We start from the raw sequence: 70,680 nt of genomic DNA, 5'->3' as shown, positions 1-70,680 counted from the left end.
AAGAAATCTGGTAAATGGGCTTCCTAATTTTACTACATTTTCTGATGTTGAAGTATGTGAGGGTTGTCAGTATGGCAAGGCACATCGTCGTCCCTTTGATAGATCTCTTTCAAGATTCACGGCTCCTTTGGAGTTTATTCATAGTGATTTGATGGGTCCTACCCAAACTCCTTCTTACTCTGGTTCTCGTTATATGTTACTTTTTGTTGATGATTTTACAAGATTCGCCTGGGTATATTTTGTCAAGGAGAAGTCGAAAGTATTTTTTAAATTTTTCAGGAGTTCAAATAGACAGTGGAAGGAGTACTACAAAAGAAGATAAAGAAGCTGCGGACAGACAATGGAGGAGAGTTTACTTCAAATGATTTCTTTTCATTTTGCTGCAAGCATGGCATAAAAAGGGAGCTCTCTTGTGCGGATACTCCACAGCAAAATGGTGTCACAGAACGGAAGATTCGCCATCTTATGGAAACATGCAAGAATTGGCTTTATGCAAAAGACTTGCTGAAGGCATTATGGGCAGAAGGAATGGCGTGTGCAGCCTATGTCATTAATCGGATTCCTTTGAGTCCGAATAACATGAAGTCTCCTTATGAACTTTTGTTTGGAGAGAAGCCTACTGTTCAACATCTCAAGGTTTTTGGATGTCCCTGTTATGTTCATGTTTCATCTTCTCAGAGGAGCAAGCTTAATGCTAAGGCCAAGAAGTGTATCTTCATTGGCTATGATGAGAGGAAGAAGGGGTGGAAGTGTATGAATCCAGAAACACAGAGGTATGTGGTTTCTAGAGATATTGTATTTGATGAAATTTCTTCTTACTTCTCTCCAGAAGATGTTGTCTTCGAAGATGTTGATACTGGGTGCACAAAAGCTTCAAATCCTATCACTGAAGTTCCATTATCACCTAGTGCTCCTATGGCTTCTTCCTCTACTGATTCTACATCTTCACAAGTGGTGGAGCAAAGTGACAGGGGGAGCTGTTCTGAGCAATCCAGTGCTGAAGAAGTGCAACAAGTTGATGGTGCACCAACTTTAAGGAGGTCCATAAGAAAAATTGTGAAACCTGCTCGTTATCGAGATGGGGACTTTGTAAATATTACTTCTTGTTTCTTTTTAGAACCTCTTGATGATCATGAGCCTGTTTTGTTTAAAGAAGCTAAAGGTGTCAAAGTATGGGAAGATGCTATGGATGAGGAGATAAAGGCTCTTGTGAAGAATGAGACATGGGATCTTGTACCAAAGCCCAAGGAAGTTGATCCTGTCACTTGCAAGTGGATCTACAAAATCAAGCACAAAACAGATGGGAGTATAGACCGTTATAAGGCAAGGCTTGTTGCTCGGGGGTTCTCTCAGAAGTATGGTAAAGATTATGAAGAAACTTTCAGCCCTGTAGCAAATATGACTTCAGTTCGTATGGTGTTAGCCTTAGCCGCAAGTCTTGGATGGAAGCTTTGGCAATTAGATGTAAAAAATGCTTTCCTATATGGGGAAATCGACAAAGAAATCTACATGGAGCAACCACCAGGGTACATTTCCGCCACTCATCCTAATTATATGTGCAAGCTTAAGAAGGCCCTTTATGGGTTGAAACAAGCTCCCAGAGCATGGTATGGAAAAATTGCCCAATACTTGCAGTTTTGTGGTTATTTTTCTTCTGATGCAGATGTTAGTCTATTTGTCAAAAAACAAGACAACTTGCATTTTGTTGTGCTTTTGTATGTGGATGATATGATCATCACAGGAAATGATGAAAAGGAGGCTGCAAAGCTTCGTGAAGGAATGCAGATGGGGCCTCAGATTTTGAAGGAGATAGATAGGAAGGAAGTACTACTAAGGATACTCGAGTGCTTCCGAACAGAAAATGTCTGCGGATCTCTCTGTTCGTTTTGAAATGAAGGACTTGGGAGAATTAAGCCATTTTCTTGGTTTAGAGGTAAAGAAGGTAAAGGATGGGATCTTTGTTTCCCAGGAGGCTTATGCATCAAAGCTTGTCAAAAAATTTGGTGTGCATCAAGGCAAGTGGTGTTCTACTCCTTTGGATCAGAATGTCAAATTAAGGCGAACTGATGGCAAAACTCTTCCTGATCCCTATTCCTTTAGAACTCTTGTTGGAAGTCTTATCTACCTGACTATTACAAGACCTGATATTGCTTTTTCTATCGGTCTTATTAGTTGATATATGCAAGAACCAAAGAAGCCACATTTGGATGCAGCAAAGCGAATCCTCAAGTATGTGAATTCTACTCTTGATATGGGTTTGTTTTATAAAAAGGGTATTGATCTTTGCTTGAATGGTTATTCAGAAGCTGACTTGGGTGGCGACTTGGATGATCGGAGGTCTACTTCTGGTTATGTGTTTTCTTTTGGTTCATCTTGTATTTCTTGGTGCAGTAAGAAACAAGATTCTGTTTTCCTTTCTACTACTGAGGCAGAATACAAGGCTTCTTCACTTGCCGCTCAGGAATGTGTTTGGTTGAGGCGGCTAATTGGAGATGTTCATTCTCCTGTTCAAGGTCCATCTATTATTCATGGCGACAACCAGAGTGCCCTCAAGTTAGCTACAAATCCGATTTGTCATGCCAGGACTAAGCATATAGAGATCGAGCATCATTTCATTCGTGAAAAGGTGCTTGATGGTTCCATTAATGTCATGGAGGTGAGAAGCAAGGACAATGCTGCTGACATTTTCACAAAATCTCTCTCCAAAGGCCAATTTGAGTATCTTCGAGCTAAACTTGGTCTCTTTTCCAGAAATACACTTTAAGGGGGAGTGTTGGAATTTGTGTAAAGTGTATTTTTGGAAGCATCTCTTAATAGCTATCTCTTCATGTTCCATGCATTCATGGGGAAGGCCAACAGTTTATGTCTCTTAGTTTTCTATGTTGGATTTAATATGTCTCTTAGTTTTCTATGTTGCATTTAATATGTCTCTTAGTTTTCTATGTTGTAATTAATGCATGGGTTGGATTGTGTTCCATCCATGGCTATATATATGTGGTTGTCATGTAATCCTTTGAAGATAACCAGAAAAACACAAGTTTAGTTATCTTATCTCCACTATACACCTTGGTTGTTCTTCTACTGGTTGGCGTTCTTGGGCTATTGGTGTTTGTTCACATGTTCATCATGTTGGGGTATGTGGAGACCTTTAGTGATGAAGAGAATTGAAGGAGAATCAATTCTGAATAGTTCCGTCTGGTGGACTGTCGGAGTCGACTCGAGTTACAGTCGAGTCGACTCGGAAACAGTCGAGTCGACTCGAGGTCTGTCGAGTCGACCCGAGAGGAGAAAGCCGCAAAAACCATGTTTCTGTCTGGACTGTCAGAGTCGACTCGAACTACAGTCGAGTCGACTCGGAGCATCGTCGAGTCGACTCGAGATACAGTGGAGTCGACTCGAGATCGTGCCAGTCATACTGGAAGTTGTCCAGACGTGCCCGAGTCGACTCGAACTAAAGCCGAGTCGACTCGAGCTCGCGGAAATCATACGGATGAGTTTTCTTTTGGTGTTTTGTTGGCGTTTCGATGGCTATGATCATCTGAAGGTCTTGAGACTATATATAGGACTCATGAGAGCCCTAGGGTTATAGCGATTGGCCGTATATTTGAGAGATACTCTTGTTTGTGAGGCTAGGGTTCTAGAGAAGAAGAGGATTGGGATCCTACTTCTTGTGCAAAGGAAATTCTGTGTGAATCTCTTGTAGATCGATCGCTTGTGATCGTTCGGGTGTGTGCTATCTCTGTAATCAGTTCATCCTTATTGAGATTTGGAGCGGTGGAGGACGTAGGCTATTTGTAGCCGAACCTCGTTACATCTTTGTGTTTGCTTTGCTATTTTCTTCCTTCTTCTTCCTTTGATCTTTGATAATCCGTTGCGGTGCTCAAGTGTTTTACCCTACTGATACCACGGGGTAATCTTTTGCCCTTCGTAGGCGGAGCGAAGAGGTGATCCTTGAGTCCGGAGTCGAGGGAGCGAGAGAGTGCTTATCCGTTTGTATCTCTCTTGCTTGTCCGACGTCGGTGGCGGCGCTGGTGTGAGTGGGTTCCGGCGTGGGGTGCCGACAACAATTGGTATCAGAGCTATTGGTTATTCTGCAATGGCGGATGAAGGGAAGTTGCGAATTGAGAAGTTCAATGGCACGAACTTCGGGTTTTGGAAGATGCAAATAGAAGATTACCTTTACCAGAAGGATCTCTATTTACCTCTTGGAGGTAGAGCAAAGAAACCAGAGAAGATGTCCGATGAAGACTGGGAGGTCCTCGATCGGAAGACGCTCGGCACCATCAGATTGTCACTTGCATCCCAAGTGGCATTCAACATCAAAAACGAGAAGACGACGATGGAGTTGATGGCAACATTGTCGCGGATGTACGAGAAACCCTCAGCATCAAACAAGGTATTTCTCATGAAGAGGTTGTTTAATCTTCGTATGAAAAATGGCGGCAGCGTGGCAGAATACCTCAACGAGTTCAATGGACTCACGGCCCAGTTGGAGTCAGTGGAGATTAGTTTTGACGATGAGATTCGGGCATTGCTAATCCTCTCCGGATTGCCTGATAGCTGGGAGGGCCTGGTGATGGCGGTGAGCAACTCTTCGGCAACGGGGAAGTTGATTTTTGATGACGTTGTGGGAGTGCTTCTGAGTGAAGAAGTAAGAAGGAAATCTTCTGGAGCTACGGAGTCGTCTGGAAGTGCACTAAACACCTCTGACCGGGGAAGACAAAAGAAGGACGGTCGATTTCGAAGCGACTCGAAGTCGAGATCTAGCAGGTCTCGAGCACCTCAGAACAAGGGAGCGAAGTGCTGGAACTGCGGGAAGACGGGGCACTTTAGGAGGGATTGCAAATCTCCTAAAGGGAAGCAAGGCGACCACACCGAAGGAGTCAGCAAGGATCTGGCAAATCTTGCTGAAGACGGTGATATGGATGCCCTCGTTCTATCTTTGTCTACCTGTGACGAGTCTTGGGTGATAGACTCGGGCGCGTCTTTCCATGCTACATCCCAACGGAAGCTTCTTGGAGGATATGAGAAGGGAGATTTTGGCAAAGTCTACCTAGGGGATGGAGAGCCTTGCACCATACAAGGAAGGGGAAGCGCGGAAGTGAAGTTGGTTTCTGGATCTTCACTTGAGCTTGAGGACGTACGGCACGTACCTCAACTGCAGAGGAATCTGATTTCTGTTGGATAGTTGGCGAGCCAGGGGTACAAGGCTACTTTCACAACTGATCAGTGGAAGATATCCAGAGGTTCGTTGACGGTGGCTAGTGGCAAGAAGGTTGGGACACTTTATGTCACCAACGGCACGGAGAACTCTATTGGAGTTGTTGCAGCAGATGTGGACACCAAGTTATGGCATTGTAGACTTGGGCACATGAGTTATCAGGGACTGGAGGTGATGCACCAGTTGGGAAAGCTGCAGGGTCTCAGGAGTGTTGAGATGGACTTCTGTGAGGATTGTGTTCTCGAAAAGCAGAAGCGTGTTTCATTCAACAAAGAAGGTAAACCTCGGAAGCAAGAAAAGCTAGATCTCGTGCACACGGACGTGTGGGGGCCTGCACCAGTTTCTTCCATTGGTGGATCTCAGTACTATGTTACTTTTATTGATGATGCTACGAGGAAGCTTTGGGTGTTCTTCTTGAAGCACAAGTCAGAGGTATTTGGGGTCTTCAGGAGATGGCAGGCGATGGTAGAACTCGAGACAGGAAAGAGGTTGAAATGCCTGAGATCGGACAACGGTGGTGAGTATTGTAGCAGGGAGTTTGAGGACTACTGTGCAGATGCTGGGATCGTCAGGCAAAGGACAGTTCCAGGAACACCACAACAAAATGGAGTTGCTGAAAGGATGAACAGAACAATTAATGAGCGTGCCAGGAGTATGAGGATACATGCTGGATTGCCACAGCAGTTTTGGGCGGAAGCAGTTAACACTGCTGCCTACTTGATCAACAGAGGGCCATCAAAGAAACTTGAATTTGGGATTCCTGAGGAAGCATGGACAGCGAAGAAGATTGATTTGGCGCACTTACGAGTATTCGGTTGTACCAGTTATGTCCATGTTGATTCCAGTCAAAGAAGCAAACTAGACGCCAAATCAAAGAAGTGTATTTTCGTTGGATACGGAGGTCAACAGTTTGGGTACCGGCTTTGGAATCCCGAACACAAGAAGATCATTCGTAGTAATGATGTGGTATTCAATGAGAAAATGCAGCAGAGCACTGAATCAGAAACAAAACCTGTTGAGCCGTGTTTTGTGGATCCTGAAGAGGAGTCTACAAATTCTGGTCAGAAGACTCAGTCAGAGCAAGAACCTGAAGCAATGGCACCCCCTCCACAACTAAGAAGGTCCACTCGTAGTACTCATGGGAAGCCTCCTCAAAGGTATGATGGGACTCTTAGTTATTTGCTGCTCACAGATAATGGCGAACCTGAATGCTTCACGGAGGCATTGGAGGTTGATACCAGGAAGGAGTGGGAGTTGGCCATGGATGATGAGATGAAGTCATTGGAACAGAATCAAACGTGGGATTTGGTGGATCTACCCAAGGGGAAGAAAGCACTGTCAAACAAATGGGTTTACAGGCTGAAGGAAGAGCAAGGCGGGAAGAAGCGATACAAGGCCAGACTGGTTGTAAAAGGATTTCAGCAGAGAGCAGGTATCGACTTCACAGAGATCTTTTCTCCTATAGTCAAGATGAGTACTATTCGAGCGGTGCTGAGCATGGTGGCAGTAGAGGATCTTCACTTAGAGCAGCTTGATGTGAAGACGGCCTTTCTCCACGGAGATCTCGATGAGGAGATATATATGCAGCAGCCGGAGGGATACATTGCAGCTAGCACGGGTGACTTAGTCTGCAAACTAAAGAAAAGCCTCTATGGTTTGAAACAGGCACCCAGACAATGGTATCTCAAGTTCGATAGTTACATGCTTGAGATAGGATACAGGAGATGTCAGGAGGATCACTGTTGCTACTTCCGGGACTTCGGTACATCTTACATTATCTTGCTATTGTATGTTGATGACATGTTAGTTGCAGGAGCTAGCATGCATGAGATTGCAAAATTGAAGCTGAAGCTGTCAAGAAAATTTGCAATGAAGGATCTAGGAGCAGCAAAACAGATCCTTGGGATGCGGATCAGCAGAGATAGGTCTAAACATATCCTCAGACTATCTCAGGCGGAGTACATCAGCCGAGTACTCAGGAGATTCTGCATGGAGGGTGCCAAACCTGTTGGCACACCGCTGGGTGCCCATTTTAAGCTCTCAAACGGGCAAAGTCCGAAGACGCGGGTGGAGGAGCTCAATATGTCAAAAATCCCGTATGCATCGGCAGTGGGGAGCTTGATGTACGCTATGGTGTGTACGAGACCAGACATTACTCAAGCAGTGGGAGTTGTGAGTCGCTTCATGAGCTGCCCAGGCTTGGAGCATTGGCGCGCGGTCAAATGGATACTGAGGTATCTGAAAGGCACTGAGCACATGTCATTGTGCTATGGAGGTTCTGAGATCCGGTTACAGGGCTATGTGGACTCAGACATGGCAGAGGACTTGGACGGCAGGAGAAGCACGACAGGGTACTTGTTCACCTTGGGCAGTGGAGCCGTCAGTTGGATTTCCAGGTTGCAACCAGTTGTTGCATTGTCGACTACGGAGGCGGAGTATGTGGCAGCCACAGAGGCGTGCAAGGAACTAATATGGCTTCAAGGCTTGATGAAGGAGCTTGGGAAGGAACAGAAGGATTGCATGTTATATTCAGACAGTCAAAGTGCAATTCATCTGGCGAAGAATTCAGCTTTTCATTCAAGGACGAAGCATATTGACATACGGTACCACTTCGTGAGGTCATTGCTCGAGCAGGGACTCGTCAAGTTGGAGAAAATTCATACAAGTCAGAATCCTGCAGATATGTTGACGAAGGTCGTCACGGTGGAGAAGCTGAGGAGCTGTTCAGCTTCTGCTGGTCTTCATGCTTGAAGACGTTGAGGAGGCATCGTACCGATTTCACTAGGATGATCCAGTTTCAGTGGGAGCACAGAGGAGAACCAAGTAACAAGAGAATATACCCAAGGTCTCCAAGTGGGAGATTGTTGGGGTATGTGGAGACCTTTAGTGATGAAGAGAATTGAAGGAAAATCAATTCTGAATAGTTCCGTCTGGTGGACTGTCGGAGTCGACTCGAGTTACAGTCGAGTCGACTCGGAAACAGTCGAGTCGACTCGAGGTCTGTCGAGTCGACCCGAGAGGAGAAAGCCGCAAAAACCATGTTTCTGTCTGGACTGTCAGAGTCGACTCGAACTACAGTCGAGTCGACTCGGAGCATCGTCGAGTCGACTCGAGATACAGTGGAGTCGACTCGAGATCGTGCCAGTCATACTGAAAGTTGTCCAGACGTGCCCGAGTCGACTCGAACTAAAGCCGAGTCGACTCGAGCTCGCGGAAATCATACGGATGAGTTTTCTTTTGGTGTTTTGTTGGCGTTTCGACGGCTATGATCATTTGAAGGTCTTGAGACTATATATAGGACTCATGAGAGCCCTAGGGTTATAGCGATTGGCCGTATATTTGAGAGATACTCTTGTTTGTGAGGCTAGGGTTCTAGAGAAGAAGAGGATTGGGATCCTACTTCTTGTGCAAAGGGAATTCTGTGTGAATCTCTTGTAGATCGATCGCTTGTGATCGTTCGGGTGTGTGCTATCTCTGTAATCAGTTCATCCTTATTGAGATTTGGAGCGGTGGAGGACGTAGGCTATTTGTAGCCGAACCTCGTTACTTCTTTGTGTTTGCTTTGCTATTTTCTTCCTTCTTCTTCCTTTGATCTTTGATAATCCGTTGCGGTGCTCAAGTGTTTTACCCTACTGATACCACGGGGTAATCTTTTGCCCTTCGTAGGCGGAGCGAAGAGGTGATCCTTGAGTCCGGAGTCGAGGGAGCGAGAGAGTGCTTATCCGTTTGTATCTCTCTTGCTTGTCCGACGTCGGTGGCGGCGTTGGTGTGAGTGGGTTCCGGCGTGGGGTGCCGACAACACATCATGGCATTCTTCTCCACTGCTCTTCACCTCTAAAGCTTCAGGCATACTCAGATGCCGACTGGGCTAGAGACAAGTTTGATCAAACTTCTACTTCGGCCTACATTCTATCTCTTGGGGCTAATCCTATTTCTTGAAGTACTCAGAAACAATGGGCAGCAACTCGCTCTTCAACTAAAACAGAATATAAAGCACTTGCTTCAGCTACCTCTAAGATCCTTTGGGTAAAGTCTCTTCTACATGAGCTCGGGGTCCCAATTCCTAAGGTGCCCATGCTCTACTATGACAATATTGGAGCAACTCATCTAACTCTCAATGTCATGCTTCATTCACGCATGAAGCACATTGCCTTTGATCTTCATTTTGTCTGAGGTATTGTCAACAAGGGCCTCTTGAATGTCTCGCATGTTCACACGAAGAATTAGCTTGCTAACTTATTAACTAAGCCTCTCTCACATCAGCGGTTTCAACAATTGAGGAACAAGATTAGCGTTGCTGATGGATCGCCTATCTTGTGGGGGCATAATAAGGATACATCTCATGACAATGATAATCATGCATATCAATAAATGAGATTTACCAAATCAGCTTAATAAGGATACAACCCATGACAACGACAATCATGCACATCAATAAATGAGGCACCGTATGGAAGAGCTTTTGGAGGGCCAAAAAGCACTTTATGGCCCTCCCAAAGTACTTTTGGATGAAATGGGGTGTTTGATAAAAATTTCGAATAGTTGTTTTAGCTTTTCCAAAAAGCTAAAAAGGCTGGAAGAATCTCCATTTTGGAGTTTTTCAAAAAAACTATTTTGAGCTTTGTAGAAAAATTATTTTTTTGACCAAAATATGAATAATAAAATATAATAATTACATATTTTGTCTCTTTATAAACCTAAAAATCTGCTGAAGCCCTAACAAAGATCTCTAGTCATGGATCAGACTCCCTTCCGTGTAAGAAAAGGTATTCTTGTTTTCTATTTTTTTATATTACATTATATCATAATACATTAATATGTTATATTAAATAATTTAATATTATGCTATATTATGAAAAATTAATTTATGCTAGTAATTATAATATTTTATACCTTTATTATTGTATTATAGTATAAATATAATATTATATTACATTATATCATAATACATTAATATGTTATGTTAAATAATTTAATATTATGTTATATTATGAAAAATTAATGTACGCTAATAATTATAATATTTTGTATCTTTATTATTGTATTATACTATAAATATAATATTATATTATATTATATCATAATACATTGATATGTTATGTTAAATAATTTAATATTATATTAAATTATTATGTTATAGTATACAATGTTATATTACTATATTTAATAATATTATATTGCATTGCAGTAATATTATACTATATCATATATTTATGTATTAATATATATTATATTTTATTATGCTCTGTTGTATAATACTATGCAATATCTTTTATGGCAATTTTGTCTTATAAAAGTACTTTCTCAGTTTGTTTACCAAATACATGTTAAAGTACTACAGCACTTTAGAAATGTAGTTACCAAACAGCAAACAACTTTTTTATAAAAGCTCTACTTCCAATAGCTTTATTTTCAAAAGCTCTACTGCCAACAGCTCCCCCAAATGGAGCCTGAGATTTACCAAGTTAGCTTAATAAGGATATAGCTCATGACAACGACAATCATTCACATCAATAAATGAGATTCACCAAATCAGTTTGTTGCTATATTTATCTATGTGTTTACTATTATACAACTCAGTTAGCTTGATCTTAGGACATAATTGTAGCAATACCTGTGTATATATTTCTATGTGAGTAATAGTAATAGAAGTTCATAATTCTCTTTATCCATCACCATCAATAGGAGTCAACTAAAATATGCAGAAAAATAGGAAAGAAAATGTTTAAAAGTGACTACAAAAATTCCTGATTTCTTGAGGATGAAAAAGAAACCATCTATCATGTCTCATCATTAGCCACCATTGCTGCTGTACCTAAGAAAGAAAGAAAGTGTGTGAGGATCCGTGCGGACGTGTGTTTAGTCCTACATCGATATTTATTGGAGAGATCTTGAGTACTTATACAGGACTAAGTAACCCCCAAAAAAAATACGTTCTAGCTAACTTTTTTTTAGATAAGATTCTAGGTTGTTACAAATAGTATCGGAGCAAACACGATCTATAGCCTATGTGGACTAAGGAACACTGCAGCACGGATTTATGGGAGCTGACCACAAGCAATGGATTTGGACCTAACAAAGACGTCAGGGCTTAAACGGAGGAAGTATGTGTGGATCTGTACAGGCATGTGTTTAGTTCCACATCGGTTATTCATCGAAGAGATCTTGAATACTTATACAGGACTAAAAAAATCCAAAAAATACCTTTTGGCTAACATTTTTGAGTGAGGTCTTGGTTTGTTACAAAGTGAATAATAACCAATTCACAACAATTTTCAGACATAGACAACCTCATTATGCATCCTCCAAACTGATTTTTTACTATTATATTCCATCATTTAGTAATGGGTTTTATATTGGAACCACATGTTAGATAATAAATTCTAGTGAAGATGTTATTTTACATAACTTTACATTTCAATTTGCATCAATTTGGGATTTATACTTGAGTTTAGGAGTATGCTTTTCACTCCTAAGCACAAAAAGATCTAAATTAAAGGACCAACATGGCATAAAAATGTCTATAAAGGTCCATTACCTTTAGAAAATGGAATAAGGTGGTTGTTGGCCTCCACTTGTGTTTGAAAATGAGAAACCTCTTATGAAGATATTCATGTCTGGCATTGCTGAACGAACAGCAGTAGGCTATAAGAATTCATCACTCAATCAATAAAAAAGCCTACAAATTTAATTTGTTTTGAGAGGGATTCTGAAAACAAAATAAGGAAAGAATGTTAAAGAGTCAAATGTGAAAAATGTCAATCTTCGAAACGTTGAGAAACCACTATTTTCAGTGAAGGATGCTAAAACCACTTCATGACATGAGCTGGTCATTTGATTACTATTTTCTACCACAAACATATTTTTACAGAGACATCACCTTTGCATGATGAAGAAATGAAGTTGCCATCATACTTGTTGGCAAAGTATTGCTTTTCATTTTTCCTAATTCAATAAAATATAATTTTATTTTGACAAATATATTCAATAAAATATCATGTTCTTTTCTTTGACATCTTAACATTTTATTTTGTTTGCGCAATTCTACCAAATTTAATGAAAATACATGAGCATTGTCAATTGTCATATAAGTTACACTCAAGCATCTCAAAAAGCAGAAAAGAATGTCTTGATTTGGTGATCTTATGCACCCCAATTATCAGTTGACACAATTTTTAGTTATAAGTAATTATCTTGTGCATAACATATTTGACATCTTTCTGAATACCTTCCTCTCTAAGTTAGCATTCCATATGTGGCTCAAATCTAAAAAGCAGTTGTATAATATGACATATATATGTCATGATGAATATTCTGTGTGAAAAAATAATGGATCTCTTAGGGAGGAATGTTAAGTAGGAGGTTTCTAGCATACTGTTGCTGGGGGTCCAAACCGAGAACGATTGGCACAGCGGTGTGAACGGAGTTCCCTTTGAGTTGCTTTGGTTGCGCTCCGCCCTCCGCCGTGAAACCTGCAAGCAAGCCTCGCACCACCACCGGGGTAGTGGGGGCCCTCCGACGATCAAGTCAGAGGAGATCGAAGGAGAAGGAGAAGGAGAAGGTAGCAGGTGAGATGATACTCTGGAAGATATATCTTACCCTCCCCCTTCCCCCCCAGCCTCATATATATCAGGCTGGGAGGTTTTTCCGGGGATTCGTCATCGTGTGGCACGATGGGGCTGCCACTGACATGGCCGTTACAGGGCGTCGTGGGGCAGCGCTGGGTACAACCATGGCAGGGCATAGTGGAGCTCCGCTTTGTACGGCTGTTACAGGGGATCGTGGGGCAGCGCCGGATACGGCCGTTGCAGGGAGTAGTGGAGCAGGGGGCCGCGGCGTGCCTCAGAGGAACAGTCTATTGTTGTCGAGAGATTGCCGACTCGGGGTCGGATTGCTGGATCATGGGGCAGCCGACTCGGGGTCGGGCTACGGAGCCGAAGATATCCGACCCGAGGTCGGATTGCTGGATCAAGGGGCAGCCGTAGTCTTCCTGGGCGCGCGTGCCGGTCACGTGGGGCATGGTGGCTAAGTTTCCCCGTAACAGTAGCCCCCCACTCCCGAGCCTGGAACCAGGAGGGGAACGGGTGAAGGGAGTGATGCTTCGAGATTGCCGCCATCCCTCGGAAAGGCGCGCGCGCTCCGAGCTTCCCGCCTTCTTTATGGCGTATGGCAGTTGTCGCTGATCTGGCGGTCTGCGGATTTCGGCGGACATCCTTCCTTAATGGCGTCGATTCGCCTTTGGGGCGCGAACAAACTTTCGGCAGCCAGGCGTCCTCTGGCGTCACCGAGGCGTCACCCGCCTTTCCGCCTATTTAACCGGGGGCCCTCCCCCGTCCGCCTTTCTCTTCACAGGCATCTTCAAGTTTTCTCCCTTGTGCCGCTGCTGTTGCCGCCGAACTGTTCGTTCGCTCCTCCTTTGACGCTCTCGGAGCCGTTCTTCCTTCCTTTCCGGTGAGTTGCCCCACTCTTCAATTTAGGGCTCTCCGTACTTTCTTCTTTCGTGTTAGTGTACTCCAGTCGTTCCGGTGCCTTCCCCCCTCTTGACCCCATCCTGACCGTAGGTTCACTGGCCATTAGGGATGGACGAAGTAAGGGCGGACCGCATTCAGTTGGAGCTGGTCCCTGAAGACCTAGATAGGTTCGTGGCCCGGTACCACCTTCCCGAAGCCTGCAACATTACGCTCCCGGGGCCTGAGGAGAGGATGTCCCATCCTCCTCCAGGGAAGGTCGCCATCAATGAGGACATCCTTCGGGCTGGGTTCCGCTTTCCCCCCTCGGACTTAGTCGTGCAGGTGCTTCGGGGTTTAAGAGTGGCGCCGACGCAACTGGTGCCGAATTCATGGCGTACCCCGACGGCCTTCCAGGTTCTCTGCCGTATGCACGAGGTTTCCGCCACCCTGAATGTCTTTTGGGAATGCTACGGCCTGAGCGGCCACCCCCGGGACAGAGGGTGGTGGTGCTTCGCGGCGCGGCGAGGGTGCGGCCTCGTCAAGGATGCTCCTTCCTCCATTCACGGCTGGAAGGAGCGTTTCTTTTTCATTGACGTAGATCCCTCTTGGGGAATCGGGACAACCTGGGAGACGCCGATGAAGTCCCCGATCGGCTTATCGAGGTTGTCGAGGGAGGAGTCCGATGGCGTTGCCGTCTTGAGGGGGCTAGTTGCCGAGGGCCGGCTTTCCCCGGTGGCCCGCCTTATTTCCGAGGATGCCTTGGTGAACGTCGGTCTGAGCTCGGTCCCCGCCGACCGTGAGCCCGCCACCACTTCTTTTTTAGCTCTTTTCTCCTCTTTCGTTTCTTCTTTCCATCAGTTTCTTAGTCTCCGACCATCTCGTCCTTTTTGCAGAAATCGACGACGTCATGCGGTCGGACAAGGCGATGGCTGTCAGTAGGGCGTCCTTACTGGAAGCGGTCCGGAGGAAGAAACGGACTCCTCCGAGCGGGGTCCCACCGGCGAAGAAGTCCCGCCAGCAGGCGACTCCGACGCCGACAGACTGGTCCGGACCCACCGATCAGGGGGACGCCGCGGGCTCGGACCGACAGTTGACACCGCATCAGCCTTCCGGTAATGAGACTACCGCTTTTCCGGAGGTGTCATCTGGGCGCGCCCGAGACGGCCGGGTCGGACGCGGTCGGTCCCCAGCCCGGCCTTCGACTCGGTCGGCCTCGGATGATACGAGGAGGGGCGCGCCGAGGCCTCGGCCGAGCAGGACCCTGTCGATTTCTGGCGCGGCCCCCGCCCCGAGCACGGTCGGCATGACTCTCCCCCAAGCAACGGGTAAGGGTAAGGCCGCAGAACCACCGTCCGGCTCCGGGGCGAAGTCGGGGTCGGCCTTCACTTTCGCCGGCGCCCGAAACCTCATCGAGACGGTGCTGCTGGAGGGTGACCGTAGGCAGGTCCGGCAGATGAGGATCCCTGAAGTCGGAGCTGCCAGCTGCGTCTGCCTCATGTCGGTGAGTGTTCCTTTGGTCGCTTTCGTCATTTATAGGCTCTATTGATCCCCGTCTGACGCTCTCATTTTCCCTGTCTCTTAGCTCGCCCAGTACATGATCCGTCTGGAGGAGAGCCACGAGGAACAGGCGAGGCTCCTGGCGAGGGCCGAGAGCCGACTGAAAGCTGTAGAGGAGGGAGGCCAGGCTGCGGCGGGGAGGACGACCAGGGACCTCGAGACGAGGCTCCAGGTGGCCGAAGAGCGGGTACTCGGCTTCGCCGCCCTCGAGAGGCAACTGTTGGAGACTCAGGAGCAACTCAAGGTTGCCTCGGGGCTCGAAAGCGAGATCAGGAAGGCGGAGGAGCGGGCCGAAGAGCAGTCCCGGAAGGCTGCCGACTTCAGGGAGAGGTGGGAGAAGGCCCAGCAGTCAGTCGACAACGCCCGCAACCGAGCCCGATCTCTTGAAGCCGAGCTGGCCGAATTGGAATCGGCCTTGGAGGAGTCCCGCGCGAGCAACCAGGAGCTTCATTCGCGCCTGGAGGAGGCTGAGGCTGCTCGCATTGCTGCCGAGGCGAAGCACATGGAGGCTCGGGCCGATCTGCTGAGGGTCTCCTCCGAGGCGGACGACCGGATTATGGCGAAGGTCATGGAGGCGAAAGCTCAGATTACGGAGCGAGCGGAGGCGGCGCTGGCCGAGAAGAGCGCAGAAATCGGGCGACAGGCGGTACAGGCCTATCGTCAGTCCGCCGAGTTCATCCGTGACATGTCGGATGCGGGGTCCGACTCCTTTGCCTTAGGCTTCGATGAAGGCCTGGCAAGGGTGTCCACTAAATTCCCCGGAATTGACCTGAGTGGGGTCTCCCTCCTCGACTCCCCTCCGACGCCATTGCCTGCCGGTTCTCCAACCGTCTCCCTACCCTTCGCGGACGTGCTCGCCGTTCCCGATCCAGGGGTTCCTCCAAGCTGACCCTCTGTACTTTTTCTTTGTTCTTTTCTTTGTATGTTGGCGTTTTGCCATGTTGTATGGGTCTCGGCCCTGGTGCAACGAAAGTTAATGCAAACAAAGTGTTTCCTCATTTCACTTTCGTCCTTCCTCTTTTTAACTCTTGGTAGCGTCTCGCCGACTCCTGACTCTTGAAGTTCCTCCGGCACTAGGCCAGGCATCCGAGGGTTAGGCCTCAGGAAATCCTTCCGGCGCTAGGCCAGGCATCCGAGGGTTAGGCCTCAGGAAATTCTTCCGGCGCTAGGCCAGGCATCCGAGGGTTAGGCCTCAGGAAATTCTTCTGGCGCTAGGCCAGGCATCCGAGGGTTAGGCCTCAGGAAATTCTTCCGGCGCTAGGCCAGGCATCCGAGGGTTAGGCCTCAGGAAATTCTTCCGGCGCTAGGCCAGGCATCCGAGGGTTAGGCCTCAGGAAATTCTTCCGGCGCTAGGCCAGGCATCCGAGGGTTAGGCCTCAGGAAATTCTTCCGGCGCTAGGCCAGGCATCCGAGTGTTAGGTCTCAGGAAATTCTTCCGGCGCTAGGCCAGGCATCCGAGGGTTAGGCCTCAGGAAATTCCGCTCATTGGTCGGCCAAGGCTGGCGCAAGCCGAGGCGACCGGTCGGGGCTTTAGGCTAGTCTGCTCCCGGGATGATCATCGGGTTAGCCTGGCATCCGAGGGCCGAGCCTCGGGAAATTCCGCTTGTTGGTCGGCCAAGGCTGGCGCAAGCCGAGGCGACCGGTCGGGGCTTCAGGCTAGTCTGCTCCCGGGATGATCATCGGGTTAGCCTGGCATCCGAGGACCGAGCCTCGGGGAATTCCGCTCGTTGGTCGGCCAAGGCTGGCGCAAGCCGAGGCGACCGGTCGGGGCTTCAGGCTAGTCTGCTCCCGGGATGATCATCGGGTTAGCCTGGCATCCGAGGGCCGAGCCTCGGGAAATTCCGCTCGTTGGTCGGCCAAGGCTGGCGCAAGCCGAGGCGACCGGTCGGGGCTTCAGGCTAGTCTGCTCCCGGGATGATCATCGGGTTAGCCTGGCATCCGAGGGCCAAGCCTCGGGGAATTCCGCTCGTTGGTCGGCCAAGGCTGGCGCAAGCCGAGGCGACCGGTCGGGGCTTCAGGCTAGTCTGCTCCCGGGATGATCATCGGGTTAGCCTGGCATCCGAGGGCCGAGCCTCGGAAAATTCCGCTCGTTGGTCGGCCAAGGCTAGCGCAAGCCGAGGCGACCGGTCGGGGCTTCAGGCTAGTCTGCTCCCGGGATGATCATCGGGTTAGCCTGGCATCCGAGGGCCGAGTCTCGGGGAATTCCGCTCGTTGGTCGGCCAAGGCTGGTGCAAGCCGAGGCGACCGGTCGGGGCTTCAGGCTAGTCTGCTCCCGGGATGATCATCGGGTTAGCCTGGCATCCGAGGGCCGAGCCTCGAGAAATTCCGCTCGTTGGTCGGCCAAGGCTGGCGCAAGCCGAGGCGACCGGTCGGGGCTTCAGGCTAGTCTGCTCCCGGGATGATCATCGGGTTAGCCTGGCATCCGAGGACTGAGCCTCGGGAAATTTCGCTCGTTGGTCGGCCAAGGCTGGCGCAAGCCGAGGCGACCGGTCGGGGCTTCAGACTAGTCTGCTCCCGGGATGATCATCGGGTTAGCCTGGCATCCGAGGGCCGAGCCTCGGGAAATTCCGCTCGTTGGCCACGCGCCTGTCGCTTGCCGCTCGACGGGATTTCTCCGTGGCCAGCTACGATCGTGTTTCTCCTATTCTCCAAGCGTCGCCTGGGAGAACACCAGAAGGGTATTAAATGCTAATTGAGGCGTTACCTGGAAAATCGGATCGCCAGTTGCTGCTTGCAAGGAGTGTCAGTTAAGCGGCCGCGATACACGCGCTCTTCGAGGCGGATGCGGCCTGGGCGCGAGCGGAGATACGTGGGCCGTGGGATACACACCGCCCGGAGTGTCCTGCATGAAGAATGCAATTAAGGAGAACGACGCTTACGAGATCGTGGGAGGATACGCCTCGAGAGCTGGAACGGCTTCGGATTCGGTGCGCCCGCCTTTATTGGAGCCACCCGCATCGGAACGACCGGGGGGCCACAGTTTGGCTATAAATATAAGTGCAGGTGCGGTGGAGCCTCCCAAGCCGGAGCTATTCAGGTTGCCATGGATCGTGGACCTCCTCTCCGGCGTGTGGCTGGGAAACCCCTGCCGGAGGAACGGGAGGCGCGCCCCTCGCGACTTCCGCCAACTAGCCATTTCATCTGGGATCAACAAGGAGGTTCTCCCCGGCGGAACTCCGCTCTAGGCATTTCATCCGGGATCACATCCCCCCTCCTTTCAGCCCCGCCTCCCGATTGAGCTCTGCGCCAGACGCTTCATCCGGGATCGCGCCTCCTCGCGCTCTTCTCCCTTGTATTCCTTCCCTCCCCTTCTCCTGGGGAGGACCGGAATATCCCTTGGAGGTGGCGTTCCTCTGGAGGCAGCGGGAACTTCTTCTGCGGCGGCTCCTCATCTTTTTTGTGAGGCGTCGATGGCGCCTCCGGGGGGAAGCACCCACGCCCGGTGGGATTGCAGCTGCTTCGGATGGAGGGTTCGGGATCCCAGATCTTCAGCTCCACGGAGTCTCCACCTCTTCCTTGTTTTCTTTACTCCCCAATTCCCCTCTGGGAATTCTTTGTAATCACACGAACACACCGTTGTAACCAGGAATTATTGAAATGAAAGGAATTGTACATTTTTCGAACTGTCTTCCTGGCTTTGTCGTTCTACTGGTAATACGCCCGCAGGTTAGCGGAATTCCAGCTCCTCGGAATTTCTCGACCATCTAGGGCCTCCAACTGGTAGGAGCCAGGTCGGTTTATCCAGCGAACCCTATACGGGCCTTCCCAATTTGGCGCCAGCTTCCCACCTTCCGCGGGTTGAGATGCTTTGGCTCGCCTTAGCACCAGATCTCCGATTCTGAAAAGTTTCGGTCGGACCTTGGAGTTATAATATCGGGCCACCCTCCGCTGATACATCGCCATCCGAACCTGCGCCATTTCTCTTGCTTCTTCCAAGAGGTCCAGGTTCCCTCGGAGTTGCTCCGAATTGGCCTCGGGTCGGTGCACGGCCACCCGGGGCGAGGGGAGTCCGAGCTCCACGAGAACAACCGCTTCCGTGCCATAGGTTAGGCTGAAAGGTGTCTCCCCGGTAGGGGTCCGATGCGTGGTCCGATACGCCCAAAGGACATTCTCGAGTTCTTCGACCCAAGCTTGCCCCGTCCGACCGATTCGCGCCTTAATTCCTTGGAGGATTGTTCGATTTGTGACCTCGGCCTCACCGTTGGTTAGGGGATGCGACACAGATGTGAACCGATGCTCGATCCCGAACTCCTCGCAGAAATTACGGAAATGCTTGTTGTCGAACTGTCGACCATTATCCGAGATGAGGACTCGGGGTACCCCAAATCGGACAATGATGTTTTTCTTCACGAACTTCCGGACTTGCGCCTCCGTGATAGTGGCCAGCGGCTCTGCCTCCACCCACTTGGTGAAGTAGTCGATTGCAACAATCAAGAATTTCCGCTGGGCTGAAGCGACGGGAAATGGTCCGAGGATATCCATTCCCCACTGTGCGAAGGGCCAGGGTGCGGTGATTGGTGCCAAGGGGACAGAAGGGACTCTCTGGACGTTGGCGTGGCGCTGGCAGGCGTCGCATTTCCGTACATGATCCTTTGAGTCCTCCAACAAGGTAGGCCAATAATAGCCTTGCCTCATGATCTTGTGCGCCAAGGACCTAGCCCCCAAGTGCGATCCGCAAACGCCCTCGTGGACTTCGCCGAGGACGTAGGCCGCCTCCGAGGGGCGGAGGCACCTTAAGAGGGGGGCGGTAAACGAGGTCCGATACAGCCTCCCTTCATAGAGTACGTAGTGGGCGGACTTCTTGACAAGTCGCCGAGCTTGATCTTCGTCTTCAGGGAGGATCCCTTCGGCGAGGTAGGCGACGAGCGGGTCCATCCAAGACGGCTCCGGATCAATCGCCATCACCGCTCCAGCCTCGCCGATGCTCGGGGCCTCCAGGGTCTCCAGGTAGATTGCCCTCGACAAGTTGTGCGCCTCTGCGCTCACCAAGCGGGACAACCTGTCGGCCCTAGCATTTTCGCTTCTGGGGACCTGCTGGATGTCGACACTGCCGAGATCGGGAATGAGTGCTTGCACCTTCCGGACGTAGTTCTGCATGGTCGGGCTCCGGGCCTCGAACTCCCCACGGACCTGCCCGACCACCAGCTGGGAGTCGGTGAAGACCTTCAAACGCCGGATGCCGAGCTCCCTGGTGAGTTTGAGTCCCGTGACTAGGGCCTCGTACTCCGCCTCGTTGTTGGTCACTGGAAATCCAAATCTCAAGGCATACTCGGCTATCACTCCATCAGGACTGGTAAGGACCAGCCCGGCTCCTCCACCCTCGGGGTTCGACGACCCATCGATGTGAAGCATCCAGGTCGGGAGGTCGAGGCTCGGATTGCTGGATCATGGGGCAGCCGACTCGGGGTCGGGCTGCGGAGCCGAAGATATCCGACCCGAGGTCGGATTGCTGGATCAAGGGGCAGCCGTAGTCTTCCTGGGCGCGCGTGCCGGTCACGTGGGGCATGGTGGCTAAGTTCCCCCGTAACATGTATTCTCTGAGCATCATCCATATATATATCCAGCAATCCGACCCGAGTCGGCAATCTCTCGACAACAACAGACTGTTCCTCTGAGGCACGCCGCGGCCTCCTGCTCCACTACTCCCTGCAACGGCCGTATCCGGCGCTGCCCCACGATCCCCTGTAACAGCCGTACAAAGCGGAGCTCCACTATGCCCTGCCATGGCTGTACCCAGCGCTGCCCCACGACGCCCTGTAACGGCCATGTCAGTGGCAGCCCTATCGTGCCACACGATGACGAATCCCCGGAAAAACCCCCCAGCCTGATATATATGAGGCTGGGGGGGAAGGGGGAGGGTAAGATATATCTTCCAGAGTATCATCTCACCTGCTACCTTCTCCTTCTCCTTCTCCTTCGATCTCCTCTGACTTGATCGTCGGAGGGCCCCCACTACCCCGGTGGTGGTGCGAGGCTTGCTTGCAGGTTTCACGGCGGAGGGCGGAGCGCAACCAAAGCAACTCAAAGGGAACCCCGTTCACACCGCTGTGCCAATCGTTCTCGATTTGGACCCCCAGCAACAGTTGGCGCTAGAGGAAGGGACCGGATCTCAGAGCGATCGTAATGGCACGGCGAGGTGGTCGTGGAGCTTCCAATGCTTCCGGTCGCGGGGCCTCTCGGGCCACTGGCCGGGAGGCCGCTGCATCTCCAACACGCTCTCAGCAACACTCCACCGCCCCACCGCCCATTCAGATGGTCGAAGCCGCCCAGTTCGACCAGCTAACCCAGCAAGTTCGCACCCTCGCGGAGGCGGTGCAGAATCTGCAGGGTGCGATGTCCCGGGCGCCGCAGCGGGCTCAGGAGCCGCTGCTGCCTGAGCGTTCGCCTGTCCTCCTCAACCCACGCTCCTTCCTCTCCCATGGGGAGGAGCGCCGGCGCGAGGAGGATTCTCGAGCGCGGTCTATTCTGCCGGGACCTTCCCATCGGAGCTGCGCGGGGTGCGAGAGGCGGGCCCGGGCGCGTTCCCAGACCCCCCAATCCTCGAGGAACCCGCGCTCCAGTCGGTCCCCCACTCGCCGCTCCTTGTCTCCCACCCACCGGTCGCGCTCCCTGGACCGGCGGGTGGACGATCTCCACCGACAACTCCAGGTCCTGAAGGGCCATTCCAAAGATCCCTTCGTCGACTTAGAGATCTCCTCCCAGCCGGCGCTCGCCTCGAGGATCCTGCGGACCCCGAATCCGCCGGGGTTCAAAATGCCGGCGATCGAGCCCTATGACGGGGCGGCAGACCCGCGGGATCACGTCGAGAGTTTCAGGACCCTTATGCTCCTCCACGGAGCATCAGATCCCCTTCTCTGCAAGGCCTTCCCGGCAACCCTCCGTGGCCCGGCGAGGGCGTGGTTCGCCGGGCTGGAGGCTGACTCCATCCGGTCTTTCGACCAGTTCACTCGCCTCTTCATCACTCATTTCGCCGTCAGTAGCCGGCGGCGACTGGTCTCCGACTCCCTCTTTGACGTCCGGCAAAACGAGGGAGAAAGCCTGCGGGATTATCTTACCCGCTTCAACAGGGCTACGCTGGAGGTCCGGAACCTGAGTCAGGAGGTAGCTCTTTCAGCCCTGAAGCGTGGCTTCTGGAAGGGCAGGCTCACCTTCTCCCTGGACAAACGCCTGCCGCGGAGCTTCCCAGAGCTGTTGTCCCGGGCGAACCAGTATGCGGACGCCGAGGAGGCGGCCGCCCACCGGAGCAAGGAGGCTGCCGAGATCCCTCCAAAGCTTGGGAAGAAAAGGCGGAAAGAGGCACGCCAGAGGAGGAGCCCGACGCCCCAGCGTCGGCGCAGAAGCCCGTCGCCGGCGAAGAACCACGGCGCCCCACGCCCTCGTTCTCCGCCCCGACGTTTCAACCGGTACACCCCTCTCCTGACTCCCCGGGCCCAGATCCTTATGGAGATCAAGGGGCGGGAGGACCTCCCGGCCCCGAGACAGATACGAAGGATCCCTGGAAAGAGGCCCTCCCGGGCGTACTGTGAGTACCACCGAGACCACGGCCACGACACAGAGGACTGCTTCCAGCTTCGGGACGAGATCGAGGCTCTTATCCGTCGGGGGCGTCTCGGTCGATATGTGAGCGACCGACGTCCCCCCGCAGACCCGCGCCCGGCCGACCCGGCTCCTCCGGAGCCTCAGAAGCAGAATCGACCCGTTGCGGGCGTGATCCACACTATCACTGGGGGCTGCTCTCGGCCCGTGAGGAACGCAGGGGGCTCGACGGAAGCGTCAGGGACGGCCGTCGTAAAGAGGCAGAGGGTCGGCAATGTAATCACCTTTTCTGATGAGGATGTAAAGGGGGTTCAGACTCCCCACGATGACGCCATGGTGATCTCCCTCACTATGGCAAACTATGATGTAAGGCGTGTTCTTGTGGATAGTGGAAGCTCAGCTGATATTTTGTTTTACGAGGCCTTCCAAAAGATGAGCTTGTCCAGACAGTTGTTGCACAAAATGTCCACCCCCCTCGTAGGATTCACCGGTGACGCTGTCCCGGCGGAAGGTGTCGTTGAGCTGCCTGTGACTGCGAGCGTCGCACCCGCAGAAGCCACGGTGCGACTCGGGTTCTTGGTCGTCCGTGTTCCCTCGGCCTACAACGCTATCCTCGGGCGACCCGGGCTGAACGCCCTTCGCGCGGTGGTCTCCACGTACCACTTGCTCATGCGGTTCCCCACGGCGGTCGGGATCGGAGAGGTCCGAGGTGACCAACCGACCGCACGGCAATGTTTTCTAGCAACCCTCAAAGGGAAGAAGCCCGTGGAAGCCCTAAGCGTCGAGTCCCTTGATACCAGAGACGAGGTGGCCTTGCGGCAGGGGGAGCCGGCCGAGGGTGTGGTCGAAGTCCCCCTCGAGGAAGGCCGCCCCGACCGGGCGGTCCGGGTCGGCGCCAATCTCGATCCGGGAGCTCGGGCCCGGTTGGTGGAATTCCTCCGAGCCAATACCGATGTATTTGCCTGGTCGGCGGCCGATGTACCTGGGATCGACCCGGAGGTCATTTCTCACGCCCTCAACGTCGACCCGACCCACCGACCAATAAAGCAGAAGAAGAGACACTGTGCCCCGGATCGGATCCGGGTGGTCGACCAGGAGGTAGACAAGCTCTTGGAGGCAGGATTCATAAGGGAGGTAAGCTACCCCGAGTGGCTGGCAAATGTTGTACTTGTCAGGAAGGCGAGCGGGAAGTGGAGGATGTGCGTCGACTATACCGACCTGAACAAGGCGTGCCCTAAGGATAGCTTTCCGCTTCCGCGAATAGACCAACTGGTCGACGCGACTTCCGGATATCAGCTGCTGTCTTTCATGGACGCCTTCTCCGGTTACAACCAGATAATGATGGCCCCACAGGACGAGGAGAAAACTGCCTTTATAACAGACCGGGGGCTGACTGCTACAAGGTAATGCCCTTCGGTCTGAAGAACACTGGCGCCACTTACCAGCGCCTCGTCAACAAAATCTTCAAAGAGCAAATCGGCCGAAACATGGAGGTGTACGTGGACGATTTGCTGGTGAAGAGCCGCCATGCAGACCAGCACATCGCGGATTTGGAGGAGACTTTCACCACCTTGCGGAAGTTTCGCATGAAGCTGAACCCAGCGAAGTGCGCCTTCGGCGCTTCGGCCGGGAGGTTCCTCGGTTTCATTGTCAACCAGCGGGGTATCGAAGCCAACCCGGACAAAATCAAGGCCATCCAAGGTATGTCCCCTCCGACCAAAGTAAAGGAGGTTCAGGAGCTCGCTGGAAGGGTCGCCGCGCTTGGACGATTTGTGGCAAAATCGGCCGAACGCTGCCAACCATTCTTCAAGGTGTTAAAACGCCCGAAAGACTTCCTCTGGACGGCCGAATGTCAAGCAGCATTCGACCAGCTCAAGGAATACCTGGCGTCTCCTCCCCTATTGTCCAAGCCGCAAGAAGGAGAGATGCTCTACCTCTATCTGGCGGTCTCCCCAACCGCGGTCAGTGCGGTGCTGGTTCGGGAAGAGGCAAAGCTCCAGAAGCTCGTGTACTACATCAGCCGGGTCCTACGGGATGCCGAGACGCGGTATACGAAGGCTGAGAAGATCGCCTTCGCGCTGCTGACCGCGACCAGGAGACTCCGCCCCTATTTCCAGGCCCATTCTGTCACCCTCTTAACTGATCAACCACTACGACAGATCCTCAGCAACCCCGGGAATGCGGGACGGCTGGTGAAGTGGGCAATAGAACTCGGTGAGTTCGACATCCGCTACCTGCCTCGACCCGCCATCAAGGCCCAGGTGCTCGCGGATTTCCTCGCTGAGCGCACGGTGCAGGAAGCGGAACCTAGACCGCCGGAAACGCCCAGCCTCGACCTCCCGACCTGGACGCTTCACATCGATGGGTCGTCGAACCCCGAGGGTGGAGGAGCCGGGCTGGTCCTTACCAGTCCTAATGGAGTGATAGCCGAGTATGCCTTGAGATTTGGATTTCCAGTGACCAACAACGAGGCGGAGTACGAGGCCCTAGTCACGGGACTCAAACTCACCAGGGAGCTCGGCATCCGGCGTTTGAAGGTCTTCACCGACTCCCAGCTGGTGGTCGGGCAGGTCCGTGGGGAGTTCGAGGCCCGGAGCCCGACCATGCAGAACTACGTCCGGAAGGTGCAAGCACTCATTCCCGATCTCGGCAGTGTCGACATCCAGCAGGTCCCCAGAAGCGAAAATGCTAGGGCCGACAGGTTGTCCCGCTTGGTGAGCGCAGAGGCGCACAACTTGTCGAGGGCAATCTACCTGGAGACCCTGGAGGCCCCGAGCATCGGCGAGGCTGGAGCGGTGATGGCGATTGATCCGGAGCCGTCTTGGATGGACCCGCTCGTCGCCTACCTCGCCGAAGGGATCCTCCCTGAAGACGAAGATCAAGCTCGGCGACTTGTCAAGAAGTCCGCCCACTACGTACTCTATGAAGGGAGGCTGTATCGGACCTCGTTTACCGCCCCCCTCTTAAGGTACCTCCGCCCCTCGGAGGCGGCCTACGTCCTCGGCGAAGTCCACGAGGGCGTTTGCGGATCGCACTTGGGGGCTAGGTCCTTGGCGCACAAGATCATGAGGCAAGGCTATTATTGGCCTACCTTGTTGGAGGACTCAAAGGATCATGTACGAAAATGCGACGCCTGCCAGCGCCACGCCAACGTCCAGAGAGTCCCTTCTGTCCCCTTGGCACCAATCACCGCACCCTGGCCCTTCGCACAGTGGGGAATGGATATCCTCGGACCATTCCCCGTCGCTTCAGCCCAGCGGAAATTCTTGATTGTTGCAATCGACTACTTCACCAAGTGGGTGGAGGCAGAGCCGCTGGCCACTATCACGGAGGCGCAAGTCCGGAAGTTCGTGAAGAAAAACATCATTGTCCGATTTGGGGTACCCCGAGTCCTCATCTCGGATAATGGTCGACAGTTCGACAACAAGCATTTCCGTGATTTCTGTGAGGAGTTCGGGATCGAGCATCGGTTCACATCTGTGTCGCATCCCCAAACCAACGGTGAGGCCGAGGTCACAAATCGGACAATCCTCCAAGGAATTAAGGCGCGAATCGGTCGGACGGGGCAAGCTTGGGTCGAAGAACTCGAGAATGTCCTTTGGGCGTATCGGACCACGCATCGGGCCCCTACCGGGGAGACACCTTTCAGCCTAACCTATGGCACGGAAGCGGTTGTTCCCGTGGAGCTCGGACTCCCCTCGCCCCGGGTGGCCGCGCACCGACCCGAGGCCAATTCGGAGCAACTCCGAGGGAACCTGGACCTCTTGGAAGAAGCAAGAGAAATGGCGCAGGTTCGGATGGCGATGTATCAGCGGAGGGTGGCCCGATATTATAACTCCAAGGTCCAACCGAAACTTTTCAGAATCGGAGATCTGGTGCTAAGGCGAGCCAAAGCATCTCAACCCGCGGAAGGTGGAAAGCTGGCGCCAAATTGGGAAGGCCCGTATAGGGTTCGCTGGGTAAACGGACCTGGCTCCTACCAGTTGGAGGCCCTAGATGGTCGAGAAATTCCGAGGAGCTGGAATTCCGCTAACCTGCGGGCGTATTACCAGTAGAACGACAAAGCCAGGAAGACAGTTCGAAAAATGTACAATTCTTTTCATTTCAATAATTCCTGGTTACAACGGTGTGTTCGTGTGATTACAAAGAATTCCCAGAGGGAAATTGGGGAGTAAAGAAAACAAGGAAGAGGTGGAGACTCCGTGGAGCTGAAGATCTGGGATCCCGAACCCTCCATCCGAAGCAGCTGCAATCCCACTGGGCGTGGGTGCTTCCCCCCGGAGGCGCCATCGACGCCTCACGAAAAAGATGAGGAGCCGCCGCAGAAGAAGTTCCCGCTGCCTCCAGAGGAACGCCACCTCCAAGGGATATTCCGGTCCTCCCCAGGAGAAGGGGAGGGAAGGAATACAAGGGAGAAGAGCGCGAGGAGGCGCGATCCCGGATGAAGCGTCTGGCGCAGAGCTCAATCGGGAGGCGGGGCTGAAAGGAGGGGGGATGTGATCCCGGATGAAACGCCTAGAGCGGAGTTCCGCCGGGGAGAACCTCCTTGTTGATCCCAGATGAAACGGCTAGTTGGCGGAAGTCGCGAGGGGCGCGCCTCCCGTTCCTCCGGCAGGGGTTTCCCAGCCACACGCCGGAGAGGAGGTCCACGATCCATGGCAACCTGAATAGCTCCGGCTTGGGAGGCTCCACCGCACCTGCACTTATATTTATAGCCAAACTGTGGCCCCCCGGTCGTTCCGATGCGGGTGGCTCCAATAAAGGCGGGCGCACCGAATCCGAAGCCGTTCCAGCTCTCGAGGCGTATCCTCCCACGATCTCCTAAGCGTCGTTCTCCTTAATTGCATTCTTCATGCAGGACACTCCGGGCGGTGTGTATCCCACGGCCCACGTATCTCCGCTCGCGCCCAGGCCGCATCCGCCTCGAAGAGCGCGCGTATCGCGGCCACTTAACTGACACTCCTTGCAAGCAGCAACTGGCGATCCGATTTCCCAGGTAACGCCTCAATTAGCATTTAATACCCTTCTGGTGTTCCCCCAGGCGACGCTTGGAGAATAGGAGAAACACGATCGTAGCTGGCCACGGAGAAATCCCGTCGAGCGGCAAGCGACAGGCGCGTGGCCAACGAGCGAAATTTCCCGAGGCTCAGCCCTCGGATGCCAGGCTAACCCGATGATCATCCCGGGAGCAGACTAGCCTGAAGCCCCGACCGGTCGCCTCGGCTTGCGCCAGCCTTGGCCGACCAACGAGCGGAATTTCCCGAGGCTCAGTCCTCGGATGCCAGGCTAACCCGATGATCATCCCGGGAGCAGACTAGCCTGAAGCCCCGACCGGTCGCCTCGGCTTGCGCCAGCCTTGGCCGACCAACGAGCGGAATTTTCCGAGGCTCGGCCCTCGGATGCCAGGCTAACCCGATGATCATCCCGGGAGCAGACTAGCCTGAAGCCCCGACCGGTCGCCTCGGCTTGCGCCAGCCTTGGCCGACCAACGAGCAGAATTCCCCGAGGCTCGGCCCTCGGATGCCAGGCTAACCCGATGATCATCCCGGGAGCAGACTAGCATGAAGCCCCGACCGGTCACCTCGGCTTGCGCCAGCCTTGGCCGACCAACAAGCGGAATTTCCCGAGGCTCGGCCCTCGGATGCCAGGCTAACCCGATGATCATCCCGGGAGCAGACTAGCCTGAAGCCCCGACCGGTCGCCTCGGCTTGCGCCAGCCTTGGCCGACCAACGAGCGGAATTCCCCGAGGCTCGGCCCTCGGATGCCAGGCTAACCCGATGATCATCCCGGGAGCAGACTAGCCTGAAGCCCTGACCGGTCGCCTCGGCTTGCGCCAGCCTTGGCCGACCAACGAGCGGAATTTTCCGAGGCTCGGCCCTCGGATGCCAGGCTAACCCGATGATCATCCCGGGAGCAGACTAGCCTGAAGCCCCGATCGGTCGCCTCGGCTTGCGCCAGCCTTGGCCGACCAACGAGCGGAATTCCCCGAGGCTCGGTCCTCGGATGCCAGGCTAACCCGATGATCATCCCGGGAGCAGACTAACCTGAAGCCCCGACCGGTCGCCTCGGCTTGCGCCAGCCTTGGCCGACCAACGAGCGGAATTCCCCGAGGCTCGGCCCTCGGATGCCAGGCTAACCCGATGATCATCCCGAGAGCAGACTAGCCTGAAGCCCCGACCGGTCGCCTCGGCTTGCGCCAGCCTTGGCCGACCAATGAGCGGAATTTCCTGAGGCCTAACCCTCGGATGCCTGGCCTAGCGCCGGAAGAATTTCCTGAAGCCTAACCCTCGGATGCCTGGCCTAGCGCCGGAAGAATTTCCTGAGGCCTAACCCTCGGATGCCTGGCCTAGCGCCGAAGGAATTTCCTGAGGCCTAACCCTCGGATGCCTAGCCTAGCGCCGGATGAATTTCCTGAGGCCTAACCCTCGGATGCCTGGCCTAGCGCCGGAGGAATTTCCTGAGGCCTAACCCTCGGATGCCTGGCCTAGCGCCGGAAGAATTTTCTGAGGCCTAACCCTCGGATGCCTGGCCTAGCGCCGGAAGAATTTCCTGAGGCCTAACCCTCGGATGCCTGGCCTAGCGCCGGAAGAATTTCCTGAGGCCTAACCCTCGGATGCCTGGCCTAGCGCCGGAAAGATTTCCTGAGGCCTAACCCTCGGATGCCTGGCCTAGTGCCGGAGGAACTTCAAGAGTCAGGAGTCGGCGAGACGCTACCAAGAGTTAAAAAGAGGAAGGACGAAAGTGAAATGAGGAAACACTTTGTTTGCATTAACTTTCGTTGCACCAGGGCCGAGACCCATACAACATGGCAAAACGCCAACATACAAAGAAAAGAACAAAGAAAAAGTACAGAGGGTCAGCTTGGAGGAACCCCTGGATCGGGAACGGCGAGCACGTCCGCGAAGGGTAGGGAGACGGTTGGAGAACCGGCAGGCAATGGCGTCGGAGGGGAGTCGAGGAGGGAGACCCCACTCAGGTCAATTCCGGGAAATTTAGTGGACACCCTTGCCAGGCCTTCATCGAAGCCTAAGGCAAAGGAGTCGGACCCCGCATCCGACATGTCACGGATGAACTCGGCGGACTGACGATAGGCCTGTACCGCCTGACGCCCGATTTCTGCGCTCTTCTCGGCCAGCGCCGCCTCCGCTCGCTCCGTAATCTGAGCTTTCGCCTCCATGACCTTCGCCACAATCCGGTCGTCCGCCTCGGAGGAGACCCTCAGCAGATCGGCCCGAGCCTCCATGTGCTTCGCCTCGGCAGCAACGCGAGCAGCCTCAGCCTCCTCCAGGCGCGAATGAAGCTCCTGGTTGCTCGCGCGGGACTCCTCCAAGGCCGATTCCAATTCGGCCAGCTCGGCTTCAAGAGATCGGGCTCGGTTGCGGGCGTTGTCGGCTGACTGCTGGGCCTTCTCCCACCTCTCCCTGAAGTCGGCAGCCTTCCGGGACTGCTCTTCGGCCCGCTCCTCCGCCTTCCTGATCTCGCCTTCGAGACCCGAGGCAACCTTGAGTTGCTCCTGAGTCTCCAACAGTTGCCTCTCGAGGGCGGCGAAGCCGAGTACCCGCTCTTCGGCCACCTGGAGCCTCGTCTCGTGGTCCCTGGTCGTCCTCCCCGCCGCAGCCTGGCCTCCCTCCTCTACAGCTTTCAGTCGGCTCTCGGCCCTCGCCAGGAGCCTCGCCTGTTCCTCGTGGCTCTCCTCCAGACGGATCATGTACTGGGCGAGCTAAGAGACAGGGAAAATGAGAGCGTCAGACGGGGATCAATAGAGCCTATAAATGACGAAAGCGACCAAAGGAACACTCACCGACATGAGGCAGACGCAGCTGGCAGCTCCGACTTCAGGGATCCTCATCTGCCGGATCTGCCTACGGTCACCCTCCAGCAGCACCGTCTCGATGAGGTTTCGGGCGCCGGCGAAAGTGAAGGCCGACCCCGACTTCGCCCCGGAGCCGGACGGTGGTTCTGCGGCCTTACCCTTACCCGTTGCTTGGGGGAGAGTCATGCCGACCGTGCTCGGGGCGGGGGCCGCGCCAGAAATCGACAGGGTCCCGCTCGGCCGAGGCCTCGGCGCGCCCCTCCTCGTATCATCCGAGGCCGACCGAGTTGAAGGCCGGGCTGGGGACCGACCGCGTCCGACCCGGCCGTCTCGGGCGCGCCCGGATGACACTTCCGAAAAAGCGGTAGTCTCATCACCGGAAGGCTGATGCGGTGTCAACTGTCGGTCCGAGCCCGCGGCGTCCCCCTGATCGGTGGGTCCGGACCCGTCTGTCGGCGTCGGAGTCGCCTGCTGGCGGGACTTCTTTGCCGGTGGGACCCCGCTCGGAGGAGTCCGTTTCTTCCTCCGGACCGCTTCCAGTAGGGACGCCCTACTGACAGCCATCGCCTTGTCCGACCGCATGACGTCGTCGATTTCTGCAAAAAGGACGAGATGGTCGGAGACTAAGAAACTGATGGAAAGAAGAAACGAAAGAGGAGAAAAGAGCTAAAAAAGAAGTGGTGGCGGGCTCACGGTCGGCGGGGACCGAGCTCAGACCGACGTTCACCAAGGCATCCTCGGAAATAAGGCGGGCCACCGGGGGGAGCCAGCCCTCAGCAACCAGCCCCCTCAAGACGGCAACGCCATCGGACTCCTCCCTCGACAACCTCGATAAGCCGATCGGGGACTTCATCGGCGTCTCCCAGGTTGTCCCGATTCCCCAAGAGGGATCTACGTCAATGAAAAAGAAACGCTCCTTCCAGCCGTGAATGGAGGAAGGAGCATCCTTGACGAGGCCGCACCCTCGCCGCGCCGCGAAGCACCACCACCCTCTGTCCCGGGGGTGGCCGCTCAGGCCGTAGCATTCCCAAAAGACATTCAGGGTGGCGGGAACCTCGTGCATACGGCAGAGAACCTGGAAGGCCGTCAGGGTACGCCATGAATTCGGCACCAGTTGCGTCGGCGCCACTCTTAAACCCCGAAGCACCTGCACGACTAAGTCCGAGGGGGGAAAGCGGAACCCAGCCCGAAGGATGTCCTCATTGATGGCGACCTTCCTCAGGCCCCGGGAGCGTAATGTTGCAGGCTTCGGGAAGGTGGTACCGGGCCACGAACCTATCTAGGTCTTCAGGGACCAGCTCCGACTGAATGCGGTCCGCCCTTACTTCGTCCATCCCTAATGGCCAGTGAACCTACGGTCAGGACGGGGTCAAGAGGGGGGAAGGCACCGGAACGACTGGAGTACACTAACACGAAAGGAGAAAGTACGGAGAGCCCTAAATTGAAGAGTGAGGCAACTCACCGGAAAGGAAGGAAGAACGGCTCCGAGAGCGTCAAAGGAGGAGCGAACGAACAGTTCGGCGGCAACGGCAGCGGCACAAGGGAGAAAACTTGAAGATGCCTGTGAAGAGAAAGGCGGACGGGGGAGGGCCCCCGGTTAAATAGGCGGAAAGGCGGGTGACGCCTCGGTGACGCCTGGCTGCCGAAAGTTTGTTCGCGCCCCAAAGGCGAATCGACGCCATTAAGGAAGGATGTCCGCCGAAATCCGCAGACCGCCAGATCAGCGACAACTGCCATACGCCATAAAGAAGGCGGGAAGCTCGGAGCGCGTGCGCCTTTCCGAGGGATGGCGGCAATCTCGAAGCATCACTCCCTTCACCTGTTCCCCTCCTGGTTCCAGGCTCGGGAGTGGGGGGCTACTGTTACGGGGGAACTTAGCCACCATGCCCCACGTGACCGGCACGCGCGCCCAGGAAGACTACGGCTGCCCCTTGATCCAGCAATCCGACCTTGGGTCGGATATCTTCGGCTCCGCAGCCCGACCCCGAGTCGGCTGCCCCATGATCCAGCAATCCGACCCCGAGTCGGCAATCTCTCGACAACAACAGACTGTTCCTCTGAGGCACGCCGCGGCCCCCTGCTCCACTACTCCCTGCAACGGCCGTATCCGGCGCTGCCCCACGATCCCCTGTAACAGCCGTACAAAGCGGAGCTCCACTATGCCCTGCCATGGCTGTACCCAGCGCTGCCCCACGACGCCCTGTAACGGCCATGTCAGTGGCAGCCCCATCGTGCCACACGATGACAAATCCCCGGAAAAACCCCCCAGCCTGATATATATGAGGCTGGGGGGAAGGGGGAGGGTAAGATATATCTTCCAGAGTATCATCTCACCTGCTACCTTCTCCTTCTCCTTCTCCTTCGATCTCCTCTGACTTGATCGTCGGAGGGCCCCCACTACCCCGGTGGTGGTGCGAGGCTTGCTTGCAGGTTTCACGGCGGAGGGCGGAGCGCAACCAAAGCAACTCAAAGGGAACCCCGTTCACACCGCTGTGCCAATCATTCTCGGTTTGGACCCCCAGCAACATATATATATATATATATATTGTTACGGGGGAACTTAGCCACCATGCCCCACGTGACCGGCACGCGCGCCCAGGAAGACTACGGCTGCCCCTTGATCCAGCAATCCGACCTCGGGTCGGATATCTTCGGCTCCGCAGCCCGACCCCGAGTCGGCTGCCCCATGATCCAGCAATCCGACCCCGAGTCGGCAATCTCTCGACAACAACAGACTGTTCCTCTGAGGCACGCCGCGGCCCCCTGCTCCACTACTCCCTGCAACGGCCGTATCCGGCGCTGCCCCACGATCCCCTGTAACAGCCGTACAAAGCGGAGCTCCACTATGCCCTGCCATGGCTGTACCCAGCGCTGCCCCACGACGCCCTGTAACGGCCATGTCAGTGGCAGCCCCATCGTGCCACACGATGACGAATCCCCGGAAAAACCCCCCAGCCTGATATATATGAGGCTGGGGGGAAGGGGGAGGGTAAGATATATCTTCCAGAGTATCATCTCACCTGCTACCTTCTCCTTCTCCTTCTCCTTCGATCTCCTCTGACTTGATCGTCGGAGGGCCCCCACTATACCGGTGGTGGTGCGAGGCTTGCTTGCAGGTTTCACGGCGGAGGGCGGAGCGCAACCAAAGCAACTCAAAGGGAACCCCGTTCACACCGCTGTGCCAATCGTTCTCGGTTTGGACCCCCAGCAACATATATATATATATATATATATATATATATATATATATATATATATATATATATATTTCCATGATTTGCTTGAAAATAATGTGTTAGAAAAGAAAATTAAAAAAATGGTCGTTGGTTTTGAAATGGTGGTCCTTTGATTTTTATGCTCTAACTTTTGAGCTGTAAGATTATTTATCATGATCCATGATATGGGTTGCTTAAATTAATAGGTTTGCTGCCTATGGGTTATGAATTATTAGTCTCCTAAATGACATATTCTAATTAATTTTCTATGCTTGAATTGTCTTGTTTTGGTGCTTCCTGTTGGGTACATCTATATGGTTGCTTATTTTAGGGGCCCTAGAATTGCTGCTTGTTATTGGGTACATCTCCATGCTCCATGTTCACTCCCACCATCATAAGTTCATTAGTAAGTCGATCCGAGTGACCACCACTAGCTCCATGCCCTTGCATGGATGAATATGATAATTTGTAGAAATCATTGCCATCATGAATTACCTAATGCAACCTGAATTATATCTTTTGAGTTAGGATTTCTTCTCTCATTCATGAGTATTTGTTGTTCAATTGTAGCTCAGTTGTGGGTGAGTGGCCATGTAGAGGCAACAATCATCTTCATTCACCATCTCCAAATTGAATACATGCTAAGATAGTGAGGGTCGAGTGGCTCTTCTGCGAAGAGGCTGCAAGACATGTCCCTAGATTCATGAAACAATCTGCAGAGGACTTCTCCGAGGGAGGTTAGTAGATCTTAGCCAGCAGCGGCTGCTAGAACTATCACATAAGATTTTCCTCTCAACCCCTAGATCCTTCACCATGCAAGAATGCATGGCCAAATAGACACCTTAGGGAAGTTGCTCGAAGAGATTATTCTTGTATGCTATAATCTTTTTGAGGACAACCAAAAGAGAAACTCTTTCACGCAGATGCGAACAAAGCTCATACTAAGGTGGATTGCTCGATCGTTCCATGCATGACCTAGATCTGTTAGTCAGATGTTATGTTTCTTGCTTTGTGTGGGACTTGGCGTGACCAATAGGATCCTAGCTAAAACTTCCAGTATTTTAGGTGGACCATAAGTCAACATTTTAATAACATGCTGAGTGCCATTACTACTATGATATTCGATGATGTCGACACCCATGAAGGCGATGAAATTCTTGCCTATATTATTCCTTCAATCCCTTGTTATCCCATATTGTTGTTGCTGAATAAGTCCCATTTTTCTTGTAGAATTCAATAGCTGTTGTTGATGGCATGCACATCTAGCAGTGGTTTGCAATAGCAAGCAAGCACAATAGAAAGTGGTTCATATATATCGCAAAATGTCATGATGGCTTGCATGCACTTGATATCAAGACCTAATTAGGTACCATTCTGGTGAGTAGTTGGGTCCAAAAAACACAACATATTGGAATGATTGAGATAGGTTCGATCGCTGGCATCAACAACTTTGGAAGGGTGTCAAGAAGGCGTTTATGAAATTATGAATCACAACATGCCATGATATCAATCAGGTAAATATGAGGATAGAGGAGCCTGATGAGGATACTAGGGATAAGGATGGCATACTTCTACATAGAATTATCTTGCAAGAGCTTGTTAGGGAACTCTAAACACAACAATCAGGTAATATTTAATTAAATTTATAAATGGATGTGCTATTGCCCTATATCTTTTTTTGATGGATGCTATTTGCAGGCCAATGGACTGGAGGAAGGGGGATAGAGGATTGATTCTATATGGTGTTTGTCAAATGCTCATTTGGTATTTATCGCATCACCGAATGTCGGCAACGAGTGTTAACTTCTTGCATTCCTTTTGCAAGAAGCATCCAATCAGTGGTCGCATGAAGGTCGATCCCAAAATCCATATCACTACCTACTTGTCTTATGATGTTTGTTGTTTTCTCATCCTATTTGTTGCAGCTGCTATTATTTGTACCATTTTCTAACTTGTTCCCCTATACTAGAGACTATGACTCATCACCCCCCTCTGGGACCGCCTTTATTTGCATGATGGTTGTATCATATTTCATATTTACTACTTTACGTTCTTCGCATTGTAGGAATGTATTCATGGCGAAGCATTACGATGATGATATAATGGTTAGTAGAGATCCGAGTTTGGGATGGCCTTGCATCCTTATATATCGCACAACTAAATGGATCCTGATGATGACCTTCATGAATGGGCCACGAATGCGTCGAACATTTTCATGTGCTAGCATATCCATATGCTATGTCTAATATGCTACGCGAAATATCTTGTGAAAAAAAATTGGGCGGAGGCCGGCCAAGAATTTGTTTCGATAGTCTTCAACTGAGAAAATAATATGGCAAGCAAGGGTATATTAGGCGGTCAGTGCATACTTCCTTGACCATTTTCATTCAAATGTAGATAATGCATAAGGAAATTGTTGTCCATACTGCTAAAAAAGAGGCTTGATTGTGCTTTTTGGAACTAAACACCATTTTTATCACCGTAGTAAAAAGGTGTGATTAATTGAGTAGCAACCGAATAGTAGTTGAATCAACCATGCGACTAACTGGTCAATGGTGGTTACACGGCGCTTAACTTTAGCCACACGTCGTTAGGTGTCCCGGAACCAAACATAGCCTTACTCCTCTATAGGCAAAAATATGATATCATTTCTAGTCCTAATCTCTTCTTACATGCCTTTCAAAATTTATTTTTTGTTGGAAAGTTTTGATTAGAAACCTGGTTGTTGTCTACTACAATCCTGCCTCTTGCTAGCCCAAGTTTGATTTTTAGCAACTCCAAGCCAATTGAGACCATTAAATATATATTGTGGACGAGTGCGTGAGTTATACCGAGTACTCAGTAAATTATGGACAACTACAAATCTTTATTTTCTAGAGGGATGATCAACTCCGCTTGGGATTGCAGAAGCCAATCCCACCTAAACCTAAACTAAAGCAGGCTTAATCCAACATCTTACTCGAATAGTATAAAAATAGAGCTATGCCTATCAAAATGGATGCTAAACTCTATATTTTTCTCATGGATATAGAGCTTATTTTGATGGGGACCTTCGCTTAAAACTCTTTGAGCTCTCTAGAAAGTGGATTCCCTCAGCACTTCAAATTTTAAAACCCAGGGGCTAGTGGTTAGCCGACTAGATGCTTCCAGTAAAGGGGCTTTGCGTATAAGCAATGTAGCTTGTTTGAGGAAAAGCCGGAACAAAATTTAAGGAACATAAGATAAAGAAAGTGTGAAGCATTAGGATTAGCCTCATATAGGTTTTCATTGTCGAATCAATAATTACCCTAGATATCGATATATAATACACTTATGAAATGTTATCAAACCAATGTTTTGTTACTATATTCATTCTTTTTTCTTTCAAATGCAGTAGCTGGTAGGCTTCTCATCAAAATGATCCTAATAATGATATCTATTGTTGATCAATATCATATGCTAATATTTCTTTCTACAGCTGTAGGCATATACGGATCTCCTAATTTTTTTTTCTTAGCAGTTCGGATCCAGCACCAATATATCTTCTTTGTATATCACTTTAGTCCATGCAATATCCTAACATGTCCCACCTCAATCATGCAGGCCATTTGAGTAGGTCAGGAGCCAAATCAATTAAAAACATGTTGGCCTAACCCCACCTCAATCATGCATCTAAGTTTTCTTTTTTTTTTCAGCCATAACTGCTACTTCCATCGTATCTTGCTATCAAACAAGCATGTATCCGTCCTCATATCTTGAAATCAAACACATATATTTAGTTTCTTCGTCCAGTGTTGCAATCAAAGGAAGTTGCGTGGTCCCAAGCCAAGTGACCAGTCTTACAAACTTTTCTAGTAGTTAAACGCCCACACCATTATGTGATCATGCTAATCTTCGATGATTGGCTCTCTTATTGTCCGATGTCTTCAAAGATGACGTATCTAGCATCATTTCTGATAGAGTTTCTCATCTTAAACTCCCTTGCATTCTTCAACTTCCATGGCTAAATTAAATGGCAATCAAGGAGTAACGTTCCATCACCTGTCGTAAAGTGATGAGTCTCCACAGCCTTCCCCATACCTAAACTGCAGAAATTTTTGACCCCTGTTGTCACAAAAACTCCAAGTCTCAAGTTTGGTCCTCGTCAACACCTCAGGGAAAGACCCGTGTGTCCAATCCATGCATCAAAATGGACAGAAAACCTAGCTCCCTTGCTGGAGTTCGGCCAAGAGGCCGTATATTTCCGGATGGAGAATTAAGAAATCGTTATATTTGGACGATAGTGGGTGATGAAATAATTTTTCAAACTAAACATGTATTTAAAGAGATTGCAAATTAAATAATTTTTTTTTATGGCGTGCCACGTCGGAGTACATTATGAGCTAAAAAGAAAAAGTTGTATTGAGCACTCTAAAATTTATTATTTTATTAATTTTATTGCATCCGGACGTGTGGCGGGACACTTAGGTTGGTATAAATTTATATTTTTATTGTTTTTAGTTACTAAAAAGTCATTAGTTTGATCAAATCTATTATGGATTTGAGGGACAGTAAATCTATCTAACAATTTTATTTTAAAATAAAATAATTTTAAAATAAAATAATTTTATTCTAGGTCTCCAAAAGATAAGAGGAGCCCAAGGCCTACAATCTCCAGCTATGGTAAGAGGTTTCCCTACGGTTCACGTCACTTTAAGCTGTACAACACTTGATTAGGCCACCAGCTGACGTTTCCGGATCTTTGATGGGACGTCTCACGTCTGCATTACCGCATCCGGCCTCCCACTGCGTGTCCGGCCCGCCGGGAAAAGACGGCCAGCCCCGCTTACGGTCGCTCTCACGCTCTGACACCACGAAAAAATTAAATCCGGAGCTTGGTTATGAATTCAATTTTTTTTGCGTTAAGTGAGCTTAATCATCGCTTTTCTATTATTACTGCCAGCCTACCACAAGAGTGGGCTTCAATCAGGATCGAACCCTCAACCTCTTGTGCAAGGAGGCAAGAGATCCTATTATTCAAACTAAAATTAATTCAAAACGAAGAATATAGTGTATCCACCTAAATCTAACCCATCTATCATAAGGAGACATGTCATGGATATCTAAAAACCTTTTAATTCAAAAAAATTTGAATTCTTGGCAGAATTCAAACAAGAAAAAAGATTACGGGAGATCTGAATCCAAATAAGAAAGGAGATTACTATAATCCCTTAATTTACCTCTAAAGCGTAACGGATCCATGCTCTATCCTTTATATAAATAAGGCTAAAGGATCTCGAAAGAGGAGAAAGAAACGGTTAGAAGCTTTCAAGCACAGATGGCAATAGGCTCTCAAGTTTTCATGGCGACAAGCTCTCATAGCCAAATGCTCCCATGGAGAGGCTCTTAAGCTCTCATGGTTACCTTTGCATCCGACTCCTTTTTCACGAGCCTTTTTACATTTTGTATCCTCTCCAGGTGCGACGTACGTTCTTAGAGACCAGGATGTGAATTCTTGGAGGCAGTCCTTCCGTGCCACGCGAGATACAAGCAATGTGCGTACAGGACCTACATTTTTATGAACCAAGATGCGAATCCTTAGAGGTTGCCCTTCTATGCCCTCCGAGATATGAGTGTTGCGCACATGAGATGCACAATTACCAATCAGAAAGTTGAGCTCCCAAATTGAATACTTCAGGCCGAGCAATCCATACCTAGCTTTCATGGCCGAGCAATTCAGGTTGAGCACTCCAAATTGAGCTTCCATGTCGAGCAATTCAGGCCGAGCTTCCATGCAGATCACTCTAGGACACAAACTTTCAGGCCAAGCTTCCGTGCTGAACACTTTAGGCCAAGCTCCCAAGCTGAATTCCTAGGTCAAGCCTTTTATAGCCAAGCTCCCGATAGCCGAGTCTTCATTGAGCGAGCTCTCAGACCGAGCACTCTAGGTTGAGTACTCCAGACTAGACAATCAGAGCCTAATAATCCAGAAAGATCACTCTATTCTAATCATTTTTATTATATCTTCTCTTTCTATTTTTTATCATTATTTTAAAATTCTGCCTAACTTAAGCATCGGAGAAGATTGAATCGGAACAGCCCCCATGAGCATCAACACATGGAATGCATAATCTCAAATGAAAAAATTGTTACATGAAATAGACAGGAGACCTAGGACTTAAGACTCTAAATCTTTGATTCTTAGGTAGAGAGGTGTGACTATTGAGATATGCCCCTGATTCATAATGTTTGAGGGAGAAAGCATACATATTCAACCGGTTTCATCCTATATAGATGATTTGAAATACATGCGCTTTAACTTGGACATGAATTAGGAAGGGATTGAAAGTTCAAATTTGGAAGAAAAACATTACTAAGAAACATAGAACAATCTCCAGCCCCCTCTCCCCAACCCCACCACACACACACAAATAGAAAAAAATTAAAGTCTTGCACCTCCGATTCTTTTTTTAGATGGGAGTTGTGGTGAAATATTCCGATGGAGAAGAAATGTTCAATGATGTAAAAATTGCGGGTAGAAACTTCGTTTCCGCTTACCGCACCCTTAGGTGGGGTTTGACGCATCTCTGTTCCCCTTTGAGTACGAAATTTTAGTCTCGAGAAAAGATACAACCAAAGCCATAGCTAGAGTTCTTTTAGCGGCAAAAAGAACAGTCCGTACCGTACTGCTATGAATAATTACTTCACCAGCTAGCCAATCAGACGAGCTCACATAGCTTCTCGAGATACGTGCAAAAACTTGAAGATTTTTTTAATTTGCGAGGCATGTCCTCTGCCACAAAGGACAGGTTATTTTGAATTTGTTTGGACATTGGATTATGTTAAGCAATAAGATGGCTTAATTGGTTAAGCAATGACATGCTAGGTCAAAATCCATGAGATAGCCCCATTAGATCAATCTTCCAGCAAATTTTCTTAATTATTCCCTATGAGAATGAGACAGAGAGAGAGAGTAGCCAACCTTACAACCATTGTGAAAACCATAATTCCAATTTTATATGGCACATAGTGCAATAATATTTCAAATTTAAAACTTCTTCCTTCAAAATTCAAAATATAATAGTGTTGACTCGATAGCCTCATCTTTCAAAATTCAAAAATATAATACAGTACAACTAAATGTTCTTGCTCTCTTCGCCAACTTAGATACTCACATACATATTGTATAAGATACCGATATACCAATAATATATATATATATAAAGAATACAAGAAGTATACGTTATATACTATCATACAACAAATTACCCACCTCACTCTAAGGGTGCCGAGACTAGGAAACTAGGTAGTACAAGTGACAAAGTTCCCAACTTAAACAGTGCACATCAGAACCATCTCAAGCGTAGGACTCCTGCCTCGTAAAATAAATAATGATGTGGCAACCAAAAGAACTTCGCATCCAAAACCATTAAACATCCACATCACTCAGGTCATCTCATGAGTGCCCATCTCCAAATCAAATATCTCATTCCATGCACATACTAACCTACAACAACAACAACAACACAATTACACTTATATGCCTCATAATATTACCCCACAACATCAAGTACAAAACTTGAAATCGCTACCCCTTCTATCTTTCTTTTCACAGTAAATATATATAACATAAAAAAAATACGGAATTATTTGCACCATCTTAAATCCCTACACAAGCGTGGTACACTGCGATGTCTTTGGGTCCCACATGGCGGGCAGCAGGTACTTCCTCCCAGCCAATCCTCTTGCATTATAGCTAGCCCCAGTGGCGGGGTCCAGCAGCGTCTTCCCCGGGTAACCCGGGTAGGCCCCACTCCCGAACACCCCCGTGCACGCCGTCACGGCCTCTAACGGCGCCGTCGCCGGACCCTGGTAGTATCCGTCGCCGTAGGGGTTCGTCACCGTCCCGGCCAACAGCGTGGCCAGGTTGATCACCATCCCGTCGATGCCGACGTCGCCGTTAGGCGCGACTAACGGCGGGGTCTGTGGACCGTAGATTGGCTGGTGGAAGGGCCAGGCGCACTGGCCCGGGCACTGGACCTCCGAGTTGCCGATCCAGATGTAGGCGAACCGGACGCGGCCGCGGCGGCCGGCCGGGGCGGACCCGTGGGTCCCGCACCGGCTCATGCAGAAGCCCTCGACGGCGACGTCGGAGGAGGTCAAGACGGCGGTGACGGCGTTGCGGTGGTGGCCGGCGCGGGAGGCGAGGGTGGCGAGGTCGGCGGAGGTGAGAGATTTCCCGAGGGAATATTTCTCGTCGAGGAGTTGGCGGCCGAGGGAGAGACGGGAGGCGGCGCCGCGGTAGAGGGCGGTGGTGCTCCACCAGGAGGCGGCGGAGGGAACCGCCGTAGAAGCGCCGGAGAGAGAGCGGACAAAGTCGGCGATGATGGAGCGCTGGGAGGCAGAGAAGCGGCCGTACCATAGGAGGTGGACCGTGAGGTTACCGGTGAGGAGGGGGCCGTTGTGGTACTGGAGGACTAGGGGCTGCTGCTGGACTAGGCTAAGCTTTCTGGGGTCGGCCATGGAGGAGTGGAAGAGAAGGAGAGAGAGGAGGAGGAGGAGAGTCATAGGGAGAGAGAAAGCTTGCGACATATCCATGGATAGAAAGAGAAGGAGAGAGGCCTCACAACCCTGCGGTTTTTGGTGGCTGGAACTTCGCTTGGCTTGGAAGGAGAGGAAGTGTAGGCATTTATATAGGAAAGAGAGATAGAGAAAGAGAGAGGGGGAGGGAGGAACAGCTGGAGGCCACGACGATGAGAACCACGTATACTTGACCGCCGAGGTGGGTAATTTTACAACTGGGGTTGGACCGGGTGGTGGGCATTGGGAAAGGTGGTTCCAACGAAGGAGCTTTTTGGATCTGGTCACCGCACTGAAGTGGAGGAGAATATCACTTGGGTTGGTTGAAGGACTCTTGGATCCATTTGAGACTGGACCCGCCTTGGGTTGAATTTGATGGTCCAATGCATGGCATTCATTATTCTTGCGTAAAGAAGCACATTACCGAGTCCTTAGAATTAATTGGGCGGCTAGAATTGGATATTTCTTCACATGTCATGTAAGTACTTGGTCGTAATCACAATTATTTAAGATATGAATTGCCTTTTTGAAGGCCATATCTAGATCTTGAGAAGTTATCATGTGTATATGTCGAATCTATAACTTACATGATCTGTTTGGAAAAGATCTACATATTTGCGATGTCTTCACGTTATAATTAATGGTAGTATCTTAATTTGGCACAACTATTTTTATATCGTATTGCTAGATATCATAAACAAAAAAGCAATACCTTGAATTGATGAAGAAAGTATAAATATTCATACATGGTTCCATGATCTGGATTCAATTGAGTTGTCATTTAAGCATTTCTACGAGCAATTCTCGTGTCTTCGGAAATGGATCTGTTCCGGGTCGGTTAACGTTTGGATCCGGTCCGAGAAATCTCTTTAAGGCGTCTAGAGACTAGAGGTGACAGGATTCACTCCTCGAAGAGCGAGAAAGGGAAGCCTGCCCTTGCACAGGGCCTGGGGTTGGTAGAAATCGATGACGTGATAGGGAAGGGATAAATAAAGCCGAGGATTGTGATAAGAACGTAAGTGCTGAAACTACCAGAATAGCCTTCTTGAACTGCGCTTTCCACACCGTTCGTTCCCCTTGCCACAGTTGTTTATTCCATCATAGGAGAAGAGATAGAGAGGGGACTCTATTTCCAGTCACCATCTCTTTAGTATAACAGCTGTTTTTATTGCCATTTCCATTGATGAGCGTTCGAAGAGAGCCAATTTCAAACATGGGATGCTCGGAACGTTTCCAAAGGGAGCTCAAGGTGGGCTGGATCCTGGGACACACCAAGACTGGGGGTCGTATTATTGCGTCAACCGCTGAACACCCCCATGGCGTGCTTGAACTTGGAATAATCTGTGGTCAAATAAAATATCTACAGTACAAATCTGTTCGGGTCCATTGGAGGTTTAATTTGTCCAAATTAATGTTTGGGACCAGTTTGGTTCGGTCACGATTTAGGGTTTATATATCCATCCAAATGATTCTAGTAGATCATTTTTTAATAGCAGCTCAATTACCAACCCAAACCGCTTGCCAAGTACTTATTATTATACAAGCATCAAACTTGTCATTTCCTTTTTTATCTTGCTCCAGTATAATGCCTCCTGCATATATAATTGGTGTCTCACTTTGCTAAAAGCATGAAACATGCAAGATTTCTCCTAAGTTAAACACACAATGGTGAGGTTACTTCATTATGATCTAGGCATCACGGATGTAAATTATAGAAATAGTCTCTCGACATGGTAGGATAAAATTGTATATTTAACTCTCACTAGATCTCGCGGTGGTAGAAGCCTCACATATTAGATCACCCTTTTTCAAATGCGCAATATCTAGAATTTATAGATGTCTACATTTGTAGCATTTACTTTCAAAGTCGAAAAAGCTTTATGTTATCGTAACGCCAAACTTCGATGATTGTTTTCATCCATATGTATACTCAAATGGTTTTCAGTTAGCAATTTTTTTTATAATTATTTGACTTTACATTACAATGCTCTTCCTTTTACATCGATTACATTTACAATAACATATGGCAAATGTTAGGGTAATGGAATAGGTAACACTAACTTATTCCGCAAGTTGTAACATTAACGCAATGTTAAATATATATAGTTCCCAGTCCCAACAACAAAATCATGTGTGAATAACTAAAGTTCTAAGTCTGCATGGTTCTAAACTTTGCTCCTTTTTTTTTTAACTTTTTCTTGAGAGAGAGAAAAGGATGGGGCCATAAGATTTAAGCTCTTGGAATAAAGATAAAGTCACAAACAGGAACAACAAAGTTCCAACTAAAGCTAAAAAGCAAAGAATTAAGAATTTGTAATTTAAAAGATGGGTTGTCTTCGCAAACCAAGGACCCATCGTTCCAAGTACGAAGCATTAATTTTCTTATATGCAGAGCCCGAGCCCTATGTCCTTATATCTCAGGGCAAACTAAATTTTTTGAAGATTTGCTTCCTTCTCCAAATGGCTCAAAATGAGCTTAAAAAGGGTGATCTGTCTCTCAATTTGATTTTTTCATTAATTAAAATTTAGTGAGAATAAGGACATGACAGAAATAAGTAATTAGCAGCTAAGGAATCAGCCAAGATTTTTTTTTTTCCAAATTTTAAAATACATAGTCAAATCCCCCAATCTTTTAGCAGCTAAGGAAAGAAAAAATTTTATCTTTTCAAGGATGCAAACCTTCCAAATGGTAGGGAAACTCTTGTCCAATTGCTACATGCTTCAATTTCTCCCATCAAGCACATCATCCATCATACAACATTACTCAGAAAGCTTATCACCATCAAAATTCTAGCAACATTACAAATTACAACCGCACAACGATCAACTCAACATGAATTATATTTAAGAAACTCACAGTTCCATGTTTGTCACGTGTCTCATAGTTTAATGCAAAAGCAATTCATTGGTTGAAAAGAATGCACGCGTCGAGGTGGAACTATTTACTTTCACTTGCAGCACTCATTATTTCCTCACTTCCGTCCCCAAGCTAAGCACCTCTGTCGAAAGGCAAACTATATATATTATATAATATACATATATCAATTACTTGAAACTAAAACATGATAGATAGTGCCCATATTTGTTTTTGTTTCTTGGGGCCTTCATTTTCTGTTTATTTTAAGATCAATTTCGATGAGAGCTTGCTCGCCAGCGGAGATTGGGCAGATATGATATTTGTGATCAGAGACCATAACGCCAGATTGATTGCTGCGGGAGATATCGTTCCATTGAGACCTCCGCATTTGGGGCGAAGTTAGGGCTGCATGGGAGGGGTTATCTCATGCAAGATATGTGTTAGAGGCTAACGGAATTATTCTGAAGGGGGATTCCACTGATTTAATTGATCGTCTTTAGGCAGAGAGACAGGAGGTGGTGGAGCAACCATTTTTGTGCGACATACGACGGATGCTACAGAAGTGTCGGGCTATCTAGGTCAGGCACGTTCTTCGGAAGGCGAATTAAGCTGTTAATTGGGTCGCCTCTTTCGCTGTTCAGCATTGCAGGAAGTTTCTATAGACCCAGCAAGTTTTAGGTTTTTTTACCTTCTGCAGTTTTTTTTGATAGCGATGTAACTCGTCGTGCTTATGTGAAAACAATTTGAGCAGCAAAAAAAAAAAATAAAAATAAAGTGTGAATTTTTTTTTTTTACCCAAAAGCATGGAATCATATTACCAGCGTACTGTAAACAGTGGACCAAGGACAGTACCTTGGCAAAAGTTTCCGGACAAATTAAAACGTGGGAGCACGGAGAATCTCTGCGTGCTTTATCCCACATTTTTTAAGATTCAATGAGAAATTTCGTGGGTCGCTGGCGATGGATTTTGCCTTGCCTTCTATACCACACAGTCCTTTTCGTGGCTGACCCACAGCAAATTAGATAAGCTCAGCCGACACGGAAAAGGTTAACCTCACTTGGAATTATATATTAAAAAAGATTAGCCTCCTTCATCTTCTTCTTTGGGACATATCTTTTTGGGACTCGAAGCTTTCCTCTTCCCACCCATCTCTGCGTTCAATTATACCCTTAAACGAATTTAATAGGTCGCAGTATCTTCCCGCATGGACCCTGGCATCATCATTAAAGGTGGGTCCCACTGGTCATAATCGCCATTAACGAAAATAAATGTATACGCATCGCAGTCACGCGCCCAAGACTCGCACACAGTTGTATAGGTGATGGAGTCGACGTGGAGCGGGTCAACGGTTGGGTGCTCGATAGAGGAAGAGGAAGCGAAGGGAAGGGATCGAAGGACGTTCTCGCACGTTCGAGGGGATGCTGTCGCACGTGGTGGTCCGCGTTTATTATGGTTTTAGGGGAGAAAGGGACGAGACGGGGGCGGAGGCGGCGGGACTCCTCAAAGCACGGCGGCCGCCATGCTCTCCGGGACACGTGTGGGGCGACGAGTTGATGGAGGGGGCGGATAAGATCAGGAGTGCAGGGGTTTCATGGCACGAGTTTCGCATGAACGCTGCTCGTCGGTGATTAGATACTGGATTGTTCGAATCTCCGGTGATGGCATAAATCCAGAGCATGTCTCGTTGCGCATGCACGGATCATCAACGCATGTAGATACAACTTTTTTTCCCCTTTGATAAGACAAAGTTACATTGTAGCAACATCTCCATCCTCTAGAATTGAATGTTATAGATTATGTTGCCGGAAAGCGACTAGACCCGGGCATTGGGCCGGTGAGGATTACTGGAGATATCGGCTTGTTTGCCATCTGTATCGGAGAGATTGGATGAGATAGTTGCATAGCTTTGTAGTGATTCTCTCGTGGCATCAAGCACCTACAACACGGTGTTGAACAATGGAGGAACGGCTTTGGATGGCACTCCGAAGCTGGCTCCTACCTAAAATAACAAAAATAAAAAAATCTATCTTTTGGAGTGTATCCGTCGAAGGATCCTCTAATGTCTAAGTTAGACACGACTCTTAAAAAACAAAATGAGGGTTAAGAGGGCAGAGAAGCAGCGTATGTGAATAGAAAGAAAACTTACCTAAAGGGATCTCAGAAATACACTATATAGGAGAGTGCCGAAGCCCGTCGTCGAGTAATTTAAGGCTATATGCCGGTTGATAAGGCAACGAACCATATATCTCGTCGCTTCTTGAAAATAGTTAGCAATCATAGTCGAATTGTTACCATCTACGGAGAGAGTTTGAATTAAAGAGGACTCTCCGTGCATTTTTGAATTGGCCATATGGCAAGCTTTGAATGATCAGCCTACGGCTAGATGGCGAGCTTTTATTAGTCGGTTCGTCTTGTCAGCAGAGATCGGTTCCAAAGTGCATCAGATTGGTTATCTCCTGTATACACTATGAAATGTGATGCTTGGGGAAAATTGTTAATGAGCCTTGATTTATCATTTCTTTTCTTTTAAACAAATGCTAAGTGGCTGAAGTATTAAGAAGTAACAGAGTTAGGAGTTAACAATCCCATCCTACGTCAACAAAATCAGTAAGAATTTTCTATTGCTATATTTATCATAGAGAAAAAAATATATTGCTAAGGTTGTAAAATATTCAAGTTCAGTTTAATTTGCTATACATTGTGGTACAGTCCTGCGTATTAAGCTAGGTCGTAGAATGATGCTACATCAACTACTCAGTACTTGGTTTAGAAATTTAATTTTACTATAACGGTGCATGGACAGAGTTGAAAAAAAAAAAGTAATTGGAGTCTTTATCTTTTTTTAGAGGTAAAAAATAATGTGGAGGAGAAGTAGAACTAATGTTAGGACATTGATCTCAAATTTATTGAATTAGGTACAAGCATTCAAAGCATAATAAGATATAGAAATTGTTGCTTACTTGTAATGACTTAAAGCTTATTGTATAGGATTAGCAATAGAATTTGCACTTCCGGGGAAGGCCTAAAGCTACATGCTCTGCAGGTTAGAGCTATTATGCTAAAGAGAGATTTGGCAATGGTTATTGGCTGAATCTAGCAGAGTGAGAGTGGGATGGGCGACTACCACCCACTGCTTGGAGATATTCAGGCAATAATCTGTAATGGAATAATATTTCACGCGAAGCATGTGTACTGAAAGGCCAATGGAGTCGCATATTAGATGGTCCCATATGTGGCCAACCACTCCGGTGAAACTCGTTAGATTGGAGAGAGAAAGTTGCCCGATGTGCTTCAGAATTAGTTATTTTTTGACTATTTTAGCTGTTTTCGTATTTATTATATATGATACAACCGTTTCAGCCAAAAAAAAAAAAAAAACAAAACAAAACTAGCTTCGAAACCAAAATGGAGAAAACAATTATGATTTTAAAGATCTAACAGGCTAAAGAGAAATCTAGCTCTGCATACCCAGTAACTTCTTAATCTCAGCTACATCTCCATCGACGCATGTTACGACTAAGACTTCATCAACCAACCGCACTGTCATTCCCTGAATACACCAGAGCCCGTGTAGAACCTACCATACAACGAAGGTGTAGCAAAATAGCACCCAAGAGAATACTTTATTTTCACTAATGAAAACAGGGCGCATAAGGGGTACTTAGAGACTTTGAGATCTTACATTGACCAGAGACAAGTAGGTGTCCATAGAGTTGGTGAAACACTCAAAAATAAAGTCCTAAGATGACTAGAATAATTAACCTTCCAATAGGAGCGCTTCTACTAGCAAAATAATTTTGATGGTATACTTACTGCCATCTGATTTGATCAAATGGAACATTAGCTAACTGCCATTGGATATCTTCTACTTTGACCTAGAATAAAACTGCAATGAGTTTGAGCCTCTAGAACTTAGTTTGGATCTGAAGGTCACTTTATTGACATAGAATGAGTAGGAAGTCATACTAACTACTGACCGATAATTGGATAGTATTGCCCTTGCCTTCGAATTCCTAGTGTTAGACTACAATGACACTACATTAGTATTTTGCCCATAATCGCCTTATCTGAGCTTCTGTTGAGCCTGAAATTCAACTTGTACTAACTAGGGTAATGCTATCTCTTAGATAGATGTGCAAAGGACTACTATTATTTTGATTTTCTAACCTATAATTGCATAGCTTTATAAAACTTATTTTCGTTAGACATTTTTGATCGAGTGTCACTCCATGTATTTCATCATTCAAGCCTTGAAAATGTCTAGATGTTGCCCAAGAGCCATATAAATTTGGTCCTTGGCCTTGCTGCATCATGATTCTCAGTGCATCCCTAATGTCTTTCTATATTTGGTGATATTTGGCATATTTCAACATTCAATTTAGACCTTTGGTAATGAAATTTAATATTCAAAGGGCTTAGATCATCAGACCACATGATTAAGCATCTTCAGCCCGCATCAAAAACTAATCTAATTTCTATCAGTTCCAAGGTTTACCGTCTTGATACTACACTAGCACGTTGTTAGTATGGTATAGTACTGATTTTTTTTGGCATACCAAGTATCGGTATGCTATTTGTATTGGATACCGAAACCGACTGGTATGGTGCGGCACGCTCCGTATCGTCCGATTCGGATTATTATAGCATTTAATAATTAGTGCATTCACTTAGGAACCTTGTATAGGAAAAATACCTAACTTTTATGCTTAGTGATAGTTTGAAAGGTTATGACATAGTTGATAATATTCTTGAACAAAAAGAGGTTACTAGCAAGCTTAACCTTTTGGGAATATGGAGTGAGAAAAAGGAAATATTTTGGGCACTATACTTTTACCTTACACTCACTATATTTTATGGTCTCTTCAAATGTTTCCTTTTAGGAGTCATTATTATTCATTAGATTGATGAGCATCTTACCTAATATTATTCATTAGAGGCTGCTCACTGCTTAAAAAATAATAAAAAATTAGAATAAAAGATCTTTTATATTTTTTAGAAAATTAATTTAACGAGAATTGAGACTAGAACTATTACAAGAACTTCCATCCACCAAGGCTGTTTCAAAAATAAAATATTTGCCCAAACACATCCAAGAAGCCTCAAAAGGAGATCTTAAAATCACTTCAAATTCGTAGTCCAAATAAAGTTAAGTTGACTGACCAAGAAAACATTACAAATCATTCAACATTCTTCTAGCCCCCCTTTGGTTAGTGGGCCCAACATCTTATTCTGCTTGCATTTATATAGCAACCATTATGTGAAAAATAAAGAGTACATATAAGAACATCTAAAACTTCCAATCTCTATACGAGGGTGGAACACTGAGATGTCTTAGGGTCCCACATCGCCGGCAGCAAATACTTCCTCCCGTCCAATCCCCTCGCGTTGTAACTGGCCCCACTGGTTTTATCCACCAGGACCAGGCCGGGATATCCGGGATAAGCCCCGCTCCCGAATATCCCGGTACACGCGGATACGGCCTCCAACGGCGCGTCCGCGGGCCCCTGAAAGTAGCCGTTACCGTTAGGGTTAGTCACCAATCCGGCCAATAAGGTGGCGAGGTTAATGATGACGCCGTCCATCCCAACGTCGCCGTTAGGCGCGACTAACGGCGGGGTCTGGGGGCCGTAGAGCGGCTGGTGGAACGGCCAGGCACACTGGCCCGGGCACTGGACCTCCGAGTCGCCGGTCCAGATGAACCCGGCCGAGCCGGGGAGCGGGCCGTGGGTCCCGCACCGGCTCGAGCAGAAGCCGTCGACGGCCACGTCAGCGGAGGTGAGGACGACGTTGATATCGGCGGGGGAGGTGCCGGGTTTAGAGGCTAAGAGGGAGAGGTGGGAGGGAGAGAGGGATTTGCCGAGGGAGAGGCGGTCGTCGAGGAGCTGGCGGCCGAGGGAGAGGCGGGGGAAGGAGCCGCCGTAGAGGGCGGTGGTGCGCCACCAGGAGGCCGCGGAAGGGGGCGGCGGCGGAGAAGCGGCCGAGAGGGAGAGGAGGAAGTCGGCGACGATGGAGCGCTGGGTGGCGGAGAAGCGGCCGTACCAGAGGAAGTTGACGGTGATGTTACCGGTGAGGAGGGGCCCTTTGTGGTACTTAAGGATTACGGGCTGCTGCTGGACCTGGATAAGCTTTCTGGGGGTGGCCGCGGAGGAGTGGAACAAGAGGAGGAGAGAGAGGGTGAGGGTGGCGAGTGGTAGAGAGAAAGCAAGGAAGGTGGCCATGGCTTTGGTTCAAAACCTCAAAAGCTTATAGTTTAAGCTGTGGAAGTTTAGAAGTCATTGGAGTTGAGAGAAGAGCTTAGCAGAAGGATATATATAGGAGTTTGGAGGGAAGTGGGGTGTTTGAGAACAGCAGTGGGCGGTGGGGTAGGAGGGGAGAACAATGGAGAAGTGATGGGACGAGCGGGCTTTTCTTGACTGGGGGCATATTGGTTTGGATGGCGAAATTATTAGGTAGACATGATTACCGCTGGTAGACCGAGCCAATAATATTTAGATTTTTAATGCAGTGTAAAGATTTTTCAAAAAAATAACTATATAAAATTTTCCGGCATGTACTTTTCGGAAACGTGCGTTGATTGCTAAAACTATTGATTCATGCACCGATCTTAATTTCATTCAATAATTATTCATTAAAATGTGCCCACTATGGTGGGAGCAATGAGAATAGCTTGCATCAATGTTCAGATCTGAACCTGCCCCTCCTCTCAATTACTTTAGCACTTTAAGTTCTATTTAGAACTAGGTGGAGGAGAACTATATTTTCTTAAGAGAAAACCCACTTTAGTTATATACTCCTATCCAAATCTAAGATAATCATCTCCCTTTTTTATGGGGGCTAGATCGATAATTGTCGTGGTACAAGTCCTTAGGACGGTTAAGAAAATTAAGTAATAAAGCAAATGTAACCCTTACACGCTTAGATAATTTAAATTAACATTCTCAACCCTGAGAACGTTATCAAGTTTTCCAGTGTCAACTTCACTGTAAATTAATGTCATGGTCAATTACCTTCAATAACATGACCTTTTAAATAATTCTCTCAACATCCCATGAATCTATTCATCTACAGCATTAGTACTTCTTCGCTGACAATGGAAGATCATTGAAGGTTACAAAAGGTCAGCATCAGTCCATTTTGACGCTGCATGCTTTGCATCCTATCACTTAAATTTTTCAAACATGTAACACAAGAGCCATTTAATTTGCAAGATATTAACATCTGCAAATGCATTCAATGCATCTCTCATACTTATACAAGCTATAAATATAACATTGTTCATGGCTGCTAATTAACATTAATTCCTCGTCATGGGAGGGAATTATTCTTATCGGTGAAAAGCCTGTTCAATACTGTAGCCTTCCGCCACCTTTGGACCTTTTATGGGAGCCAACGTTCGTCGTCCGCCGACGACTAGCCGTGGCCACCGACAGTCGCCTACCCCCACCGTCAGACACATTTCCAAGTCGCCATTTTTTGTGGTTGCCGCCTTGCCATGCGTGCTCAGGAAAGCAAACGACAGCAGATTGACGTGTGCATTAATATTCCCAAAAAATAAAGCTGGATAGCTAATTCGAGCCGCAGGATAACGCAAGTTTTTTTTTTATTTTTTTTATTTTTTTTAGTGAAAACGACAATTCATATTGCTCTAACTTGAGTACATCCAACCAAATCCAAAAAAAATAAAGAATATAAAAAAGTGAAAATATCAGCTACATATGTCTAAAGGAACTTTCATGAGTGCCGGGCAACGTAGGAAGCGATCCAGTCAGCTGCTCTATTCGCCTTCCGGTACACATGTGCTATCTGAAAATCACCCATCTCCAGAACAAAGCTGCAGGTCTCCAGGAGGAGCAGGTGACCATCATCGTACCTATCCGCACCCTAGATCCAATCGATCACCGCAGAAGTGTCCCCCTTGAGATGCATCCGCTCGGCGCTGAGGACCCTCCTCGCGAAGGATAAGCTCTCCCAAGCAGCCCGCAGCTCTGCCCCAACAACGGTGAGCCCCGGCATGCATCGGCCCTCAGCGACTATCAACCTGCCTAGGAAGTCTCTGATCACAAAATCCACACCTCCAGAAGCATCGTCCATCGACCGACTACTGTCAAAGTTCACCTTAGGATATGTCACAACTTGCGGTCAAGCCTAATCCATGCCTATAAGTGACTTAGGCCCTCGTCAGGTTAGAAGTTTCAACTATGTTTAAATCTAATCATAAATACCATGATCGACCAACGATCAGCCCTAATAGATTCGTGCTGCAGTGTCTCCTAGTCTACATAAGGTATGGATCAGGTTCGCTCTGATACTATTTGTAATAACTCCGAACCTCATCCAAAAAAGCTAGCTGGAAAGTATTATTTTGAATCTTTTATCTCGTATAAGTATCCAGAATCTACCGCACGGGTCATCATAGCTACCGACCTAGATTCCAAAATAACAAGTAAATTTAATCATTCTCAATTGTTTGTTTGAATCTTGAATAAAACTATTTAATTTAAAGTTGCTAATTAACTTATTTTCAATATCACTTGGGGGCTGAGTTTGATGCAGGTTTAATTGAAATCCATTTTTGAGGATTTCAGGTTTTGGTTGGGAGGCTTATTTCTGACCACTAAGGCCTAATTTCAGGTATGTGTCAAGCCTACGCTGGGCTTGGTATGAGTTGGACGAAAATCTACTTGGTTTCACTTGCATCATAGCCCTTGGAGTGCAAAGTTTGTGAGCCATACAAAACAGGGGTCATGCACATTTAGGTAGAGGTCGCCATATTGCTTCCTTTTTTATCAAGCTCTTTCCTTGGGACGCTGCAACACTTCATTTTGTTTTATTAGGGTTGTCAAAGACTGCAGGACTCTCGCCCGTTCAATTGAATTATTGCTTTGATCGAACCCTCTTCCGCATAAGAAAGCAGCAATCATAGATACAGATTTTTGGTAAATTTTGCAACAAATTCACCTCGGCATGTTCGTACGCAAGTTTTGAGTTGGCTCCATATGTGATTTTAGGCTATGATTCTACCTGACACATATAACTCCATTGCCCGGCGAATTATACATTCTAAGCAAGTGCAAATCCGACGATGGGTGTGTTTCATCAGAAGTGATTACATTAGTTCAAAGAACACGCAGACATGGATATATAATATAAGATCATGAGATGCATGCAGGCATGCCGGAGAGGAGGCCGAGCACTAACTAATTAAAATACCTAATGGTGTTTTAATTAATGGAATCTACAAACAACCAAAGGAAAATAAAACTGCAGGAAAATCCACTTATGCTTATTAATGACTTCCAATTTCTAAAAAGAAAACCATTAAACGAATAAAAAAAATTACACCACTAGCTTGAAAGCTATACATAAAATAGTTGCAACATAAATCTCCTTTAATCGTCTACTTCTAGACCAAGGTGGAGCAGGAGGACGTTGACGGTTCAAACAAGGCCGGGACTAGATATTTCCTCCCGCGGGCCCCATTCGCGTTGTAACTCGCCCCCGTGGCAGGGTCCACCAACAAATCCCCGGGATATCCCGGATACGCCCCCTTGGCATAAACCCCAGGACACGCTGTCGCCGCCTCCAACGGCGCTTCCTTCGGCCCCTGGTAGAATCCGTCGCCGAACGGATTGGTCACCGTCCCGGCCATCATGCTCGCCAGATTCAACACCATGCCGTCAATCCCGACGTCGCCGTTAGGCGCCACTAATGGCGGGGTCTGTGGCCCGGAGACCGGCTGATGGAAGGGCCAGGCACACTGACCCGGGCACTGGGTCGTCGGGTTGCCGACCCAGATGTAGGTCGAGCCGGCCTTCCGGTCCGAACCGTGGAGCCCGCACCGGCTCATGCAGAACCCCTCGACCGTCACGTCCTCGGCCGTTAAAACCAGCACGATCCCGCTCTTCTTCGGGCCAGCCTTAGCCGCCAGCTCGGAGATTTGGTCTCTCGTAAGGGACTTGCTCAAAGAGCACATCTCGTCCGAGACTTGGCCAGCCAAAAGGATTTGGGTCTTCTTTGGGCTCTTGGTTCCAGCCTTGCTCAAATAGACCTCATCTATGGTGTTCCACCACTGAGATACAGAAGGACCTGATAGCTTTTGGTGGGGTTGGGGGGTGAGGGAGAGGAGGAAGTCGGAGATGATGGACTTTTGGGATGGGGTGAACTTGCCATACCAGAGGATGGTGATGGGGACGTCACCTTGGAGCACTGCTCCATTGTGGTATTCGAGTGGTGTTGGTTGGACCAAGGTGGCTAGCCTTCTGGATCCCATGCACACTTGGCCTAAGCTCACAACTACTAGTACTAGAACGGTAGTTCTAGCTACCTGAAATGAAGCCATTTGGGAAGAAAGAAAAAAGCTCAGAGGTAGCACGAGAAGGAAAGAGAAAGTCGGGTGATGGTGGTTGGTTGGAGTGGGCTAAGGGAATGGGGTATATATAGGGAGGGGAAGGGATGAAGGACTCCACTGTTTCCTGCTATTATTGAGTTGAGGACACTTGGCATAGCTCTACCTCTACTTTCGCCTATATAGTCTGCAAGCTGATCTCTAAAATTTGTAAACTATTCAATGAAGTCAATGGGGGCATGGATGAGGAGGCCGAGCACGTAGATTCCGCCGCCGATTTATGGTTTGGGAACTGGACTGCATGTGGTGGTGGAAAGTTCTTAAGATCGGAATGCATTAGCTTTGGGCTGGCTGTAAGTAGACGTTTGTAAATTACTTCTTAATAAACCGTGTGGTCCATGGTGATGGGAGTGCTGGGTTGGAGCCATCCATGGATAATGGTGACACGCAAGGGTATCTAAGATAATGATCCCTTCGCCATGGTATGATGAAAGCTGCTGGCCAAGCTTGTATGCTATAAAAGCCATACGTGCAGCATCTTGTCTCAAGGAAAATTTGTGACATCTAAGATGACTGGAAGCAAACATGATGTGATCCGTTTTCCCCATGCCAATCACTAGCTACCTTGCACTCCGACAGATATAATTGTGAGGAGGGCAGAAGGGAAAAAAAATGTAGATATTTACAGCATAATTATTCACAATTAGATTATGTTTGGATGCAAAGCTTAACTATCATTGGATGAAAAAGGTGGCATGTCTAATTAACAAAGAAATTGCCAGATTGAGAGGAGCCACCACATTCGTCATTTTTATTGAAATATATAATTATTCCATAATATTAGATACACTAAGCCCTCTACACTTGTATGCTATAAGCCAACTCGAGAAACGCATGGTCAAAGTGTACGTATTTGGTTCGGAAATTTAAAAAAAAACTATAATAGGAACAGTCATTTTTATAGAAATAGTTACTTCATATATGATGTATGTTTCTCGTCATTCTGTAACTTCTGAAATAACTTGCTACTCATGAGAATGTTTTTGTTCCTTAGAAAAAGAAAACAACCACAAAGGAGGATTTATTTGATCAAATAATGAACTCTTTCTTTCTGATGCCTGTTTCTTAAATGCTACCTGGCGGTCGTAACACTTATTCGTTTAAAAAAGCGCTGTCTAAGAATTGTTTGATGGGTAAGAGACCAGCTTCGAACATAATGGCGTGCTTAAGTGTACACATAACTCATTTAGAGCTCATTGATACCAATTCTTTGTTTCGCCATGTTTCTGGTTTTCACCACAAGTCCACCTCCCATGAGATCAGCATCTCTTCTAGCAAGCAAAGCAGCCAGTAACGTAAATAAAACCCATCTCATTTGTTTCTCCCGAAACAAGCAAAACTCTTCTCAAACAACACTGTTTGATGGGTCCACAAGCGAGTTAATGCACGGAGATAAGAACTACACTTAATAATGTCAACAGGGTCGCGTTTGGTCGGTTCAGGGGAGCCCGGACAACACTAAAACTCTGCAAAAACTACGCTCGGTAACGCATTTAATTGATTTGTTTTCTTCTTTGGAAATCGTATACCGAGGCTGAAAGAGAGAGAAAGTAATAAGACGTGTAGGGAGAGCTGGCTACAGTTGTCACGTGCGGGCCTGCAGCTGTCTGAAGATTCCCATCACGAGTTGGCCATGACACGGAGAGGCTGGCAGCCCACAGCTTTGCCTTACCACATTACCTGAAACACAAGTCTCTCTTGCGCCATTGATGCATGATATGATCTAATAAGATAATTAATTAACTTTTCCACTAAGTTTGATGGAGGAGTGCAATTCCTATCAGACTTCATACGTGCATAAAAAAGCCAACAAAGCTGTCGATTGGATAGCTTTCCATGCGGCCCTGATAGTTTCGTCTAGATAGACAGTGAAACTGTGTCAAAGCCATTATATAGTTTTTTTATTTTTTGATTTTATTGGTTGTATTTATATTTGTAGTATATGAGCTGCCCTTGTGCCAGAAGAAAAAGAAGGAGAAGAAGGAGAATTATTTTAACTAATAAGAAGGAGGAGGAGGGGGAGGAGGGAAAAAAAAAAAAGAAAAAAAAAAAAAAAGGAAAAAGAAGGGAGGTGGCTTGGTCCACAAGCCAACAGCCACCGCTCTAGAGAAGCGTGGCTACCCTTTGGCACAGTCACCCTTGGATTTCCAAAGCTTACCACTAAACCATCAAATGACGAAAATAACCTTGTCTTTCCGACTTTTGGTCCACAGGTTGCGAGGCTATTGTGGTCACAAACAGGACACGCAATCTCAGTTGTCTCCCCGTAATAGCTCGCCGACCATTGGGGCGCGTCAAAGCGGTCCGGTAACCGCCCCCCGATATCATCGCCTCTTTTTGCTCCCCCTGGACGCTTCCGGGCACCTTCCCATTTCCGCGATATTTAAAATGAAACCATCGAGTACTCCTCCACTAGAGCCATCTGAAGAGCACTATATAAACGCCACCGCTCTCCCCAAATAGCTCACACAACGCCACTCTCGATCCCAATTTCTGATGCAATAGCCACCATCCTTCTTTCCTTCAAAAGTTTGTAGCCCATCCCGTCTACTAATGGCTTCTTCTAGTATTAGCCCTTGTTTCCTTTGTATCCTGGTAGCGGTGGCCTCTCTTCTGGCCCAGTGCTCCTATGGTGCTAGAAAGCTCAATGCCTTGGTGGAGGAACAATCTCCAGTCTTGACCTACCACAAGGGGACTCTCCTCACCGGCCCTGTATCGGTGAACCTCATCTGGTACGGTAAGTTCACCGCCTCCCAGCGAGCCATCATCTCCGACTTCCTCACCTCACTCTCCACAAAGGGCGGCGACCAGAAGCAGCCGGAGCCGTCGGTGTCCGCCTGGTGGAAGACCACCGAGAAGTACTACGCCCAGTCGAAGACCAAGTTCCCTACGCTCATGGTCGGTGAGCAGATCCTCGACGATTCCTGCTCCCTCGGCAAGTCGCTCACCGACGCCGACATCGCCAAGCTGGCGGGCCGCGGGGCTCCGAAGCACGCCGTCAATGTCGTCTTAACGACGGATGACGTCGCGGTCGAGGGGTTCTGCATGAGCCGGTGCGGGACCCACGGGTCCTCGCCCCGGTCTAAGTCCGGCCGGTTCGCTTACATCTGGGTCGGCAACTCGGCGACGCAGTGCCCGGGTCAGTGCGCGTGGCCCTTCCACCAGCCGGTCTACGGGCCCCAGACCCCGCCGTTGGTGGCGCCTAACGGCGACGTCGGGATCGACGGCATGGTGATGAACCTGGCGAGCATGATGGCCGGGACGGTGACCAATCCGTTCGGTGACGGATTCTTCCAGGGGCCGAAGGAAGCGCCGTTGGAGGCGGCGACGGCGTGCCCGGGGGTTTATGCCAAGGGGGCGTATCCGGGATATCCCGGGGATTTGTTGGTGGACCCCAGGACAGGGGCGAGCTACAACGCGAATGGAGCCCATGGGAGGACTTATCTGGTCCCGTCTTTGTTCGACCCCTCAACCTCCGCCTGCTCCACCTTGGTTTGACGGTACATGATGCGCTGTGCGATAACGAAGTTTCCACGAATACGTAGATGGACGTGTATATATATATGCATGTATTTATACATAATGAAGTTTTATAACCTTTTTTTCTCGTATATATATATATATATATATATATATATATATATACACACCATTTTATTATTGTTCTTTAAAAGAAAATGAATAATGGAATGGCAACTTACTTGTCGTTTCATCTGCATTGACCTATTTCAAACCCAACAGAGACCATGTGTTGAGACTTTAATCTAATAGCAGCACATTTGGAGCATCTGGGGTCATTTGTGCTGCACGGAGTGAAGCTATGTAGTTTATTTACGACCAAATTGCAGGGTCTAATTGGTGTGGCTGCAATCTAATCAGTCCGAGGATGGCCTCAAATTTAGAATCTGGGTATTGAGTTCTCTACCACATCGGCGATGACACGGGCATTTCTGTGTGCCATAACTTGACACGGGCATGATTTAGGTCACTACACGGTGAAAATAACACGGTTGATAGAGATCTGCTCACAAAGTGCTATAACTCCTCACGAGAGCTATTTGGGTAAGGACACTGCTAAGTTTAGCCAATAATGAACCTGGAACGGGACAATGTTCGGAATTCATGCTCAGATTTCCCACACTACAATGCGGTCATCATCTGAAGCTGATTATATATCCAGTAGTCATTGGGTGCATGCTCCTCCAATTTTCTTCTTAATTAAGTAAGTACCTAAAATGCCATCATTAGCATAGGACCTTCATATAATCTCCAATTTTATTATTAGAAAAGTAATTAAGTACTTAATATACCAATGTTAGCATATGAACATGAGATGAATAAGAGTTGAAATCCTCTACCGTGCATGTTCTGCACCATAGGGTGCTTACGGACCCTCCGTGTTGTCAATCTTGAAGATGTATCTTGTTTGGCTCCCATAACAATCTATCTCTAGAATAGATAATGTGATGGTTATCCAAACTTGCACCGGATCCGAGCTCAATGAATAAGGCTTGCACAAACCAAGCCGCTAGTGCGAATGAGGTCAACGAACTTTCATGTTGTCATTGTAAATAGTATGGTTCGTGGATTTTTGGAAATTCTCGGATAGGCTTTGAAATTTTCTTTGATGAGAGCTAAGTCAAGAAGGTCATATATGTGTCATGGTTAGAAAAGAAATATGAACCTGTTATGTTTTATAAACTGGTAATCCGATCCGACCTGCTTAATCTATTTAATAAAAATATAACTTGCTTAATCTATTAATTTATATAACCAGCTAATTTGTATAACCTATATAACCTATTAATATGTTAATTTGTATAACCTGTTGACCTTTATAACCTGTATTACTTGTTAACCTATTTAATAAATAGGCAACATGCTTAACTCGATCCAACTCAATTATTAAATAGGTTAAACGGGCTAAAAAGTGGAAACCCAAACTCGAACTGATTATTAAATAGTTTAAATAGATCGACCTATTTACAATCCGAACTATTTAGCCCAAACCAAAACATTCTTATTAAGGGTCGAACATTGTTCAAGTCATATTTTGCTAGCTCTAATTACTATCCAGATTATACTTAATGTTTAATATATCACAAAGGGGAAAATTGTATAGGGCTGTGATACTTAGCAAGATGCATGGAGGTGGTGCTGCCTTGGTCGATAATAGATGGAGATTGAAGTTGTTGCAGATGTGGGTGATTAGAATGGTAAGCAAGAAGATGTTTCTTTCTCTAGGTAGAATCAATGTTGTAGAAAAGCCATGTATCTTTCTAAAGGTTTAGATGAAGTTGTAAAAAAAAGGGCAGGTAAAGGAACCAGAATCTTGGGATTTTGTTTAGCTTTGTGGAAGAAAATTGCTACCTGAAAGAGAAGAGACCAACATACTGCATTTGGAAGGTTAAAATGATTTATGACTGTTGGGGGAAAAATAAGCCGCTCCGAAATACGAGGGTATGCGGTCAGCATGTACCTGACAACGGCCGACCAGGAGGCGCCCGTCCAAGCGCTCGGCCTGGCGCCCGACCAGGAGGCGCCCGTCCAGGCGCTCGTCGTGGTGTCTGACCAGGAAGCGCTCGTTCAAGTGCTCGGCCAGGTGTCCGACCTGAAGGCGCCTGGCCCAGCGTCCGACCTGAAGGCGCCCAACCTATATACTATGGTCACATCCACCTACAGTATGACCAAGGACCATGTCCTGCCGCCGTCCTCAACAATTAATGCGCATGGTTTCTACAGACCTCCGGCTTACTCAACAATTAATGCGTATGGTCTCTGCAGACCTCCGGTTTACTCAACAATCAATGCACGTATCTCCAACTATCTACGGATCTCAAGCCCTCTACGATAAATCTGCTCGGCAGCATTAAATCAGCCATAACAATTCCTGGGCTACGGCGTGATCGCCTACGGCAAGGCATTGACTCGCACTATCGTGCATTAATCCGCACGACACGCTCAATCACACGGTAACTTCGCCCCGTCATATCACAGGTAATCCATTACCCCACTATAAAAGGGGAACCCTCCATCTTAGTGGGGGTTGGACTCTGAAAACCCAAAAAAAACATATCTCTTCTCTCCTCCTACACATTAGCCCCCTCTGACTTAAGCATCGGAGGGCCGGTGCCGGAAACCCCGGCCACCGGCTTCTTGCAGGTCTCCCGGAGGACGTCGCCCGCCGACGGACCACCTCCACCTGCCGTTCCAGCACTGCAGCTCCTCCTTCTCAGCCCATGGTCGCCCCTGGGTCCAATTTCCAGCAACAGTTGGCGCTAGAGGAAGGGACCGAGTCGTGGCCATGAAGTTGAGAAGTAAAGGAGCCGCCAATGCAGAAATATCTCCAAAAGTTGCGAGACCTCACATCCGCCCTAGGCTCCTTCAACATTCACCATATCCCCAGAACGGAGAACCTCAGGGCCGATCAACGGTCGAAGTTGGCGACCTCCCGCATGAGCGAGCTCCCCAAGGCGATAGTACTCGAATATCTCCAAACACCCAGCACAGAAAAACCTGAGCCGACCCTCTGCACTGAAATTGAACCGAGCTGGATGGATGAGCTCGTCAACTATCTACAAAGTGAAGTCCTCCCCAATGATGACCTCGAGGCTCGCCGAGTCAGGCGTCTAGCCTCCCGATTCATATTATATGAAGGCAAGCTCTACCGAAAATCCTTCACCTCTCCTCTCTTCAGATGCCTCCGTCCGTCAGAGGTGGACTACGCTATGCGAGAGGTCCATAAAGGGATATGCGGAAATCATCTAGGAGGCCGAGCACTGGCTCATAAAATCTTGCGCCAAGGATACTTTTGGCCCACACTTCAAAAAGACGCAACGGACTTCGTCCGAAGGTGTGACCGATGCCAGCGGAACGCCAACATCCAGCGCCGACCCTCGACCCCACTAACCTCAATCAGTGCTCCTTGGCCATTTGCCCAATGGGGGATCGACATCCTGGGGCCATTCTCCTTAGCTACCGGACAGAGAAAATTTCTGGTCATCTCCATTGACTATTTCACCAAATGGGTCGAAGCCGAACCGGTGGCCCGAATCTCCGAGCAGAAGATGCGGGACTTTGTTTGGAAGTTAATAATCTGCAGATTCGGACTCCCCCGCATCCTTATATCTGATAACGGTCGTCAGTTTGACAATATCCGTTTCAGAGAATTCTGCTCCGAGCTCGGCATCGATTACCGCTTCACCTCGGTCGCCCATCCACAGACAAATGGAGAAACCGAGGTGACGAATCGCACCATCCTTCAGGGGCTCAAAGCCAGGCTTGACCGATCCAAGGGACAATGGGTTGAAGACCTCTACAATGTCCTCTGGGCCTACAGAACAACATTTCGGCTCTCCACCGGCGAGACCCCCTTCAACCTGGCATACGGAATGGAAGCTGTTATTCCTCTGGAAGTGGGGCTCCCCTCACCAAGAGTGGAACACTACAACGCAGCCTCCAACTCCTCCCAACTCAGGGGCAACCTGGACCTTGTCGAGGAAACCAGGGAGGCGGCCCGAGTTCGTATGGCGAGGTATCAACGGAAAACGGCACAGTACTACAACTCCAGAGTAAAAACCAAGCTCTTCAAAGTAGGAGATCTCGTCCTCAGGAGGGCTGAAGCTTCTCAGCCCACCGAGCAGAAAAAACTAGCCCCAAACTAGGAAGGACCTTACCGGGTCGCGCGAGTCTAGCGGCCCGGAGCGTACAAATTGGAGTCTCTTGAGGGAACTTTTATTCCTCGAAGTTGGAACTCCAAGAACCTTCGGATGTACTACCAATAAATCCTTCGGAGGTCATCAACAAATGGAAATACAACTCTCACTCCACTTATGATGATTTGCTTACGGTTCTCCATTAATTATTTCATACTCCTCCTGATATTGGGATGCTCATGAATCCTAGGAAAACCCGACCAAGCTCGGATGCCCGACCAAGCTTGGATGCTCAGTCAAGCCTGAAGCACCTCGCTGCGCTGATATCGAGCTCGGTCTCGATCTCCCTCAAATACCTCGACTAAGGTCGGGATGCCCCGTGAGTCGACAGTAGAGTCCCAAACTCCCTCGACCTCGGAAAGCGTCGCAGGTCGATAGTGCGTTCCCAGACCCCTCGACCATGCGCACGATCCCTCGACTAAGATCGGGATGCTCCGTGAGTCGACAGTAGAGTCCCAAACTCCCTCAACCTCGGAAAGCGTCGCAGGTCGATAGTGCATTCCCAGACCCCTCGACCTTGCGCACGATCCCTCGACTAAGGTCGGGATGCCCCGTGAGTCAACAGTAGAGTTCCAAACTCCCTCGACCTCGAAAAGCGTCACCAGGTTGACAGCGAGCCCGAGCTCCCTCGACCTCGTGCTCGATCCCTCGACTAAGGTCGGGATACCCCGTGAGTCGACAGTAGAGTCCCAAACTTCCTCAACCTCGGAAAGCGTCACCAGGTCGACAGCGTGCCCGAGCTCCCTTGACCTCGTGCTCGATCCCTCGATTAAGGTCGATATGCCCCGTGAGTCGACAGTAGAGTCCCAAACTTCCTCGACCTCGGAAAGCGTCACCAGGTCGGCAGCGAGCCCGAGCTCCCTCGACCTTGTGCTCGATCCCTCGACTAAGGTCGGGATGCCACGTGGGTCGACAGTAGTCCCAAACTCACTCGACCTCGGGAAGCGTCGCCAGGTCGACAATGAGACCAAGCTCCCTCAACCTCGGAAAGACAACAATGGGGTGGGACCTTCGCGGACCCTCCAACGCGCGTGCGCGCCTAAAACAGAATGACTGCGGTATTCTTCCCTGATCGGCTGGAGCGGGCTATGCTGTTGCGCGAGGCCCTGACCAAAGCGCCGTTTCATTCTGCAACGGACGATATTATCCGCAGAAGCGGACTCCAGGCCAAAGAATGCCTCTAAGAGCCGATCGCAGAGCGGAATCGGCTACCTCCACCTGAAGTGCTCGGCTCTAATGGTGCGAAAGATACCCTTCACCTGGCCCCTATATTATTGCATCCACTTGTTTATATACCATAACGATCGACAAAATTCTGATCAAGCTCGGGATCTCCCCCGATCAAGGTCGAGATGCCCTTCCGAGCCGGCCAAAAGCCGAAGTCTCAACCCCAGGCATGCTCTCACCACTAGTCTACAGGTTGATCTATACAGATCCCTGAATGAGGGCTCAGCCGAGTTTAAATGTCGGTCTAGGTTGACGCCTACCTGCAGCGACGGCCTCAAGCCTAAACACTCTAGCCGAGCTCAGAAGTGCTGAGTCGCTATGTTTCGATTCTACTAGTTGGTACGCCAACCAAATTCAAGGTTAATTGCCACGAAGGCCCTAACAATAGCTTGACTCTGGTCTACGATCCCCTCGGGGACCGACTCTAAAGTTTTGGCAAGCCTATACCCGGAAAGCCAAGTCTGAAGACTCGGCCAAGACCTTCCGGAAGATGATCTAAAGGCCTGACGAAACCCCTCCGGGGTCAAGACCGAGCTCAGCCCTCTCTGCGAGATTCGTATCCGAGCTCAAAGGCTCGGCGAAACTCGAATCCAAGCTCGAGGGCTCGGAGAAATTCGAATCCGAGCTCGAGGACGATGAATTTTCTCAAAGTCCAAGCTTGAAGCATTCCCTATCAAATCTAAGCTTAATGACTTAGCGAGCGCAATCGGGACTTAGCCGAGCCCGAGGAATACGCCAAAGGATATCTTAGTCTAAACGATTGAAAATCTATCCACTATGTAGAAGGAAAAGACAAGGCGAGCGCAAATTTAGGAAAAGAGAAGAGAATTCTTTATTGATAAAGCCCAGAGGCTAAGTACAAAACCAAGGTTCGGCCGTACAATTTCAGGGGCCGACCTTACAAAAAAAAAAAACAAACAAACAAAGAAACAAAACCCTAAGAGGCGTGCGCAGCTCCGAGGTCATCCGCAGCAGTCATCTCGGCATGCTCTATCGGAGCTCTCTCTCAGGTCCATCCGCGACGTAGGTCTCGGCCTAGGTCTCACCAGCAGCCTGGAGGGCAGCATCAGAAGCTCCCTCGGGGTCCCCCTCAATGGGAACCTCAGCCTCCTCGGTCGCCTGAACTTCGGCCCCAGCCGGGTCTTCAGACCCATCCCCCTCCTCGACCCCTGCTCCAGGTTGGAGCAGATTGAGGTCGAACTCGGGGCAGAGCCTCCTCAGTTGGTTGCGGAAGTCCTCAAAGCGGCGGATGAGTCCATCCACGGCCTCTTCCTCCAACAGGTTGCGAAACTCTTCCGATTTCCTGAAGAGTCTCACTGCGTGCTGAGCCTCCTCCTGGGCCCTCTCCTCGCGGGTCTCGAGCTCCTTGACCTTGAGTTGGGCGCCCTTCACCTCCTGCTCGCGGACAGCGAGCGCCGAATGGTCCTCGGCTAGACGCGCCTTGGCAGCGCGCACCTCCGACCTGGCCAAGGCATGTGCGCCCTTCTCTTCCTCAAGCACCGCAGTTAGCGACCGAAGCTCGCCTTCGCCGGCCTCTACTCTTGCGAGCAGCTCCCTCCGCAGAAGCTCGGACTCGCCGAGCTTCGCCTCGGCCTGGCAGAGCTACCTCTCGGCCTCTTCTTGTCCCCTCTGACACCTTCGGGCCCGCTCCCGATAGTCAGACGCTATGTGCATCAGGGTCTCGACCTCATGAAGATGCTGTGAACAGCGAATGAACGAATGAGTTGAGGCTAAAAAATGAAAGCTGAAAACGAGGGTTAAAAAGGTAAACTTACCCGGATCGCGAAGTAATAGGTTCCGTCCAAGAAGCTGTTGTAGCTCGTGGACCGGATCTTGGCCTAGTCGGTCGGGAGCAGCGCAGCTCGGAAAACCTGCCGTGCTACAGCAGGATTCTCGAGGGCCGAGTCACCCTCAAAAACATCCCACAAAGGGAGGTACGGCCTCCTCTCCGATCGGGAATCGACTTCTGAGGGACCAGGGAGACTGAGCCTTGCTGGGCTCGGCGGGGCCGGGGGCGACCTCGGAGCACCCTGACTGCTCCCCGGCTTGGGATCCGAGCGCCGCTGCTCGACAGGACGTCGATCAGGGCGCTGAGAGATAGGAGCCGGGCAAGCCAACATCGCTGAAGCTCCCACGGAACCCGAGCCCCTGCGGTCGGTGCTCGGGACCTCCCGAGCAGGCCTGGAAGGCCCGCCCTGGGCTATGCTCGCCTCGGCGCCAGCACCAGCTGAAGACCTGGCCTTCTTCTTGGCTCGGGTGGGGCCCCACCAATCTCGGCTGCCCTCTTTCGGAAGCGAGCGTAGAGGGCTGCGTTCTTGGTCACCATCTTCGGAACGTCTCTAGAGGCAAGAAGGGAAAGTCAGAATGTTAGAGAAGAAACAAGAGCAAAATGAATTAAAAGAAAAAAAAAAAGAAAGAGAGAAGAAAGAACAACCACCACCACCCTTACCCTAAGGACGCGCCGAGCTCAAGCCTACGTTGACTAATGCGTCCTCGCTTATAAGGTCGTTCAGAAGAATGTTTTCCTCGAGGCCGTAAAGAGCGTCGAGGATCTTCTGCTCATTCTCGGACAATTTTGGGAGTTTGTTGGCAGTCTTGAGTCGGGCCTGCCCCCACCTGGTGTCGAATCCCCATGACCGCTTGGAGGACAAAAAGAAGAATTTCTCCTTCCACCCGTGAATGGAGGTCGGAGCACCCCGAAAGAATGACCGACCACCTCAAAGGGCAAGATACAACTATTCTCCGTCTCCCGGGTTGGACTTCAGTAAGAAGCACCACCGGAAGATGTTGACTGAGGTCGGTATCCCGTGCGCAAGGCACAGGGATTGAAAACCGACGATCGTCCTCCACGTGTTTGGAGCGAGCTGCGCTGGGACGAGCTGATAAGTCGCCAGGAGCTCGTTCACAAACCCGTGGAAGGGGAACCGCAGGCCGGCCCAGAGTGTTTCCAGATACACCCCGATCCGACCCGGGGGAGGCCTCGTTATTCGATCCTCCGGCCTCGCAGGTTCCAGACGAAACCCTCGCCGAGGGAAAAACCACTCCTCAGCCATCTCCACCTCCTCACCGCTCATGGCGGATCCGAATTCGTCCGGACCACGACCCATCCTAAAGAAACAATCAAAAGAGGGGGAAGGAACCAAAAAACGAAAACCCTCAGAGCAGACAAGGAGGAGGGAGAAAGCACCTTCTAAAACTTTGCCGGAGATGACAACGAATCGCAGGATTGGAGAGGGAAAGCTGGAGTAACCGCTTCGGGAGGCCGCCGGAAGAAACAAGGGGATACCGGAAAACACCAAGCTATGGCAACCAAATAGAAACCCTGAAACCGAGTTAAGGGTTTATATAAACCTCTCCAACGGCCCGGATCGACAAGACAAGATCTCGCCTCCCGTCCAGATTATGCCACGCGTCGGCCCCGAAAGCCGAAACGGCATATTAAATCGACGCCTTGAATGCAGAATCAAGGGGGCGCCGTATCGGATCGCGAGGCCCCATCATGAGCTCACAAAGCGAGGACACATCGAAAAGCAAAAGGATGTCGCCCCGTCTCCTCCCATTAAAAGCGCCTTGAAGTATGCGGAGCGCCGAAATAATTCAAAATCTCCCATCCCGCATTAATGCAAAAAACAACTACTTCCCGCGCCCGAGCCTGGTAGCGGCTCGAATTCGGAAGTCGTGGGGTTGTATTGGGGGAAAAATAAGCCGCTCCGAAACACGAGGGTATGCGGTCAGCATGTACCTGACAACGACCGACCAGGAGGCGTCCGTCCAGGCGCTCGGCCTGGCGCCCGACCAGGAGGCGCCCGTCCAGGCGCTCGTCCTGGCGTCTGACTAGGAAGCGCTCATCCAGGCACTCGGCCAGGTGTCCGACCTGAAGGCGCCTGGCCCAGCATCGGACCTGAAGGCACCCAACCTATATACTATGGTCACATCCACCGACAGTACGACCAAGGACCATGTCCTGCCGCCGCCCTCAACAATTAATGCGCATGGTCTCTGCAGACCTCCGGCATACTCAACAATTAATGCGCATGGTCTCTGCAGACCTCCGGCTTACTCAACAATTAATGCGCATGGTCTCTGCAGACCTCCGGCTTACTCAACAATCAATGCACGTATTTCCAACTATCTACGGATCTCAAGCCCTCCACGGCAAATCTGCTCGGCAGCATTAAATCAGCCATGACAATTCCTGGGCTACGGCCTGATTGTCTACGGCAAGGCATTGACTCGCACTATCGTGCATTAATCCGCACGACACGCTCAATCACACGGTAACTTCGCCCCGTCATATCACAGGTAATCCATTACCCCACTATAAAAGGGGAACCCTCCTATCTTAGGGGTGTTGGACTCTGAAAATCCAAAAAAAAACATATCTCTTCTCTCCTTCTACACATTAGCCCCCTCTGACTTAAGCATCGGAGGGCCGGCGCCGGAAACCCCGGCCACCGTCTTCTTGCAGGTCTTCCGAAGGACGCCGCCCGCCGACGGACCACCTCCACCTGCCGTTCCAGCACCGAAGCTCCTCCTTCTCAGCCGACGGTCGCCTCCGGGTCTAATTTCCAGCAACAATGACCACAAGAAATGGTTAGTTTACTCGCAAGTTAGGATGTGTCTCAATGGTCATTCCCCATAACCAGAGATTCTAGATTCGATTTTTGAATGGTGCATCCTTAAAATCTAGATTTGGATAATTATAATGCAGGGTCTCTCTCTCAGAAAAATAAAAAAAACTACTGTTGTAGGGTTCATAAGAACATAAAATGAATCCTACTGGAGAAAGGTCATTATTATATGAGAAATACACCATGGCTTCTGCTAATATTTAAGGTTCGAATCTTGAGCTCAAGCTCTAATACGTTCGGCTGATGGTTATATAGACTATCAAATAGAAGAAGGGGTGTGGTCTTCATCTTTCATAAATGACAAGGAATACATAAAGTTAAGAGAGCGGATCCTGAATTGAGGCATGCATGATCCGATAGAGAAAATATTGAGCGATGGGGGGATTGAGATGCTGCATCGGTCCCAGCATTGCCTTTTCATGTTAAAGTTGAAGAGACTTAGGAAGCTAATTATGTTTCAAATCTAATTATGTTTTAATTAACATCAAATTCGTGGATTAGTGATCGCATATTGCAAACCCACCAAAATTTTATGCAAGATGTCATTTATTTGAAGGTACACCATGGTTTGCGTTGGATAATGGCAGTTTAAACATACAGTTGGAGCACTTTAAACATTCTTCTCTAAAATACTTACCATCCCATACGAGCTTCACAAAAATACCATGACATTTCTATAAAATGGTGAAAACCAGAAGAAAATTAGACAACCAAATTCCAATTGATCCGGCATATCTCTCCTCCACTGTTTTTCTCAAAATCAATTAACTTGAATATTGGAGGATTCTTCGCCGGATATAGCACAGGATATTCAACCTTCGCCTCGAATTCCAGTGGCAACAATCACCTTGGGCGATTAGCGATCGCTAAACCTCGTTAGTGATGTTTTTTAGGCATCAAGTCAATAAAAATAATAGAAAGACATAATTTAAATTTCATCGAATGAATGAAAGAATTACAAACCATATATATCTATAGTAACATTCAAGTGCCCCCCCCCCCATCTCTTTATCCGTGTACATCCCAGAGCCCACTACGACCATTAACTTTTCCCCTACTTCTACACCAAGGTGGAGCAGGAGGAAGTCGACGGGTCAAACAAAGCTGGAACCAGGTACTTCCTCCCGCTGGCCCCGTTCACGTTGTAGCTCGCCCCGGTGGTGGAGTCCACCAACAAATCCCCGGGATATCCCGGATACGCCCCCTTGGCATAAACCCCCGGGCACGCCGTCGCGGCCTCCAACGGCGCCTCGTTCGGCCCCTGGTAGAATCCGTCACCGAACGGGTTGGTCACCGTGCCGGCCATCATGCTCGCCAAGTTGATCACCATGCCGTCGATCCCGACGTCGCCGTTAGGCGCCACCAACGGCGGGGTCTGGGGGCCGTAGACCGGCTGGTGGAAGGGCCACGCGCACTGACCCGGGCACTGCGTCGCCGAGTTGCCGACCCAGATGTAAGCGAACCGGCCGGACTTAGACCGGGGCGAGGACCCGTGTGTCCCGCACCGGCTCAT

General features: G+C 49.3%; 6 protein-coding genes across 6 annotated transcripts in view; 1 reads left to right on the top strand and 5 right to left on the bottom strand.

Moving 5' to 3' along the window:
- Positions 1–41,221: 41,221 nt before the first annotated feature.
- Positions 41,222–42,413, bottom strand: LOC120111026 (protein EXORDIUM-like 2). Its single transcript, XM_039127304.1, has one exon. The coding sequence runs from the start codon at positions 42,347–42,349 to the stop codon at positions 41,420–41,422; it is 930 nt and encodes a 309-aa protein (XP_038983232.1). The 5' UTR covers positions 42,350–42,413; the 3' UTR covers positions 41,222–41,419.
- A 7,871-nt stretch (positions 42,414–50,284) lies between these two features.
- Positions 50,285–51,514, bottom strand: LOC120111025 (protein EXORDIUM-like 2). Its single transcript, XM_039127303.1, has one exon. It carries the CDS (start codon positions 51,405–51,407, stop codon positions 50,493–50,495), a length of 915 nt encoding a protein of 304 aa, XP_038983231.1. The 5' UTR covers positions 51,408–51,514; the 3' UTR covers positions 50,285–50,492.
- Positions 51,515–54,445: 2,931 nt separating this feature from the next.
- On the bottom strand, positions 54,446–55,614 carry LOC120111024 (protein PHOSPHATE-INDUCED 1-like). The gene has a single exon (XM_039127302.1). It carries the CDS (start codon positions 55,526–55,528, stop codon positions 54,593–54,595), a length of 936 nt encoding a protein of 311 aa, XP_038983230.1. The 5' UTR covers positions 55,529–55,614; the 3' UTR covers positions 54,446–54,592.
- Positions 55,615–57,927: 2,313 nt separating this feature from the next.
- On the top strand, positions 57,928–59,201 carry LOC120111023 (protein PHOSPHATE-INDUCED 1 homolog). The gene has a single exon (XM_039127301.1). The coding sequence runs from the start codon at positions 58,148–58,150 to the stop codon at positions 59,090–59,092; it is 945 nt and encodes a 314-aa protein (XP_038983229.1). The 5' UTR covers positions 57,928–58,147; the 3' UTR covers positions 59,093–59,201.
- A 6,370-nt stretch (positions 59,202–65,571) lies between these two features.
- Positions 65,572–66,656, bottom strand: LOC120111168 (uncharacterized protein T27F2.1-like). The gene is made up of 3 exons (XM_039127729.1): positions 66,408–66,656; positions 66,143–66,234; positions 65,572–65,998 (listed from the first exon to the last, which is right to left on the bottom strand). Exons 1-3 carry the CDS (start codon positions 66,654–66,656, stop codon positions 65,572–65,574), a joined length of 768 nt encoding a protein of 255 aa, XP_038983657.1.
- A 3,422-nt stretch (positions 66,657–70,078) lies between these two features.
- LOC120111022 (protein PHOSPHATE-INDUCED 1 homolog) overlaps positions 70,079–70,680 on the bottom strand; it is a 1,222-nt gene continuing 620 nt past the window's right edge. Inside the window, exon 1 of the mRNA XM_039127300.1 lies at positions 70,079–70,680. This exon is cut by the window's right edge and continues 620 nt beyond it. Coding sequence (XP_038983228.1) covers positions 70,228–70,680 — 453 coding nt within the window. The 3' untranslated portion in view covers positions 70,079–70,227.

Source organism: Phoenix dactylifera, chromosome 6 (assembly GCF_009389715.1).
Source record: "Phoenix dactylifera cultivar Barhee BC4 chromosome 6, palm_55x_up_171113_PBpolish2nd_filt_p, whole genome shotgun sequence".
Lineage (NCBI taxonomy): Eukaryota > Viridiplantae > Streptophyta > Magnoliopsida > Arecales > Arecaceae > Phoenix > Phoenix dactylifera.
Note: the sequence above shows the minus strand (reverse complement) of the source record. Positions and strands in the feature narration are given on the sequence as shown.

Coding starts and splice junctions, on each gene's coding strand:
- LOC120111023 (XM_039127301.1), top strand. CDS start 58,148: ATGGCTTCTTCTAGTATTAGCCCTTGTTTCCTTTGTATCCTGGTAGCG.
- LOC120111168 (XM_039127729.1), bottom strand. CDS start 66,656: ATGTTGGCTTGCCCGGCTCCTATCTCTCAGCGCCCTGATCGACGTCCT. Junction 66,235..66,407: donor ATCCTGCTGTAGCACGGCAG/GTTTTCCGAGCT, acceptor CGCTGTTCACAG/CATCTTCATGAGGTCGAGAC. Junction 65,999..66,142: donor GGACAAGAAGAGGCCGAGAG/GTAGCTCTGCCA, acceptor TGCCTTGGCCAG/GTCGGAGGTGCGCGCTGCCA.
- LOC120111024 (XM_039127302.1), bottom strand. CDS start 55,528: ATGGCTTCATTTCAGGTAGCTAGAACTACCGTTCTAGTACTAGTAGTT.
- LOC120111026 (XM_039127304.1), bottom strand. CDS start 42,349: ATGGATATGTCGCAAGCTTTCTCTCTCCCTATGACTCTCCTCCTCCTC.
- LOC120111025 (XM_039127303.1), bottom strand. CDS start 51,407: ATGGCCACCTTCCTTGCTTTCTCTCTACCACTCGCCACCCTCACCCTC.